Source organism: Ursus americanus, chromosome 26 (genome assembly GCF_024610735.1).
Source record: "Ursus americanus isolate L20-20 chromosome 26, mUrsAme1.1.p, whole genome shotgun sequence".
NCBI classification, from domain to species: Eukaryota; Metazoa; Chordata; class Mammalia; order Carnivora; family Ursidae; genus Ursus; species Ursus americanus.
The window spans coordinates 8,891,654-8,950,831 of NC_142152.1; the positions used below are offsets into that span (position 1 = coordinate 8,891,654).

The 59,178-nt window shown below is 36.5% G+C and overlaps 1 protein-coding gene across 2 annotated transcripts; it reads left to right on the forward strand.

The window, feature by feature from the left end:
- The first annotated feature begins 10,019 nt into the window (after positions 1-10,019).
- On the forward strand, positions 10,020-51,203 carry HIF1A (hypoxia inducible factor 1 subunit alpha). 2 transcript variants are annotated; one of them, XM_045810357.2, is made up of 15 exons: positions 10,020-10,385; positions 30,470-30,660; positions 31,030-31,175; positions 31,259-31,343; positions 34,831-34,943; positions 35,758-35,960; positions 39,804-39,910; positions 41,373-41,520; positions 43,273-43,493; positions 44,164-44,450; positions 45,720-45,842; positions 45,965-46,389; positions 48,618-48,726; positions 49,255-49,381; positions 49,884-51,203. In XM_045810357.2, the coding sequence occupies exons 1-15, from the start codon at positions 10,351-10,353 to the stop codon at positions 50,033-50,035; spliced, it is 2,472 nt and encodes an 823-aa protein (XP_045666313.1). In that variant the 5' UTR covers positions 10,020-10,350; the 3' UTR covers positions 50,036-51,203. The 2 variants fall into 2 exon arrangements, with proteins under 2 accessions (XP_045666313.1, XP_045666312.1); XM_045810356.2 differs by lacking the exon at positions 10,020-10,385 and having other exon boundaries at positions 30,354-30,660.
- The last annotated feature ends 7,975 nt before the right edge of the window (positions 51,204-59,178 follow it).

Consider the following 59,178-nt stretch of genomic DNA (forward strand, 5'->3'; position numbering starts at 1 on the left):
ACACACATAGTTATATTACTCAACTTTTCCTCATTCTAAAATTGACACTCTAGGAAGATGAACTATGCTTTTCTCCTCCCCACCCCAGGTATCACAGTTTAAGTACCATAAAGGAGCGGCATGGTCTATAATCCTGGTTCCACTGATGCCTAGCTTTGTTACTTTGTATTTTTACCTCTTTGACCTTTAACTTACTGATCCATGATACAATCACCACAATTCCAACCTCACAGGGATGTCATAGTGCTTAAATGAAAGAGTATATCTTAAAAGGCTTACCCCAGAGACACCTGGGTGGTGCAGTTGGTTAAGTGTCTGACTCTTGGTTTCGGCTCAGGTCATGATCTCAGGGTTGTGGGATCAGGCTCCCTGCTCACCTCAGAATCTGCTTGAGATTCTCTCTCCCTCCTTCTCCCTGTCCCTCTGCCCCTCCTGCTGGTTCTCTCTCCCTAAAATAAATAAATAAATCTTAAAAAAAATAAAAATGCTTAGCTCAGTGCTTAGAATATGACAGGTGGTTACATGGGGCGCCTGGGTGGCACAGCGGTTAGGCGTCTGCCTTCGGCTCAGGGCGTGATCCCGGCGTTATGGGGTCGAGCCCCACATCAGGCTCCTCTGCTGGGAGCCTGCTTCTTCCTCTCCCACTCCCCCTGCTTGTGTTCCCTCTCTCTCTGGCTGTCTCTATCTCTGTCAAATAAATAAATAAAATCTTTAAAAAAAAAAAAGAATATGACAGGTGATTAAGAGATTATTGTTCTTATATCGTGGACACCATCCCAGATTCTAGAGCTGCCAAGATAAAAGTTTCCTATTCATATGGAGCCCACACTCTACGATGGCACACAAACCTATAGATTAAACAAAAAATATATGTCTGGCCCACAATGGATTGGACACAATGTATACAAAATTAAATAAATGATACAATAATATTATCTAAGTATGCTAACATATTAGTATGGACTGGGATGGGGACATAAAGCAGGCAAGGCAGATTCTCAATAACCATCTTTCTTTGGGTTATTAGTTTACCAACTTATATCCAACAGGTGAAAAAATATGTGGATATCCTATAATCTTTCGCATCAGGAGGTAGTATTACCATTCCTTTTCAAAGATAGGACTCTGTTCTCTTTTTCTTTTGTATCTTTCCTTTCTAGAAATGAAAACTTTTATGGAGCCGTGGCTTTTCAGTATCTTTTTGCTGACTTTGATATTGGAAAAATATCCAAATATCACTTTTCTTTTTAGTCAAAGGGATGTTTTATCAAGGTTTATTCTTACAAATTTATGCTTTTTGCTTTATTCAGGAAAATATGAAAACTTGACTTTGGAAATGTATTCCTTTTGTGGCTTATAATTCGTAGACTATGTCTTAGAGTAGTTTTAGGTTTATAGAAAAATTAAACAGTAAGTACAGAGAGTTCCCACGTATTCCCTCTTCCTCCACCTGCAAACACACCCATTTCTCTTATTCTTGACATCTTGGATTGGTATGGTACATTTGTTATAACTGATGAAGCAATATTGATACATTACTATTAAATAGAGTCCATAGTTTACATTAGGTTCACACTTGTTATAGAGTTCTATGGGTTTTGCCTAATGCATGATGTCCTCTATCTACCATTAGGGTCTTATACAGAATAGTTTCATTGCCCTAAAAATTCCCTGTGCTCTACCCATGCATCCTTCCCCTCTTCCCTCTAATTCCTGGCAACCACTGATCTTTTTACTGTCTCCATAGTTTTGCCTTTTGCAGAATGTCACATAATTAAAATTATGTTATGAAGCCTTTTCAGATTGCCTTCTTTCACTTAGCAAAGTACGTTTAAAGTCTTCTTAAATCTGCATTTAATGTCTTTTAGTGACTTGATAGCTCATTTCTTTTCAGCACTGAATAAGATTCCATGGTCTGCATGTACCACAGTCTGTATACTCATTTACCTATTAGTGAGTTTTAGTTGCTTCCACTTCTTGGCGATTATGGATAAAGTTGCTCTATACATTCATGTGTAGGTTTTAGTGTGAATGTAAGTTTTCCACTCATTTGGTAAACACCTAAGAGCATCGTTGCTGGATTGTATGGTAAAACTGTTTAGCCTTGTAAGAAAATGAGAAATTCTATTCCAGAGTGCCCATACCATTTTGCATTCCTACCAGCAATGAATGAGAGTTCCTGTTGCTCCACATCCTTGCCAGCACTGGATGTCAGTGCTTTGGATTTCAGTCATTTTAAATGTGTAGTAGTATCTCATTGTTCTTTAAATTTGCAATTCCCTAATGGCATATGATGTTGGGCATCTTCTCATACGCTTGTTTGCCGTCTGTATAACTTTTCTGGTGTGGCATCTGTTCAGATCTTTTGTCCATTTTTAAATTGGATTGCCTATTTTCTTATTGAGTTTTAAGATTTCCTCGTGTATTTTATATGCAAGTCCTCTATCAGATCTGTGTTTTGCAAATATTTTCTCCCAGTATGTGGCTTGTCTTTTCACTCTCTTATCAGTGGCTTTTACAAAGTAAAAGTTTTTTGGGGCGCCTGGGTGGCACAGCAGTTAAGCGTCTGCCTTCGGCTCAGGGCGTGATCCCGGTGTTATGGGATCGAGCCCCACATCAGGCTCTTCCGCTATGAGCCTGCTTCTTCCTCTCCCACTCCCCCTGCTTGTGTTCCCTCTCTCGCTGGCTGTCTCTCTGTCAAATAAATAAATAAAATCTTAAAAAAAAAAAAAACAAACAAAAAGTAAAAGTTTTTTAACTAAGTAGAGTCCAATTTGGCTACTTTTTCTTTCATTGATCATGTTTTTGGTGTTGAAGCCAAGGTCCCCTGGATATTTCTCCTATGTTATAACCAAAAAATTTTATAGTTTTGCATTTTATGTTTAGGTCTAACATCCACTTTGAGTTAATTTTTGTGAAAGGTGTGATAAGATCAGAATTTTGATTTTTTTTTTTTAACATGGATGTTGAGTTATTCTAGCACCATTTGTTGAAATGACTGTTCTTTCTCCAGTGGATTGCCTTCTTTATTCCTTTGTCAGAGTTCACTTGGCTATTTTTGTGTGAGTTTATTTCTAAGCTCTCTATTCTGTTCCATTGTTCTATCTATTCTTTTGTCAATAGCACACTGTCTTGATTATTATAGCTTTATACAAAATCTTGAAATTAGGTAGTGCCAGTCCTACTTTCTTCAACACTGTGTTTGGTATTCTGATCTTTTGCTTCTCCATATAAACTTCATTTTTTTTTAAAGATTTATTCAGGAAGCCCAATGTGGGGCTAGATTCCTGGACCCTGAGATCATGACCTGAGCCGAAGGCAGATGCTTAACCAAATAAGCCACCCAGGCACCCCTCCATATAGTATCAGTGTGTTGACGATGAAAAGTAACCTCCCCGGGATTTGGATTGCATTGAGTCTATCGATGAATTGAGGAAAGAACTGACATCTTAACAATATTGAGTTTTCCTATCCATGAACGTGAAATCTCCATTTATTTAGATCTTTGATTTTTTGTTTCTGAGAGTTTTTATAGCTTTCCTCACATGGATCTTGCGCATATTAAGTTAGATTTATACCTAAGTATTTCTTTCTTTTGAGAGGGGATGTTAATGTAAATGGTATTGTGTTTTCCCCTCCAGCTCTACTGAGGTATAATTAATACATAACACTGTAGAAATTTAAGGTGTACAATGTGATGATTTGATACACGTATATGTTGCAAAGCACTTACCACAAAAGATTAGTTAACACTCTTTTACCTCACATAATTACCATTTTGTTGTTCTTGTTACAGTGAGAACATGAAAACTCTACTCTCATAGCAACTTCCAAGTATACAATACACTATTGTTAACTCTAGTCAGTGCTGCTGTGTTTTTAATTCAAATTCCAATTGCTCATTTCTCGATACAGAAATGCAATTGACTTTTCTATATTAACCTGATATCCTACAATCTCACTATAATTGCTTGTTCATTCCAGGAGTTCTTCCGTTTGTTTTGTTTTTGTTCTGTTGAAACTTTGGGATTCTATTTGCTGCTCTTGTCCTTCATTTCTTTTTTGGATTCCATTCTTTTTCTGCCTTTTTGGTTTTAAAAATGAACATATCATCTGATTTATTTTAATGATTACCTTTTCCTCTCCTGTCTTTTTAAAGACTTAAAAAAAACTTAGGCCCAGGAAAGGGGTAGGGAGAGAAGTGGGATTAAAAAAAAAGAAAATAGTGGCTACCCTAGAGTTTGCAATGTACATTTATGACTAATCCAAGTACACTTTCAAATAACATTATACTTCTTCACTAGTAATGCAAATACCTTATGAGAGTTTTCCCCATCCCTCCCTTCTGTCCCTTTTAACATTGCTGCCAATCATTTCAGTTGTCCATGAGGTATAATCATTGAATGAATTTTTACTATTATTTTTCTAAAAAACTATTTGCTAGAACTAAGAAAAAATTTTTTTTAATTTATCTTCATTTCTGTAACACTCTTCCTTTTTTATGTAGATTTCAGTTTCTAACCCATATTATTTTCTTTGTCTCTGAAAAACTTCTTTTAACATTTCTTGCAAGGCAGGTCTACTGGCAAGAAATTTTTTCATTTTTATTTTTTCTTCACTTTTGAAGGACAATTTCACTGGGAACATTATTCCAGGTCAGTGTGTTCTCTTCCTTCAACACTTTAAACATTTCACTCTACCCTTTTCTTGCTTGCAAAATCTCTGAAGAGAAGTTCACTCTACTCTTTTCTTGATTGCAAGATCCTTCCTCCTCTATAGGTAATGTATTTCCACCCCACCCCTACCCAGCTTCTTTAGAATTTTTTCTCTTTGTCTTTGGTTCTCTGCAATGTGAATATGCTATGTCTGACTATAGATTTTTTTTTAGTATTTATCCCGCTAGGTATCCTCTGAGCTTCCTGGATTTGTGATTTGCTGTCTGTCATTAGTCTTGGAAAATTTTCGGTCATTAGCTCTTCAAACATTTCTTGTGCTTCTCTCTCTTCCCCTTCTGGTATTTCCATTAAATCTTCTGTAATTGTCTCACAGTTCTTGGATATTTTGTTCCATCTTTGTCGTTAATTTGTTTCCTTTGCATTTCAGTTTTGGGAGTTTGCACTGATATACTTTCAAGCTTTCGTTCTCTCACTTGTGCCCACCAAAAGCATTCTTTATTTCTGTTACATTGTTTTTCATTTCTAGCATTTTTTCATATTATTGCTCATATTATCCATCTGTTCTTGTATGTTGTTCACTTTGTCCGTTAGAACCCTTAGCACATTGATCATGGTTATTTTAAACTCCTGGTCTGATAATTCCAAAATCTCTGCCATATGAGTCTTATTCTCATGTTTGATTTAACTCTTCAGATTGTGTTTCTTGCCTGGTAGTATGTCTTGCAATTTTGTTGTTGTTGTTGTTGTTGTTGAAAGCCAGACATGCTATATCAGGTCAAAGGAAGCTAGGTAGATAGAACTTCGCTATGAAGTTTTATGTTTATCTGGCTAAGAGTTAGGCTGTGTTATTGTTTGCTGTAACTGTGGTGTCTGAGGCTAAAATTGCCTCTAGTGTCCTTGTTTTTGTTTCTCTTGTTGTCTTTGGATGTCCCTAAGTGACTCTTTAAATAGGGTCTGAGGTTTGTAGTTCTTTTAGCTGCAATTCCCTACTATGACACAGAAGCCCTACTGATGTGGTAGTATGGTCAGGTGTGGGAGGAAGGAAAGCATTCTATACTCCTCTGATTAGCATTCAGTGTTCTAGTGAGCCTGAATCAAGTATTTCCCCTCTCCTATGTTGAAGGCTAGAGGGGGCGCTGGAGTTGGGTGTTTCCCCTCCCCAAGGTCACTTAGGCTCTGGCAAAAAAGTTTCCTTTGAGGGCAGATCTTGTTAAGAAGGACAGAGTGCTCTGGGAGTATTTTTTAAAGTTACTTTCCCCCTCCCCCATAAAGATTTCTCAGATCTTCACAATGAGAATTTATTAGGGTTCCTGAAGGTAAAACAGAAAAGTTGTGGGACCGCTCTAAGGCTGAGCCCCTGAGTTTTTAGCTCTCGAGCAGGTCTGCACAGAGCCTCCAGCAATTCCACAATTAGAATTTAAAGTATTCCTACTGATATTTGCTCCAACTGTCATGTTGGCTTCAGCTGCTGGCTTCCACTCCTGGTAAACTGTGATCTTCTGGTAAGCTGCGATTCTCTCTATCCGTCTGTCTCTCCAGTTTTCAGGGCAGCAGTTTGCCCAGTGACCTCAATTCTCTGATGGGTCTAAGAAGAGTTGTTGGTTTTCAGCTTGTTCAGTTTTATTTTCTATTGTGAGAATGGGAGCTTCCAAGCTCTTTACATGTTGAACCAGAAACTGAAAATCCTTCAGCATTTCTCTGTAAAATTATGCTTAAAATCTCTATCATAATTAAAAAGTGCTAGTGGCAAAATTTCAGGCTATTCTTATTCTCTGTAAACTCAGACAAATATATGTATTTATTTTGTTTTGATCCTTGAAAGAAAAAACAAAAGATTTTTAATGTCTGTTGTCTTCTAAGCCCTTTCCTTCCAAATGATCTGCTTCTTTTGGTCTGTTATTGTTCTAATAACACAATAGGTCGAAGGTGGGGGAGGAACTAAGGGCACTAATAAGACAAGAATCACTAATTGACCACATGTTCTTCCCATACAGGTTGATATAGTCTAAACTATCTGAATCTGATGTACTTCACTCCTTAAAAGCATCAATGCTCCATATTATTTAGTAGTAATCCAAATTCCAAGTTTTACCGTGCCTCCTCCTCAGTCACTGATGAACTTCCTGCTTCCTACTTAATATGGGTTAAGAGTCAAGTCATTTGCAAGTCATCTGTCAGTCTACATAGAAAGTTCTGCAGAGTATTTTGGATTCAAATCTGGACATTTACAAAAATTAGAAAGTGAATAAATAAGACTGTTCATTAAGGATTATTTAAATTATAACAACCTAAATACATTAATTAATAGGTGTTATAAAGAAGACGATTTAAAATTTTATCCCACAGAAAACTTTGCTTTTTCTTTTTTTTTTTTTTTCAAATTCTGTTACTTAACAGGATTGACTGGATTATGAAATATTATTTGGCTTATTTGTAATTATGTGAAAAAAAATTGGTTGACTATTACTGCTTTCCATGCGCATATATGTATGTGCGTATAAACATATATACATACATATTTTTTCACACATACATAAAATAGCTATTTCACACGTTTTGGGGGCAATTTTAATGAATGTTTAAAAATATCTTTCGCTGATTGAATTATCCTTCTGTTTTAAACTTTTGAAATGCTCACATTTTTTTTCATTGATTTAGATTTGCTATTACAAAATGCTCTTGGGGTGCCTGGATGGCTCAGTTGGTTAAGCGTATGCCTTTGGCTCAGGTCATGATCCTAGGGTCCTGGGATGGAGCCCTGCACTGAGCTCCCCACCGAGCAGGGATCCTGCTGCTCCCTCTACCTACTGCTCCCCCTGTTTGTGGTCTCTCTCTTGCTCTCTCTCTCTCTCTGGCAAATAAATAAATAAATAAATAAAGTCTTTTTTTTTTTAAAAAGAGTTCTTTTTTTTTTTAATGTAACGAACATTATACACTTTGGCTATAATCACTGGCTAAAGAAATTACTTACAAGTACAATGAGAAAGGAACTGATTGAAGATCTCTGCCATCAGGTTTACACACAAGAATGGGAACCCCAGGGGGGCCTGGGTGGCTCAGTCATTAAGTGTCTGCCTTCTGCTCAGGGCCTGATCCTGGGATCGAGCCCTGCATCAGGCTCCCTGAGGGAGCCTGCTTCTTCCTCTCCCACTCCCCCCTGCTTGTGTTCCCTCTCTCTCTGGCTGTCTCTCTCTCTGTCAAATAAATAAATAAAATCTTAAGAAAAGAAAAGAAAAGAAAAGAAAAGAGAAGAGAAGAGAAGAAAAGAAAAGAAAAGAAAAGAAAAGAAAAGAAAAGAAAAGAAAAGAAAAGAAAAAAGAAAAGAAAGAAACCCATGGGCAGTTCCCAAGTTGAAAATAGAGAATATACGTGGACCTATATTAACATAGTAGGCATTCTTGGATAGTTATAACTAGCTGAACTGTGACAGCAGCTCAAATAATTATTACTAGCAGAGGCACAAATTTGGGGGTAATAATAAGAGGAATAATGGGAAAAAACCCCACCAACAATACTAATGCTAACACTTACTGACTGCTTATTATGGCCAGGAATTGTTCTAAGTGCTTCACAATGTATTATTTCACTGAATTATGCCATAATTCTGTGACATAGACATAAGTGAGTAAACTGAGGCACTGAGAGATTAAATAACTTGTTAGTAAGTGTCAGTCTGTATTTAAACTCACTCTTGACTGGCATCACTATGTTTAACATTGAGTTTTCAGAATGTTAACTTAAATGGTTTGTATTTTACCAAGTTATCCATTTCACAATTAAAAACAAAACATGAGTAAATATTTTTGGTCCTTTCCTCTTTTCAGGCATTTCCAATGGTATTTTTAAAGAAAACATATCATTCAGCAACGTAAATCTAAAAACAAAAACAAAACAAAAACTAACATTAAGATCAGTCTTTATATCTTTATGGGTCTATTGATCAGTTAAAATGAGGTGAAGCAGTTGTTAACAGTTTAGTGCTATGTTATATAGACCTTTGTTTTTACACATCAATATAACTGAATCCACTACAGATATCCACAATAATATACAACTCAAAGCTGGATTGCAACAATATATAACTAATAAGGCAAATGTGAGAAGTAAAATAATCCAATGTCCAGCGGAGATAAAAGTGCAATTATTCTGTTGAACTCAAAATACATTCTTTTTTCGCTTAAAAGACTGACAGGCTTGAAATATATACTTTTAAATCCAAAAAATGATTAAGTTTTATTCAGTAGATTGCGAAGTCAGGTTGACAAGCAGACAATACTGGCCGCCACCATATCGGGTTAACTCTGGTTCGGCCGTCTCCTCCCTGCCCAAGTCTGGGTGGTGGGTTTGGAGAATCTTTCCTCTTTTCAGTCTACACAGTGAATTAAAGGTGATGAGTCTCAAACTAAGGATCGTCTTCCCTTTTTCCCAGTCTAAGATTATTTTTGGCTCTTGTACAAACAACAAGAAAGTAAAATGAAAGTCTACCTAAAGCCATTTTCCTCCTCTTTCCTTGAAATTTTGGTTTATGCTCCTTTATTAAAGCCACTCACACCTATTTGTAAATGCTAAAGTAATTTCAGATTTTAAGATTTCCCTGCTACCTTTACGTCCCTTGAGAAGTTTACAGCATGAGGAGTTTGCTTGCTTTATAATTTTATTTGCATTTATTCAGTAATCAAACGTCATCACAGAAAAACTTGGTGGACAAGGAGAGTACCCATGTGTTCTACGGCAGAGTGCGGTCGGTGACATGGCCCGTGGTTGGATAACCTGTTTTTCCATTGTAACACATCTAAGCAACGGATCGAAAGGGTTTTCTGCCACGACGCGAAAAGTCTGTTTTGTTGAACTGGAACTCAACGGAACTGGCGGCAACCCTGCACAACACAGCCATAGAAGAGAAAGAGAGCGGGAGACTTGCTGCACCGGGAGCAGGAAATGTGATGCAGGCTTGAGACCCAACACCCGAAATCCCTTCTCAGCAGCGCCTCCCAAAGCCAGCCGCTGCTTTCCCTAGGAGAAGGCAGAGAGTCCCCAGACCCAGGTTGGCCGCACCCCACCTCCTTTCTCTTTCCTCCACAGCTGCACACAGACGAGCACGTGAGCGCGGCAGCGCGTCCCAGCTGTGCCTCAGCTGACCGCCTCCTGATTGGCTGAGACAGACGTGGGCTGGGGTGGGACTGGCCGCCTGCGTCCCTCGCCATTGGCTCTCAGGGAACCCGCCTCCCCCTCAGGTGAGGCGGGCTTGCGTGAGCGCGAGCCGGGATACGCGGGCGGGCGCGCCCCCGACACTCTCCTCTCCCCCCGCCCATCCCCTGCGCGTCGCCGAGCGCGCCTCCGCCCTTGCCCGCCCCCTGCCGCTGCCTCAGCTCCTCAGTGCACAGAACCACCTCGTCTGAGGAGACGGGAAGATCGGCCTCGCCGCTGCTTCGGTCAGTGCGTTGGGCCGGGCCTTGACAAGCAGCCCGAGGGGAGGCTCTTCGGAGCTGGACCTGAACCCTTGCGATTGCCGCCTGCTCCTCCTCCCTGCGTTTTACGAGGGGTTTCGCGCCTTGCACCTCCCACCTCTGGACGTGCTTCCCCTTCTCTCCTCGCTTGTGGAAGGAGCCAGCGATTAGGCCGGAGCGAGCCTGGGGGCGGCCGGCCGTGAAGGCTTCAAGGGGACCGATTCGCCATGGAGGGCGCCGGCGGCGCGAACGACAAGAAAAAGTAAGCCCATTTCCTCTGCCAGCCGCGTTCTCCGCCGGTGCCCCCGCCCGCCACCACTGGCTCGCGGGCCGGCCTCAGCGTTCCGGAGTGGGGGGGGGGCACCTTTTTGTTTCTGCCTCTTCTCTTCTCCCCTCTCCCCCAGCCTCGCCGGCCGGGCTCCCCCGCTGCCCACGTCGCCATCTTGGGGGGTGGGAGACGCATCGAAAGTGCTTTCAGGGACTGGGGGCTGAGCCCTGCTAGCCCTGCTAGCCCTCGCCTCCCTGCCGCCTGGGCCTCACACCGCCCTCCAGCCCGCCTTGAAAACCCGGCCTGCCCTCTACCCCCATCCGGGTGGACTTCCCCTAGCCCGAAAACCCCGGGAAGAGAAACGAGCCGTAGCTCGGTCGCCGCCGTTTGCACCCTAGCTTCCGCTCCTTCCCGCCCCCATTCTCTCCGGTTTCATTGAAAACTCGGCCCGGGGCGGACCCTGCACGCTGGTCCTGGCTTCCCAGTGGGCTCGGGGCCCTGGGTTTCCGACCGAGGGGCTCGCGTGGTCGGATACGATCTGGCTGTGCGGTTGTCTAGCCGCGGCGGGGGTCTTTGCCTTTGTGCATTAGGGATTTGTAGCGGTGGCCTGAAGATGCTAACTTTAGTTTGCACGTGCAGGTTTTGTTTTGTTTTGTTTTGTTTTGTTTTAATCGCCTTGAAAAACTTGTCCAGACTGAGAGAGTAACGGGAATTTGGGAACATCGTAACATTTTAAAGAGAACATCAGAATTGGATACTTGTGTTTATATCAGCTGTCAAGAGAGCCCAGACGTTATAAATTAATATGTGCCTCATTCATTCTTAAAAGTATCTTAGTGAAAATGTAGCGGCTGGCTGAAATTAGGCAAACAATATTAGTGAAATTGAAAAACAAAGTATGTGATCGCAGCAAATGAAATGTATCATTAACATTTTTAGAACTGTCTTAATGAAATTGAAATATATTAAAAGAAAACCTTCTAGATATATCCGACGTAAATAATCTTATGTTAGAACTTAATGCAAGTTTTTAAAACACTTTAAAATTTGTGTCTAGGTAGTACATTATAGGATTAAGAATTTTAAGTGAAACCAGTGGGATTAAGAGTGATTCCACCACCACCCCCTGCACAATTTGGTACAGTTTTGGTATTTTAACCTTTGTGGAAATCATTTTAAGGAATTGGAGATTTGTAGTAAGAGTTGTGGGTAGTAGACTGGCTTTACTCCTGAAAGTCCTTCCACTCTTCTGAAAGAGATTAGCTTCCCTAATCAGTATCAGCAGAAGATAAACTTGTTTGTGTTGTTGCTATTTTGTAGATACCATTTTGGTCCTTATTTAGTGGAATGATAAATTCTCAGTTTGTGTACACCAGAGAAAGCTCTTCTAAAATTCAAAAAGTGAGTAAACAGGTCTAGACTTAATTCCAAGAGTTGAAAGGAATTAATTGCAATTAATTTTTTAGAAGTGATTACAGTGCTTTTGATGAAATGATGAGGCTGCTAGATTATAAACGTAAAGCAGATTACCTCCGTGTAGTGCCAGTTTTCAGTCCTTATATGCTGAATCATACTTAATATTGTGCATCAAGTTATGCACAGTCCCTTTTTATATGCAATATTGTACTCATTTTTCCTTTGCAGTTCATCAGTTGGGATAACAGAAGCAGCTTTAATATAAATGAAATAATTAGTTGCTGTGCATCACTCCCAATTTTAAACTAGTTCTTAGGTTTTGCTTAGTCCCATCTGTTATTTTCAAAATATTCCCATTTGAAAATTCAGCAAACTTGGATCAGATTGGCTCATATTTCTTAATATAGAGGTTCTTATAACTGGAAAGTTAAACACTTAATAAGTGGCTACTCAACAACTTTTAGATGCTATTTGTTAAAAATGTCCGGTTTTTATAATTTTCTCACTAATAATATGAAAACTTTTTGAAAAGGTAACTGAGAGATTACGGGGCAAGGTATTTTCTACTTATAGTTTTTCTGTTTTAAATGTGCTCTAGAGCCCAGGTTGGGGGGACAAATTTGTCGTCTTTAAAGGTCTAAGAAAATAAAAAACTGAAGCATTGGAAGAAATTAGAACAGAGGATGGGTATGGTTGTAATGGGTTTAACAGGGAATTTCATGTTGATTCCTTAGCAGTAGGTAGGGGCTGGACTTAATAGCACATTAATATAGATTTTTAGATTTCAAAGGAAGGTTAAGAGGTTCGTTGTTCTCTTTCAGGTTTCAGGCCAGACTCCAGTATCCAAAACCAGTTATTGGATCATTAAAGTAAAATTTCTGAGAATGGACATTTCTTAACATCTTTAACTTTTGGTCATTAAAAGTCAAGAAGCTCTCTCATTTATTAGTAAGCTTTTTTCTTGTTATAATTTTGCTTCGATTTTCTTCTTTTTTGAAGAAGAACATGCCTGGTAGTTGAGAGCATAGGATCTGGACCCAGACACTTCTTAGTTAAAACTAAGAGTCCAGTTTTTTTTACTTGTTAGCTTTGTGAGCTTGGGCAAGTTACTGAATGCTTCTGAGCCGATTTCTTCCTTTTGAAATGATGATGATATTAGCAACCATCTCCGAGGTTATTGTGAATATTAAATGAGGTAATGTTCACTGTCTGGTTTAGGAATCTTGGTAACACTATAATTGAAAATAGTCGTTACCTATTCAAGTTCTAGTTTGAACTTCCACAGCACTTAAAAAAAATTCTTTTTTTGCAAGTGTTTCCAAATATTTCTTGTGTTAGTTCTTCTCCCCACCTTTGTGCATGTTTTCTAAATCTCCTAAAAATGAAAAGACTAACACTGGATTCAGATTTAAAGCGGGGTGGGGGTTCTTTTCCAGCTAAAACAGCACACCCCTGGGTTATGTTGGCATCTAGCATCAATTATTCTTCTTGAGCATCTGCTCTCTGTCTACTCTAGGCCCCCTTCTTCACAATTTCTTATGCCCCTGTTTCCTCCCCAAATAGGCCGCTTGAATTTACTCTGGATTTCGGAGATTGGAGTGATAAACACATATACTACTCTTAAAGTTCATTTCAGCAAGGTATGTGCAAAGCACTGCAGTCTTAGGAGTGGCAGTAACTTAAAACGTTTTTTGTCTTGACACCACAATTTAGAGTAGACAATTTTATAAATACTTATCTTTGCTAAACCTGATGAGTTAATAAAATACTCCCAGTAAAGTATGTGAATCTACATGATAGAAAAACTATCCTTTGCTTTTGAATTCTCAAATTCAAATAAGACTATCGGCTTCTGTCTCAAGGCAAGGCTTCACACTGTATGTTAGTCTGATTTTTGAGGCTTGGTTTGTATGAAATCTATGTTCGTGCATTCTTTTCCTTGTGCTGTGATAGTTCATTCCTGTGGTCCACTACAAAGCATTTTGTGCAGTTTGGGGAATGTCCAATCTTTCTACCTGCTGATTTCCATTATCTTTGTGTGGGCACAAAGTTAAGATTTTGTGGTTATATTCTATTATTCTATGTTAAGAATGGTCTGTAGGAGGCTGAGGGAGATTAGTCTCTACTGATGTTTTCTGAAGAACTCATAACAGTTGATTATGTTTGGTGGTGAAAAAAAAAACTGTTACCATATGTGGATGTTAAAGATTTGGTTAGATTACTGTGTTTGTTCATAGATGTGTCTTCTTAAAATATAATTTTTAAAATTTAGATACTTCCTAAAAGACAATATTCTTACCTAAGATTGTTAACATAAGTGTTTCTAAAGTAGGAGAAAATAATATAAATGTGTTGTTGGATTCATTTTCTGTTAAGAAATTGATTTTAATTCATAAGAACATTCTTTTTTTATCTTGTATCTTTCTTTCTTTCTCTTTCATTTCTTTTCTTTTCTTATCTTTTCTTTTCTTTCTTTTCTCAAATGATGGAACTAATTATCCAGTTGGTGGATTTTAGGCAGCCTTCTGCTACTTGTAGTGTATGTGTTATGTATGTTTTCTGCTTAACTACAGAGCTAGAAAAAAAAAATTGAAGCTAAGAGAAGTCAGTCATGTTGCTCTGTATTTTTGGTAAGAGTTTGGCAAGAATTTTTGAAGTAACTAGATCTTGGAATTTTAAAAATAATTCTATCTCTATTTCTTGGAGCATCAAGAATTAACTATTTTGGATACACCTGGATGGGTCAGTCGATTAAGCATCTGACTCTTGATTTCGGCTCAGGTCATGAACTTGGGGTCCTGAGATCCAGCCCATCACCTCCACTGGTGGGGAATCTACTTGAGATTCTCTCCCTCTTCCTCCGCTTCTCCCCGTCTCTCTCTCTCTAAAATGAATAAAATATTTTAAAAAAGAGAATTAACTATTTTGTATGTGTATTGAGTTTTATATTAAAATTCATGTTTTTTGCAATAAAAACCATCAAACCCGTATCATTTGCCAGACATGACCCTTTCAGAAAAATGTAAAACATGAAATCTGAATTTATAAAAAGAAAATTTAAGTGATTTCCTCACGACTTGTTTTTCCATAGCTTTTGAAGTGATTGTGGGGTTTTTTTTTAAATTGTGGTTAAAAAAAACCCATATAATGTAAAAATTCCCATCTTAAACATTTCTAGGTGTACAGTTCAAGAGTGTTAAGTATATTCATATTGTGTAACCAGAATTTTTTTACCTTGTAAAACTTAAACTATAACCATTAAACAAGTCTCCCAGTTTCCCCCTCCCAGTTCCTGACAACCATCATTCTACTCTGTTTCTATGAATTTGACTACTAAGTATCTTATATATGTGGAATCGTGTTTCTGTCTTTTTGTGACTGGTTTATTTCACTTAGCATAATGTCCTCAAGATTCATCCATGTTGTAGGCATGTGTGAAAATTTCCTTCTTTTTTTACGGATAATATATACCACATTTTGTTCATCCATTCATCTTTCGGTGGACACTTAGGTTGCTTCCACTTGTTGGATATTATGAGTGCTGCTGCTATGAACACGGGTGTACAAATATCTCTTTTAAGATCTTGTTTTCAGTTCTTTTGGATATATCCCCAGAAGTATGTTGCTGGATCATATGGTAACTCTATTTTTGATTTTTCTGAGGAACTGCCATACTGTTTTACATAGTGGCTGCACCGTTTTACATTTCCACCAGTAGTGCACAGGGGTTCCTATTACTCCGTATCCTCCCCAACATTTGTTATTTTCTGTTTTTATGATAATGGACATGTTGAGGAGGTTGTGTTTTTAAGGGTTTGTTTGTGTGTAATAACCAACTTAAAAAGTTAACAACAGAGAATAGTTGCCAGGGAAGCTTTAACAGAAGTGAAGCTTCTCTAAAATGAGAATTAAGTTTTTCTAGGGACTTAGAAAGATTTGATCTGCCAGTACGTTTTCAGAAAAATACTTGATTAAAATGGTCTATCACTGTTTTGTTGTTGAAAATCCCACTTAATTGGTAACTTATTTTAAAAGGTTTTTAGAAATAATTGAAATGACTTATTTTCATAAGAAAATGGTCTCCAACATGTTACTTTTTAGTTCTGGTGACTTCAACTGTCATTTATGAGTGTTTCTTCATTTTGAAATTTTATTTGGTTATAATATTAAACATAAAGATGATTTCAAAGTGTAATTTTCAAAGTTTCTTGTTTTGCAAATGGGACAAAAATCTAGTGATGGAACATAACTGTGATTCTTCACCTACTTGTTTTGAAAGTCACAATATATTTAGGCAAATTAAGTGTTTGCTAATTAATATTGCAGTTTTCACTCATTAGTGACCATTTCCTGTAATGCTTTTTTCCTAATAGTTTGTGAGAATGTTTTTCCACTTGAAAAATAATATGGTAAAACTAAACATAAGGTTTAAAGGCAGAAGGTTTTAAGTCTTTAAGAGTTGGGATGTATTTCTATTCTTATAGATCTTACAAATTAAGATGCTAACCAAATTTCTCTAAAGTGACCCTCTCCCCTTTTTTCAGTTATAAAATTGAAACATATTTCAATGGGCAACATCGCAAATAGACTGAATTTGAAACTTATGATGTGAAAGAGAATGCTTGCACACAGTGAGTTCTTAATAAGTATTTGAATGAACAAATGAAACAAAAAATGAACAAAGAGAAAGAAGATTTTAAAGTTTTTAAAAGGTTTTTTTAGAAGTCATTATTTTCGTCTTTTATGTCCTGTTTTTCATAGGAATTTTTCTTATGCTTGGAAATGCCTTGGGCTACTTTAGAACTTTCTTGAATCTTGAATTTTATTTTTTTTGTCATTTCAAAAATATTTATAGTATCTATTAGAACCAAGCTAGAAAAATATTTTGTTAATAAATACAGCTATGTCACATGCACTTTGCCTTGAAAGTAACCAGTGCCCTGTTTTAAGGTATGTGAAAAGTTAGTGCCTGCCAATTCTATATATGTAGAGCACTGAGTTAAAAAAAAAAGTTTACTAGAAGAGTCATATATGTATGGCTGCCGAAAATTAGCTAGGTAAATGTATGGAAAGTATCTTTACCTTGTTTTATCTTTAGCAAATGTTTCTTAAGTCTGCTCTAAACTGCAGGAAAGTTTGAACCAGTTTACATTCTCCAGCAGTGTTGGAGAGGGCCACTTTCTTGTACTTGGTCATCCTTAAAGTTTTTAATATGAAATACTTGGAGTTTGTAAGTGTATTGGGATTCTTTTTATTGCAGTGATGAAACACAACTCAAGCTAGTTTAAGGGGAAAAGGTAGTTATTGGCTTACACAATCTAGTTTTGGTTGGAAGAACAGTTAAATCCAGAGTCTCAAGTGGTGTCCTCATAGTGTAATTCTTTTTTTTTTTTTTTGAGATTTTATTTATTTATTCGACAGAGATAGAGACAGCCAGCGAGAGAGGGAACACAAGCAGGGGGAGTGGGAGAGGAAGAAGCAGGCTCATAGCAGAGGAGCCTGATGTGGGGCTCGATCCCACAACTCCGGGATCACGCCCTGAGCCGAAGGCAGACGCTTAACCGCTGTGCCACCCAGGCGCCCCCTCATAGTGTAATTCTTGACTTTCTCTTGAATATGACTTTGTTTATATGCCTTTGTTCTACTTGAATGTTGGCCTCATTCTGCCACTGACAGGGTATCTGTATGGTATGCAAGATGGCGCCTAGCATTCACATGCCTACATTCATACAGTTTGTATTTAAAAAAAAAAAAAATGAAACTCCCTCTCATTTCTAGTATCCATATATCAGTCTCCTGGATGAATGCCAGTTTGCCTTGCTTGGACTACTCATTTTTAACCATGTCAGTGGGGTTCCCTGATTACATGAGTCAAATGTCTTATTGTAAAATATTTGATTGTCCTGATGTAGATTATTAATTATCTCCTTATCTAGACTCTGATCATTGCTGCTGTTGTAATGAATGGGTTATAGGTATTTGTTGAAAATCATCTAAATTCAGATTCTACAGTTTTTTACCAGTCATAATTGTTCTGTGACTATACTTGCTGTGCCTTTTGGAAAGCTTAGAGTCTCTTCTACTATGGATTAGGGTTTTCATTTCATTTCCTTAAGAAAGAGATAGTAATGACTAATGGCTAAGAACTTGGGCTCTAGAGGTTGGCTGCTTGCTTTGCCACTTACTAGCTATGTCATCTTGTACAAGTTGCTTTATCTCTCTAGGTCATACTTTCCTCAACTATAAATTAGGATGATAAGAATATTTACCTTATAGGATTGTTGTGAGGCTAGAAGAGATATTAACCCATGTGAAACACTCAGAAGAGTTCTTGGCACAAAGAAAGGACTTATAATAAACTAGAAACTATCGTTAGATTCATTTTTATAATTGTTTTTTTTCAGAAGAGTTTCACTCTCTTGAAGTCTCATATTATTGAGAATCATTCTAGCCTTCTTTGGGACAATCTGACAAAGGATGATGTCCTTTGGGCCACAACATCAGTGAACCTATATAATAGCGGTAGAATATTAGTGATGTTTTTCCTCTATTTTGGGTTTTTTTTTCCCCCAATGAATGTCAGGCCTTTGCAAATTAAATGAAGATACTTGCTGGGTTTTTTTTTTTATAGACATGCTATTTTAAAATATCATTTTTCAATTTCCATAGTGATAATGATAAAGGAGAAAAATTCTGAAGGCTCTTTATTTGGCTATTGGAGATGGCAAATTAAGAAAGCCTACTTTTCCATGCTCTTTTGGTGTCAGGAATTCATTAAATGTCTTTTAACCTGTTTGCAGAGGAGAGTTGGAAACTTCTTGGAAAATCCTTGCCTTTGCAGATAACATAGCTAAATGTTTAAATGGATTATATGTCAAACCAGTAATCGAAGCCTTCATCGTGAATGGAGGAAGGGGTATTTTTCTTGGGTAACATGAACAGATGGATTTATTTTGATGGTTCAAAAACTTGTTTCAACCCAAGACCATTACTCTAGCACCTAACCACTATGGCCTGTAACAGGTTATTGTATATTCATTTATTTAGATATTTGTGCATCTAATTTGTCAAGCAGAGCATTGAATTGTGATGGCTCAGGCCACAGTTGAGTGTTTAGTTTTTGTTGTTAATTGATAACATTCATTATGTATTACATCTTTCATTTTTTAGTGATTTCAAGTTTGAGATTCTTGAAAAATAAAGACTTTAGGATTTAAGTTTTGTTATTAACATCAGTTACCACAGTGGCATCCTCTAAATTGTGTTTACTAAGTTAGCCAGTCTGCTTTGAGAATTTTCTTAGACACACACAAAAACACTCTCACAAAATAGTCTATTCATAATTTTTGGCAGCTTGAAATGTTAGAAAGTTTTTTGTTCTCGTATTGCTTAACACTCTCTAATGTTTAGATCTCTTTTGGATCAAAATAATCCCTGTGAACCTTTAAGATGTACCTACTAACCTCATTCTGAGTGTGCACATAAAAAAAATATAACTGTTCCCTTTAGTGATCAATTTGGTACCAATTTGATCCTAAACAAATGTAACCTCAAACACAGAAGGCTTGTAGCAAGAATATAGACCTATGTAGGGATCATTTAGATGATCCAGAATATGCTTTTTTTTTCTTACATTGCCATCAGAATGAGAACATGGTTTAAAAATTCTTAAAGTTTACCTTCAACACTGCTTTTTTTTTTTTTTCCTAAAAATTTTATTTATTTGACAGAGATACAGTGAGAGAGGGAACATAAGCAGGCAGAGCGGGAGAGGGAGAACCAGGCTTCCCACTGAGCAGGGAGCCCGATGCGGGGCTCCATCCCAGGACCCTGGGATCATGACCTGAGCTGAAGGCAGACACTTAACGACTGAGCCACCCAGGCGCCCCTCTACACTGCTTTAATTCTGAGCAAAACCCTTGCTATCTTTTAACTCCCATGTATTACTCTCTGCAGTTGAGCAAATCACCTAATTTGCCTTCCATACAACATCCTTTTCAAATACGTGAAGGTAGTTATTTCAGTTCCTAAGTAAAAACATCCCTAAATTTCTTTATAGTGTTTTGATTTAAAAATTATTGAGCATTTGGTTTGTGGAAAGGGATAGGCTATATGGGGGCTTTAGTCTCAGGTGGAATCTGAGACCTGCCACTTATTCATAGTGTTACTCATTCCCTTTTTATATACAAGGAAATAGGGAGCAGAAGGTTAGTTGGGAAAATTTATTGGCTAACATTGGATAGGATGGATTAGTATAGGTGAAGGACCAAGACATTTGCTTAGGAGAACTTCTCATTTGTCATTGTTTACAGATTCTCCATTATGGTCAGGGTTTAGAACTAAATAGGAAAAATCTTCAGCTGTGTGATATCTGTGTGTATACTTTTATTCTAATACATGTGAATTTTTTCTATTGTTTAAGTACTTATTAGAACTTACATATCTTCTGTTATATGTAAGCAAATAATTAAGGACATGTTCTTCTGAATACACACATCCACACACGTAGTGTCACTGATCTTCTTTAAGTTCCAGTTTCAGTTCTGTTACTATCAGAAAGCATAAAATAAGGAAAACAAAAGTATTTACAAGCTGAGAGGGCAAAGGGAGAAGAGTGATAGAGTAGGTGGTGTGGGGAAAGCCACTAACGCATAGCTGTTATTCGTGGACAGTTATTCTCAACCCCTTTTATGTTTGTGGCAATCATAAAGAGATTTAAAGTGATTTTTAAAAATTGTTTCAAAGACTTGAAAAAATCATTCTACAGTTATTACATTTTTCATTTGGTCATCTTTGAAGCCTGATTATGCTCTTCTGTTTTATTAAGCACAGACTTCATTACTTGCTTGTCATTGAGTTGTACCTCTAGCTTCTTTTTTTTTTTTTTTTTTTTGTACCTCTAGCTTCTTATTCCCAGCAGTTGTTCTATACAGTATCACCCAAACCACTCAGTGCAGTATTCTGCCGGATAAACATAGTTGTCACAGTATGTATATGTAGTTGCAGTTAAAAATAAATTTTTCTTATTTTTCAGAATTTGCTGGCTAGCTTGTTTAATCTCTGTTATAAGACCTGCTAATGGTTCTCAAACTTTTGTGGCTTAAGAATCACCTGGCTGTTTAGTTAATATAAGGATTTCCAGGTACCCACCCCCAGAGATTCTGATTTGGTAATTTGGGGATGAGACTGAGGAATTTGTAAACTTACCATTTCTTGGCCTTTTGGCTAAGGTCAAGTGTAGGAATTTGTAAACTTTACAAGCACCCATAGGTGAAGTACAAACCTTAAATAGCTAAGGGTGCTAATCAGAATCATCTGGGAGATTGTTTTTTAAAGGGACATGCCAAGTCTACCATTTGAATTTCCAGGGTTGGGATTTGGGCACAGATATCTAGGGAAAAATTCCACTGGTGATTGTGATGTATACCACAGGTCAACCCATGACTAATCTATCAAAGTCCTTAGTGTATTTTGTAGTTTTTGTGTTCCTAAGTATGTGGCAGTGTTAATGTCTAAGAGGTTGGACATGTTTCCTGTGTATGTAAAGCATTTGGGCAGATTTTTTAAGAGAAAGTATTTAACCATTTTTGGGTGTTGAACAGTCTTTTACTCCTCTCGGTATTTTTGAAAGACACATTAAGTATTTTCTTAGATTAGAGGGGCTCAAAGTGTTCTCTAGACCGGCATCATTGGTACTTCCCTGCTGACTTGTTAGACATGGAGATTCTCAGGCCCCATCCAGCCCTCCTGAATCAGAAACTCTGGGTAAGGCCCAGTAATCAGTTTGCAGAATACCTCCAGGTGACTGTGGTACAAGCTAAAATTAGAGAACCTCCATCTTAGAGTAACAGCTTCACATACACATTTTTGGTATTATTTATCTACTACTTTATATATATTAGGGGATCAAAGATTTTTTTGAGAGGCTCAATACCAATTCTGAACCAGGAGAGAATTTATTTAAATCACTAGTTAATAATCTAAAAACAAAAGCATATTCTGTCTACAGGCAGAATTTTAATACACAATATTGCCAATAAATTATAAATCTGTTAGCTGATTAATAAATTTAATGTATAAATAGAACATTTCCATGTAATGCTGCCTCAGATGTGATATAGATTTTATTTTCAGAATGTACCCTGAATTTAAAACAGTGATTATTTCTTCCTTATTTTACCGCAGCATTAGAAAGTGGAGTATTTAATTCGTGAGGTTATTGGAAGTGGAATAATCCATCTTTTCTCTAATTGTGGATATTTGCAAGATATTGCCAAGCTAGTAAAATAGTAAACACCTAAACGAAGAAATTTAAGTTGCTTTCAAAAATAAAATAAGTACATATATTCTGAATATTTTTCTTTAGAAAACATTTCAGGTGATTTTGGAATTTCAAATTAACTATGAAATGCTAAATTTTCAAAAGCCAATAATTAGAATGAGAAACTTAAAATACTGAATTATACTGCTTACTCGGTGTCTCCTTTCCACTTCCTGGAAAGAAATATGATTGTTCCTGCTTCATTCCCAAAATGAACAAAACATTTAACTCATTTCTAATTAATCTTACTGTAAAACAAGTTTAAAAGTAGGATGACTTCTTCTTTTGGATTTTTCTGACAAATGCAGGTGCATTATAGTATCAGTTCACTGATGAATTTTTTTTAAAGTATAAAATATTCTGTGATCCTGCTATCTTGAAACTGCTATTAATATTTGTAAATTTTGCTAACTGTATATTGTATCTTTCTGGTTTTATCTGTGCACTTATAAGTTACATTTGTATATGTGTACATATATACACATTTATTTACATATATACACGTGTATTAATAAATGGATTCATGCTCAAATTTTGTTGTATAACCTATTTTCACATAATGCTATATTATAACATCTTCTCTAAGCACAGATTAATTTTCATAGATTTTGCCTTGTCTGTCAAAGTTTTGTTATTTGATTTTATGGAAAGATTATTCCTAGGGCTAATGTTTTGTCATTAGGGATTGACCCTAGTAACTACTATCGAATAAAGACAAGAAACATAAAGATATATTTGTCCTAGAATATAAACTCCATGGGAATAGTAACATGGTCTGTAATAAATATACTTGTCTCAGGGTAACCTCCCCTTGTAAAAAGCCAGTAGGATTAGAAATCAACCTAATGAGAACTTGCATGTCTTAGGATGAAAATTAAGCACTTTCTTGAAAAAGATCGTAGAAAACAGAGTCAAGTCTTCTGTTTCGCTGGGCTATGAGACATAATTATAAAGGTATTGATTTAATTGGTTAACTGCTTTAACTACAACTCATGCATTTTCCTGCCCACATTGACTTAGGACAAAAAAGTAAATGACATTAGAATATAGATCAGAGTGATAAGGGGAAATAATCTTAAACCTTTCACCTCTTTTCAATAAATTGGTATCATAGTTTCTCTGCTTTCTCCCTGTGCTTCCAGATCTCATCTGTTCTCCTTGGTGATAGTATTGGTGCCATTTCACTGTTCGAGTGCTTGGTGATTTTTTTTTTTTAATCAGTAGCTTTTTTCTTTCTTTTTTTTTTTTTTTTAATTTATTTGACACAGAGATAGCCAGTGAGAGAGAGAGACAAGCAGGGGGAGTGGGAGAGGAAGAAGCAGGCTCCGAGGAGAGGAGCCTGATGTGGGGCTCAATCCTAGAACGCCAGGATCACGCCCTGAGCCAAAGGCAGACGCTTAACGACTGAGCCACCCAGGCGCCCCCAGTAGTTTTTTTCTAACTTACATCTAGTATGCTTATTAGATGCTTACTAAATGCTTACTTATATTTGAAAGTACATATCCAGGTAATCACAGTAAATGAAAATAGTATGCCTTGTTTATAGTACTGATATTATTGTGCTGTTCAATTATGATCACAATCTGTAGTGATGAAGCACAAATTCAGGCATCTTAAAAAAATGTTGAAGGGGCAGTCAACCTTCAATGGGCTTAAGTCAAAGTCAAATAGAAGATTAAGGCCAAATAGTAAAGCCGAGTAGAACTTATGCACATCTCTATTAAGAATACAAAGATGAAGGGTACCTGGGTGGCTCAGTCGGTTAAGTGTCTGCCTTCGGCTCAGGTCATGATCGTGGGGACCTGGGATCGAGCCTGCTTCTTTCTCTCCCTCTGTCCTTCTCCCCTGCTCGTGCTCACTCACTCTCTTTCTCTCAAATGAATAAACAAAATCTTTTTCAAAAATTAAAAAAAAAAAAATACAAAGATGAATGAGGCAGTTTTCTGCCTCCAAGAAGTTTGAAGAATTTTAGAAGATACATACAGTTGACCCTTAGAACAGTGCAAGTGGTTAGGGGCTCTGACTCCCTGCACAGTCAAAAATCCATATATAAGTTTTGACTTCCCCAAATATGTAACTACAAATAGCCTTCCTCAAAAAATTTCACTTCTAATAGCCTACTATTGACTGGAAGCCTTACCGGTAACTACTAACACATATTTTGTATATGTTTTATATACTGTAATCTTATAATAAAGTAAGCTAGAGAAAAGAAAATGGTATTAAGAAAATCTAAAGAAGAGAAAATAACATTTACAGTACTGTATTGTATTTGTCAAAAAATTCCATGTATAAGTGGACCCACACATTTCAGATCTGTATTGTTCAAGGGTCATGTGTATATAGCAAAATAACCAGAATGGTGAGATCTAGGGGAGAGGAATAGTTTTGGAAGACAGAAACAAAGTAATGCTGGAGTTGAATGTTGAAAGTTTCTTACATAAATATAGCAGGCCACTTATTGGAAAGGGTACTTTGGGCAGAGAGAGAATGAGCCAGAAAGAATGAAATACTATGCTTTTGAGTAACTGCAGTGTGGCCAAAGAATATAGGAAATAATGAGGATGAAGAGATGGACAGGGAACTAGCTAAGGGAGGGTTTCCTTAGAAAATAGATTTTGTCATGTGTACATTTGGTGGAATTTTGAGGAGGGCATAATATCCAATTTCTTATTTTGGGATGTTGATTGTGGTAGTAATTTGAGAGCATAATTAACGCAGAGTTAATAGTGAAGTAGTTGAGTCAGTGGTTCCCAAATCTCATTGTATATCATATGCATCTTGGGAGTTTTTAAAAACCCAGAATTTTGGGTCCTGCTTCAGATCTACTGAATCAGAATTTACAAAGACAGGGCCCAGAAATTTGAAATGTTGAATGTCTGTAAGTAATTATGATGCACCTAGACCAGCATTTGAAAATATGGCATTAGGTAACTATTTCTACAGTAGACTACGTGGGAGGCTGTGTAAGCTCCATGAGGGCTCTTCTGTGTATCACTACATTCCTTTTAACTGGCACAGTGCATTCTAGGTGCTCAATAAATATTTATTTAATGAATTATTTCTTAAATGTAGGAGGTTATTCTGAGGTTCAGGAAGGCCACTTCCCATCTTGTGTTTTGTTCTCTATAAAGAGTTATAGTTAAGTTCATATAGTTATATGAAAGTGTTTAACACAATGCCTGACATATAAGTGCTCAGTAAATGTTAGAAGGGGAAATTCTCTTTATCTTTTCTCTTATGGTACTTTGTGTGATTCCCTATCTTGGCAGTTGGCTTATGCCTAGTCAGGTCTGAAGTGAGCATGCAGATTGGTTTTACTTTGGGGATCCAGATGTTGAACAAATAAAACACCAACAGTAGTGAGCTGAGGTGTTTGAATAGGTCCTCTGTACAAATTAAAGTCTGGTGGGAGTATTGAGGTAGACTGAATTACTGTCTTCTGGTTCTCTTCCCTTAGTGGTTGGCAGTATCCATTAAAGGTTGTGTTGCTTTGAACAGCTGGTGGACAGTGGAGCCCAGAGCATTGCCATTATAATAAGGTGCTTTTGAATTAGACTCCAGGAAAGAGCCTGGCCGTGAGTCCCTCCAAATGGCTTTACAAGTCCTAAATTCCAAAGCTAACCCCTACGCCTCTCCTTTGTGTCTCTGAAATGTAAAGTAGACAGATTTTGAACTTTATAATGCCTCGATGTATGTATACTTAGTAATTAGAATGAGTTTCTGAAAGGCACCGTAATCTGTTAACAGCATGGTTTCTAGAGCTAAGTGGTTTGAGTTTGAATATAGGCTCTACCATTTATTTAATTCCGTAAACTTGGATAAGTTATTTAACCAGGTTCCTTATCTGTAACATGGTGATAATAATAAAAAATAAGTTAATTGATGAGAAATGTTTAGAATATCACTGTGTACATAGTATAAGTACCTTGGAGTTTGGATTTAAAGCTGCAGGCCAAAATGCCAACTGAAGAACATGGAAATTTCCTCTGGCCTGAAACTTTAAGAAGTGCAGGGCAGTTAAAACAGTGAGATGCACAGTTTTCACCTATCAGCTTGACAAAAATTAAAAAGATAAAGAAGATCCATAATATATATTACTGCAGAGTGTGTGGGGAAATAAACACATTCATCAATTAGCAGAGACAAAAATGGGTACAGACCTTTTTGGAAAGGTAAATTTAAATGCCACATCCTTTAGATCATGGAATTTAAGTTTAGAAGGTCTGTCCTGTAGTAGGAATACTGGAGTGGAAAACAACTTGTAACTTCAAGGCCAGAAAGAGTTTTTAAAGCAGCTAAATAATAGAGTTAAGGGTTTTTTTTTTTTAATGTAAACTTTATTAGAAATAGGATGGATCAGGGGTGCCTGGGTGGTGCAGTCGTTAAGCGTCTTCCTTGGGCTCAGGGCATGATCCCAGCATTCTGGGATCCAGCCCCACATCAGGTTCCTCCACTAGGAGCCTGCTTCTTCCTCTTCCACTCCCCCTGCTTGTGTTCTCTCTCTCGCTGGCTGTCTCTGTCAAATAAATAAATAAAATCTTAAAAAAAAAAAAAAAGAAAGAAAAGAAATAGGATGGATCAACTGTTAACACTTTGAATGTCTGACTCTAACTTCAGTTTTTTTTTGTTTTTTTGTTTTTTTTGGTAAGTATTTATTTATTTATTTGAGAGAGAGAGTATGCTAGCAGAGGGTCAGCAGTGGGAGAGAGACAAGCACTCAGTGTGGAGCCGACATGGGGCTCAATTCCACAAGCCTATGACCCGGAGATCATGACCTGAGTTGAAATCAAGAGTTAGATACCTAACCGGCCCCTAACTTCAGTTCTTAAAGTCACATATATTCACAATCGGGAATGCTAATGGGCTTTTCTCGTGTAATTAGACAACACAGATGAATTAAAATATCTGCAATTTTGTGTTCTTGTTAATCTAAAGAATACTAAGCATTCTCTATAAAAGGGCTAGTGCTATTCAACTTTGTATCCAAGAAGCTTCGTGATAGTGGATCTAGATTATTTTCCTAAATATATTTCCTATACAAAATAATTTTAAGATACAATTGTTAGCGTCTTGTCTAGTACTGTATGTTAAAGAATAATAAAATAAGTGTGTGAAAACTACAGTACCACAAAAATTAAGCTATTTTGCTACTTTACTTAAACAGTAGACCCAGAACATAGAAATGTGTAAGCAAACTGTTCAAAAGACAGAATTTTTACTGTACTCTTAACTGATTTCTGCTGTGATTAGCAGATGTGAAATAGCACTTTATGCAGACATGTCAGTGCAGAACTTTACTTGATCTGTACTTAATAAAAACAACAAAGATGGAATTGGTAATTTAGAGAAATACAGTGACCTTACTTACATGCAGAAAATCTGCCTGTTTTCTTCTGGTCTACAAACCTTTTATTTTGCAATCTAAGTAGTAAGTAAATAGTACAGGATTCATCTCTATGGGACCTACAGGCCATGGCCTACCAGAAATTTGTTGTTCAATTCTGTGGGGTATGACCTGATAAAAAGAGCCTTCCTCTGAGTAGACTAGAAGCTGGTCAGTTCAGATGCTGAAACTCGTAAGAACTTTGGAAGTTACAGCTTTAAGCTAAGCAATGTTTTAAGAGCTCCCATAGTCACATGTGGAGAACATCAGATAAATTTCTATATTAAATCTTCTTTATAGGTCCCCTGATTGCTTTATGTCTAGGTAGATTATATAATAGAGGACATACTGATTTGCATTACCTTTTTCATCTAATTTAGGTTTGTCAGCTCCTGAAGTATCATATTACCTGTTTTATTGAGGTTTATTTCTCTTCCAGAATTCTGGCTCATGCTCAAAGTCTTCTCCTAGTCTTTACCACTTAAGTATGTTATGCGTTAAATGTTTTATCCAAGCTCACATTTCTTATGTATTTGTCTTACAAATTTAGTTGCCACATCTTTAACAGTTATTATCTTCAAAGTTGGGGACAATACAAGTATTTCTAAACGTATGGAGATATTCACCATGGTTAGCTAAATCAGATACCCTTTAAAAGCATAAAGCAGGTAATAAAAGGATTTAAATTTTTTACCAAGTGTTTCATTTGGGTAGTCATTTGTTGGTCGCTTAAATGTGGTTGAGTAATTAAGAGAAGAAGGCGAGTAAGTCTGATGAAAGTTGCTGATTAATCAAATTCTGATCACCTGGACTGATTGTAGTATTTAAACTTATATTCAGGTTTATCATGAGGTCATTGGTCATCACACTTTTTTTGGTGGTTTCACTTGAACCAGATAGGAATCTGATTCTCACTACCATCCCTTCCTCTCACCCACCAATTCAGAGGGGAAAAAAGTGAGGAAAATTAGATGCTAGAGCCGGGAGAGGGGGGGCACACTGAATATCTCCCACCATACTTGGGAACTCTGGTATAGGTATAAAATAGATTTTGAAAACTTTTATTATTGTACATTTTGTTCCTAAGTTCAAATTTAAAACATTCACTTAAAGTTAATGAGAACAATAAAGTAGTTCTAATGCACATAAAAAATGAAGTTGCAGACTGTTGATATTGTTGAATTTTCATGGTAGCCTCAGTCTAATTTATTTTCATGGTTTTTAAAGATTATACAGCATTAAGAAAATCCTGATTTACATAGATCACTAGTTATAAGTAGTAATAGTTTTTAATAGCTCACCTTAAATCTCAAGATACTCAAATTGATCTGGGTGCTGGAATTGAATAATTTGTATCAAAGTTCAGTTACTAACAAAATATTCACATTCCTTATTAATGTAGAAAAGTCAGATAAGCACACAAACTTAAGTGCTTAAATTACATTATTATTAGTATATAATACAAAGGTTATTCATTTGTTATACAACATAGTAGGAGCATGTGCTGAGAACCCTGACTGGTTTTTTGTTCTGTTTTTGTTTTGTTTTGTTTTGTTTTGTTTTGTTTTGGAGAATATTGCTTCTGTGATTGAACCTTGCAGTTTTGCAGATAATTTGAAGGGAGGAGAGATGTAAGTTAGATATAATAACGCTTTATTCATAGGATATAAGGAGGACGAAGTGAAATAATGCTGGCAAAGTCCTTCCATACTGCTTGCTAAGTGCTCAATAAGTGGTAATGGCTATTTTCAACATTTAATAAATAATTAACAGAATTAGGTTGAGGGTCATAGGAGAGCAGCTGAGTATTTGAGGTAGAAACAGCATTCTTTCTTAAGGTAAAACAACTGTGGAAGAGCAAACAAAGACTTAGCAGTAAAAAAAAAAACCTGTTCAAATCCTGTCTGCTACATAATGGCTGTTTTTAACCTGCTATATAACCTCCTCTGTAAAAAGGGATAGTATTTAATCTATTTACAGTGTGAGAAAACTAGTTACCTGGTACACATAGTAGGTTTTAGTAAACTGTAGCTATTAAAGAAGACACTAAGGACAGAACCACGTTTAGCGTAGTTTACCTCCAGCTGGGTCAGGAGGAGTAGATGTTGCTACAGTTAAGCGGAGGAAAATGTCTCTGCTTGGTGTGCCTTAGGAAAATCTTTCTGTCTGACTTTATTCTTGGAAGAGTTCCCTAAAGATGTGTCATTGTTTTGACACCTTTATTAATCTTTATTAACCTGTTTCTTTCAATTCTTACTGTTGTGCCACATCTTTTTTTCTTCTATACTCCTACCTTTTTTTGATACCTGTTGGCGCCAGTAATAGATTAGGGGCTGCTAAGGGAAGAAGCAACCTGAAAATGGTAGCTTATTATAGCGGGTAATATAAATATCTATAGCTTACAGTCAGTATTGCTCATGTGGTAGGGTAGAGGATGGGAAAATATTGGAGTCAAAAGAAACTTGAGTCAAAAATCAGTTTTAGCTGCAGTCTGTAGTTTGCCTGCTTAACAACTTCCTTTTTTTCAAGTTAATATGTACAACTTAGTTTCTCTAGACTTAGTGCTGATTTTTCTATGTTGAGACTACTTCTGAATGGCTGTGAGGGTACAGCCTTAGATACACAGGCTACTTTTAAGATTTTGGCTAAAACAAAAATATCCTCTCCAATTTGATATTCCAGGGAGGAGATACCTGTTTTGGAAAGGTTTAAAGCTTCATCTTGGACTTCTTGTGAGAGTTCCTTATGTCTTCAGTAATCCAAATATTTGTATAGCTGTATTTTACATTCTTACTTATACATTCATGTAGTAGACAAATCTCTATATAATTTGATTCACATGGCATCTTTAAATTGTTCCATGAAAAGCAGAAAAATGTGTTATCCAAGCAAAGGCAAACTAACTTATATAAATTTTCTCTTTTTCTCTCCTCCTCTTCCTCTTTTGTTAAATAGGATAAGTTCTGAACGTCGAAAAGAAAAGTCTAGAGATGCAGCTAGATCTCGGCGAAGTAAGGAGTCCGAAGTTTTTTATGAGCTTGCTCATCAGTTGCCACTTCCCCATAACGTGAGCTCACATCTTGATAAGGCTTCTGTTATGAGGCTTACCATCAGCTATTTGCGTGTAAGGAAACTTCTGGATGCTGGTGAGTTGTTTTACAAAAGTGTAAAAGGCCTAAAAATTAGAAATCAGAAGTAATTAGAAGGTGGTCATACTCAGGCCTTCTTTAATGTGATTTTTTATTACCTGCTTTTAAAGCTTCAGTAAGGAATTTTTAAGATACTGGCCTTTCCCCCCTCTTCTCTTACCCCACCTTCTGGCCTGTTTTCCTTTTAATAACATGACCCTTCTTTCTCTTTTCAGTGCTTGCTATGTTACTTTAAATAATCATTAAAAGCAGCTGGTAAATCTAATTGTAATTTTTAAATAAAATATCAGATATTTATAAAAATATCTAAATATTATCATTTAAGTATAACTTTTAATTATTTTTCTTTTCTTGTGCCCTTTTTAGGTGATTTAGATATTGAAGATGAAATGAAGGCACAGATGAATTGCTTTTATTTGAAAGCCCTGGATGGTTTTGTTATGGTTCTTACAGATGATGGTGACATGATTTACATTTCTGATAATGTGAACAAATACATGGGATTAACTCAGGTAAAATGCCCATATGTTAAGAGCCCTTCTGTATGTTTTTATGATTTTATGGTATAGATCTAATTTTTTAAATGTGTTTACAGTTTGAACTAACTGGACACAGTGTGTTTGATTTTACTCATCCGTGTGACCATGAGGAAATGAGAGAAATGCTTACACACAGAAATGGTAAGAAGAAAAGTCTGTTTGATTTAATATGACAGGTGGTTTTACATAATAAGATACTAATTTTTAAATTTTGCTGTTGTATTAACCTAACGCTCAAAACATCATTTCCTGTTTAATAAAATGTTGCTCTGTTCTTTGTGACATCTATGTTACTCTATTTTTTTAGAAATTTATAAAAATACCTAAAAAAATTTTAAAGCCCACCTAATTCCATGAATAATTATATAGATGTAGTAAAATAAAGTAAATAAAATGGGAAGGTAAATAAAAATCAGGACCTACAAAGAAGTCAATTTATAACATACAACTTTAAGGCCAGGGGATAATCAAATAATAAGATTTTAGATAGTGATTACACTTGAGGTACCAGTGTGCATTCAAGCTTTCTAAAGGACCAAGATAAAGAAAAGAGAAAGTTCACCAGATTTTTAAAAGCCTAATAGCTGCTTGTTTGACCTCAGGATATTCACAATTATTTGAGACTATGTAGTAAAATTACAAAGTAATATATTGTGGATGCCCCCACATTAGCAACAATAAAAACTACCCGCTAAGACCTCTTAACTCTTAGTAATGAATTGTTACAAATAAGTCTCTAAGATTTTTGGAAAGTACCCTTGAATTACAAAAATTTTATAACTAAAGAAAGTCTGTTCACACCTGTGCCGTGTTAAACAAAACGTACTGATAATTTATAAAGTTACCACAATGGAAATTTGTCATTGTTCTCTGTTGCTCTCCAATTTGTTTGTTTGCTTCTGTATTAAACTCAAGTTCATAGCACTTTTTGAATATTTTTATGGTTTTTTTTCATCTCATTTCATTTATGATAATAGTTAACCTCTGTCGAGAGATTACTCTGTGCCAGAACACTGTTCTCTGCATGTTATGTGCTTTAACTTCTTTTTTCCTCATAACACCCTATGAAGTTACTATTTCTACTTTACTGAGGAAACTGAGGCACGGAATTATTAAGTAACTTACCCAAGATTACTTGGTTAGTAAATGGCAGAGTGTAGGTTAAGCTCAAGTGGATGGGCTCGAGTCTACACTCATTAGTCCTCTGGAGATCTTTCATGTTCACCAACTCTCACTACTTTCTGTGGCCACTTTTAGCCTTGCCAGTAGGAGCCCTCTTCTGTTCTCTAATTTCATACTTTGTGTTTGCTGTGAACTTGGAAAGCAAATATATAATTTTTAGAATTTTGTATAAAGGAAGAGTAAATACACTTCACACAGGGACCTAAGTGGGTTGTCAATTAGTTTAATATAGGACTTCTAGTGTTTAGACTGAGGTTTGTACTGGCTGTTCAGTGATTCCCTTGGCCTAGACTATAAATGGATGGATATTAGGAAATTTTGTTTTGATTTTGTAATGATGATAATACATTATTCTAAATCAAATATATTCTACATAGTATAGTTTAGATGTATATTTTTAAACAAACTTTTTCTATTTTTATGTTTTTTAAACAAATAGTTTTTTAAAGCACATGAACTTACTGAAAATCATTCCTAATGTAATGAATGTTTGACATTTTGTTGAGAAACAAAAATGCCCTTTTCACTTTTAGAAAAGGGGGGCTGCTGCACTGCATCACATTTCAGTGATATGCTAAGAACCAGTGGTGTGTTTATACAACATAGTCCTATTATTTTTTCATTTAAATTCTGAAGTGATGACTTAGAGTTCATTAAAAATAAGATTTATTTTTAGATCTGAAAATTTAGTTCTTTTAAAAAAAATTTTTTTTTCCCCATTAGGAAAATGCTAGTACCTTGGTTTTTAAATTAATCTTCATGTCCCAATTCAAAGGCTTTGGGTATCCAGAGGTCAGTACAATTCAAGCTTAGATTATGAAGGACTGAATCCACAGAGAATTTACAAGTAGATCTCTGCTGGCACCACAACCACAACCCAACTCTGTACTGCCACTGAGACCAGTGTGGTTCTCGTGGCATCTTTTTAAAATCCATTCACAAATACTTCTAGGGGGGGCAAATTTAATCCTTATTTGAGTAAACCCATATAATTTGTATCAGCACCAAGACTGCCCCCTTGCCTAGTTCCACAGTTATGGAACTAGAACTCTTCTCATTCTCCTTGAATTCTTCTTCCTCAGGAGTCCAGCATTTCTAGCTAAGCAAGCCTAAATTTAAACTTAATATCTTGTTTCTTTTGGGGGCACATGGGTGGGTCAGTCGGTTAAGCATCTGCCTTCAGCCCAGGTCGTGATCCCCGGAGTCCTGGGATTGATCCCCAAATTGGGCTCCCTCCTCAGCAGGGAGCCTGCTTCTCCTTTTCCCTCTCCCTGCTGCACCCTCTTCTTGTGCTGTCTCTGTCAAATAAGTAAATAAAATCTTTTAAAAAAAAAAATCTTGTTTCTTTTCTACTTGGCACTTTTCTTTCAATATACTGGTCTTAAAATCTCCAGATCTTTTTTCTTTTTAAATTTCTCTCCTATCCACCTACTTCTGTCAGTTTTCAAGTTTTTATAGATTCTAGTTCTTCATGTGTCTTTTGTCACCCTTCTTTTCACTTCTGCTCAGCCCCTGATTATCATCATTGTATTTTAGTTCTAATACATCATGTATATTGCTTCTAAATTAATGTACCTTAAGTTCCTGATTGTGCTTCCTATCTCAGAATTTTTGGAAACTCTATGTTGTATGAATTCAGGCTGAATTCATTAGGCCATCCAAAGCCCTCCGTTGTTACAGACCTACATCCATTTCTAACTGTCTCATTACTCTTCTGCATGTACTTCATATTGCAGCAACCTGAACTATCTACTGTCCACCGAACATGTGTTCTTTATTCCCCACCTCTGTGCTTTTCATTTTTTTTTTCCTTTTCACCGTTTCTTTGTTCTATAACGTTTAGAATTGGAGTGAATAGACCTGAATTTATTTCACTCTGATTTTGCTTTGAAAAGTCATTCAGTATTTTTGTTTGTTTTGTTTTTTCCTCTAGTAACAAAGTAGAAATAATGTCATGCTTACTTTACAGGAAGATTTAAGGAAAAATCAAATATATAAAAATATTATTTGCTTTGAAAAGAAAGTTGCTATTTTGAAAGTTCTATAAATACATGGACTGCTCAGTTATAAATTGAGCTAACACATTTAGCAAAGGTTTGGAGGAGTTCACTTGAAGTTCTTTTTTGGGGGTGTGCTTATAAACTGATAGCACAATTATAAAGCAAATTTATACCACATTTATATTTCTTTGTAATTTTGCCAACTTCACTGGCTTGAATGTGAAATGATTAACTGTTATCTGAAACCAGGGAATCATTGGAGTAGTGAACCCCAGTTACTGATTGAAGCATGTTAGATCCCTTGGACATGTTGGAGTGTGAATCGCTGTTCATGCTGAGACTTGAAATTGTTATTTGAAAATAGCATCTAGGTGCTACTCTTACTGTGACAAATTTAAATGTTTAATTATGTTTTTATAATTTTATTTCATGCTTTCATTCATTAGGCCTTGTGAAAAAGGGTAAAGAGCAGAATACACAGCGAAGCTTTTTTCTCAGAATGAAGTGTACCCTAACTAGCCGGGGGAGAACTATGAACATAAAGTCAGCAACATGGAAAGTAAGTAAAAATGATTTGTAAGTCGTGGTGTACATCTCAACACTGCTAATACTTAAGATAGCATTAGAACTGTGAGGGAAAACTTACAGTTGTTCATTGGCATTTACAGAGTTACCATCCAAAAGTAGTAATTTGTCAGTTTGAGGCATGAACTTAAATTATGTGAATTGTCGCACTGGTGTACCAGGCTGACTTCATCATTTGGCTTTGCCACCCACCCAGTGTCTGCATTTTGGTAGAGCTTCATTTTCAGTTATTGTTGTTACATTTCCTTTCTCAGTGTTGAAACAGTCATCAAAGCAAGAAATAACAAAATAATAAATAAAACAGCCACTATGACTAGATGAATGAAAAATCAGCCCATATTTGTCTGAAGGAAATTTTTTAAAGAGTAATTTATGGTACCTGAGTCATGAGTGGTATTACAGGGGAAACACGTATTGATTTCAAAGATACGATTAATCCACTAATGACAGTAAATTTTATCAAAGCTTCCTTGCCATATCACACTTCAGCTGTTTATCTGCATTTTTTTTACTAGCATTTTATATTTTATTTTATTTTTTTATTTTTATTTTTTTTTAAGATTGTATTTATTTATTCGACAGAGATGGAGACAGCCAGCGAGAGGGAACACAAGCAGGGGAAGTGGGAGAGGAAGAAGCAGGCTCATAGCAGAAGAGCCTGATGTGGGCTCGATCCCATAACGCCGGGATCACGCCCTGAGCCAAAGGCAGACGCTTAACCGCTATGCCACCCAGGCGCCCCGCATTTTATATTTTTTAAAGAACTGCTTTGTTTTCTTTGTACACAGGTACTTCACTGCACAGGCCATATTCATGTCTACGATACCAATAGTAACCAGTCCCAGTGTGGGTATAAGAAACCACCCATGACGTGCTTGGTGCTGATTTGTGAACCCATTCCTCATCCATCAAATATTGAAATTCCTTTAGACAGCAAGACTTTTCTCAGTCGTCACAGTCTGGATATGAAATTTTCTTATTGTGATGAAAGGTAAATGATATATAAGATACAATAATTTGAATTTTTAATTAGTCCCTCTTTTTTTTTTTTTACTGTTGACTATAATAAAGACTGTATGCTTCCTTCCACTAAACTGAATACAGTGATACATTGTAGAACTCAGTAATACTACATTAACTTTGTAGATTAATTCAGCCACATTTATTGAACACTTACTATGCACTACGAATACTTTACCAGGGTGCTGTCCAGAAATCACAATGATGAGGTCTTTTTTCTTTCTAACTTATTTAAAAAGAAAATAAATATGTTTCAAAGACATAATGCATAATTTGAGGAAGAACAGATTACTTTTGGTTATGGACTAGAAAGGAAAGTGGTCACCTCCTCACCCTACATATTGACCATGATTTGTATTGCCATTTCCCAAATTTATGTTTGTAACTATTTTTAATTGCTAATTTGATATTTTTATCAGGATATTCCTCTGTATTAATAAACTGAATATTTCTATGACTCAACTGCACTGCTATTGTCCCAAAACAATTTCAAATATTGCTTTTCCTTTTAAAGTGCTAGCATGCTTAGTAGATACACAACTCCTGCAAAAATTTGGAATTTATCCTTAACTTTTTTTTTTATTATCTGTACTCAGTTGGTCTCTAAATCTTACAGATTTAATGTCTACATATATCTCTTGATCCATTCCCTCCTTTCCACCCTTGCTTTCCTGCCACTGAATTCTTCAGCTCGTTATTATAACCTTTGGCTCAAATTTTTACCATAATCTCCTAAGCTGCCTCTGTGCCAGCAGATGTATGTAAGCCTTAATCTCTCATCCACATTCCCAAAAAGTGGACTTCATAATGTAAAAATTAGATGTCATGCTACTGTTGAAAATGCCTCAATTGCTTCCCTTTATCTTTACACAGAAAAAAAACGTGGGTTTATAAAAATATTACTTACTGTGGCCTTGGTATTTGAACTTAACTATTTCAAATTTTATGATCCTTACCTGTTAAATTAGGGTAGTATTTTGAAAGGCTGTTGCCAGGATTAAAGGAGTTTGTTGAGGGCCTAGCACACATAGTGTATGCTTTACCACTGGTGTCAGCCATCAGAAAAATGAAGATAGAAAAGCTAACAAGTATTTCATGGTGTTTATTGCCATTATTCATGTGAATATATGATAGAACAGAGATATCCACCTCTTTTTGAGGAATTATTTTTTATTTTTTGTACTCAGTAGCAAAGTACAGAAATAAGTTGGGGAGAAAGAAAAGTGGTGGGACTAGAATGAGAATTGAGAAAGGGAGTGACATTTCTCTCTGGTTATATCAGAAAGCTGGCAAAATGATCATGACAGAGGAGTGAAGACTCCCTGGTTAGAGATCAACCAAGTAAGGTTTTGAGTTTGACCAGGAGATTGTTGTTTTCTGATTAGAGCACTTTTAGGAACGTTTCACATCTAAAACCTCTAAGAACTGAGATCTAGAAAAATTTTTGCTCAATTTTGAGAAAATCTAACATATCAAACTGGCATTTAGAATATCTCACAAACAGTGTTTGCTGTACTAATTTCCACATACAGTTCAACACATTTATTTGAGCATCTACAATTTTGTGGCAAAGTAGAATGAAGAGCAGCAGTTCTTACCCTCAGGACACTTACAATGAACGAATAATATGCTGCATAGTTGCTTTAGATCACAGTTGCTTAAGATCATGGTTGCTTAAGAACATTTTTGGTAAGATTTTCTGGATCAGTCCCCTTTTTGGTACAGAATATAAGCTGTGTAATTCTCTAAAGTTAGATAAAATTGACTTTTTAGGAAAATATGGTGTTTACATTTTAACATCTTATATCCCTCAATGGTAGAGATAACTTAGATTAGAAGTGCTGACGAGACACCTTATTAAACCAGAGCTTCTTACCATGACAATACAAGGCCCTCATTAATCTGGTTACTTCTCTAGCCTCATCTCTCCTCACCTGCCCCCGCAACTACGAGTCTTTCTTGTTTACACAGTATCAAGCATTTTCTCATCTGTCTTTGCTTCTGGTATACCTTCTGCTTCTGGTATACCTTCTGCTTCTGGTATGCCTTCTGCTTCTGGTATACCTTCTTCTTGAAATGGTTTTGCTCTCCCTGCTGCTCTCCTATGTTCAACTCATAAGTCTCCTGTAAGAAGTTGTCCCTCACCCACTATTTCTTTTCATGGATAAGGGTGGTTCCTCTGATTCCTGCAACAGATTGCCATCACTACACATACCACATTATTTCATAAGTAGTATGGTAACTGTTGCGGAAGATTAACTACATGTTGAGTTTTGACCTTACATTTTTCACACCTAGAACAATGCCAGGCGTACTTAGGCATATAAAGATTTAAATGAAGTTTTTTTTTAATTCCATGGGAATTTTATTTAAGTAACCTTTATAAGACTAATTAAAATTATTTTTCAAGTATAATTTAAAGAAATAGGGCTTTTTTTATAAAACAGTTTCCTTTGTAATGCTGCCACCTAGTGCAGATGTGTTTAGGGATATCCCTTTGTAAAAAAAGTCTGGATTTTAGCTTGGTTTGGCTTAATTCGTTTTTTTTTACAAATCACTTTCTATTTACCTGTTTTTATTTTGGAGTGAACTATATGGCAGGTCTTGCCTTAAAGTGTGACAACACAAAAAAGAGTATTACTTCTTTACATTTTTTTTAGAAGGATATCTTCTCTGTGCGTTTTTTGTAGTTTTTTTGGACACAGTACATTAAGTAACTTTTGCTTACACCTCAGTTAGAAAGTCTTTTAAATTCTAAAGGCTGAGAAATTGAAAAGTTTAACTCATGTTTTGCTCTGAGAAAAAAGAGAACATTTCTGTTTAGTATGGCGCTAAGATGACAGCATTCTCTTTCACATGAAATAGGTTCCATTTCAAACTGGTTGTAGAAAGTAATAAGAGCTAATCTCTGTCCTAAAAGAGTTGCCCAGCAACCAAAAGGGGTAACTGAATTATTTTCTAGTCCATTTTCAGTTTGATATCATTTTTTCATCTGAAATGAATTCCTATAATTTTATATTATTTAAAAAACTAAGTGTAAGAATGCAACTAATGAATCATCGAACTTTACATCAGAAACCGGGGATGTACTGTATGGTGACTAACATAATATAATAAAAAAATATTAAAAAAGAAAACTAAGTATAAGAGCATCTTCTAAAACCAACATAATATGTATTTCTTAAGTTCCCATTTAGTATGGAAGTCTTTGGTTGGTGATATTAAAATTCCGTAGTAGATATTGATCCCCCAAAGTGAAGCCTAAGGGCACTGTTAAAGAATCTGGTTTTATGGTAAACTAATGTTATGGATTTAATCTTATATTTCAAATTAAATGTCAGTGGCTATTTTTAATTTAGCAGTACTTCCTGTCTATTTATGAATCCCCTATCTAGTTACCAAAAGTAGGTACAGTAAAATGTGATAAAAATAGGGGCGCCTGGGTGATGCAGTGGGTTCAGTGTCTTACTTTTGATTTCGGCTTAGGTCATGATCTTGGAGTTGTGGGATCCGGCCCCATCTCAGACTCTGCGCTGTCTCTCTCTCTCTCAAATAAGTAAATAAATCTTCAAAAAAAATAGGTAACAAGTTTGGGTGAGGGGGATATAAAGGTCAAGTAGCAGGATGAACCCAGAGGACTTCTAGAAGTGCATGGTGCTGCATTTAGTTAACTGTAGAGTTACCAAAGGTGAGATGTAAACTTATTCTAAGCAAAGAAGGATGCTCTTAATGCATATCAGTTACTTTGGAGAAGCAAAATTTTTCTTTATCACTTAGTTTCTTTTTTCTCTTCCTACATTTTTTTACTTAACAGAATTACTGAATTGATGGGATATGAGCCAGAAGAACTTTTGGGCCGCTCAATCTATGAATATTATCATGCTTTGGATTCTGACCATCTGACCAAAACTCATCATGATAGTAAGTACAGTGGAAGAACTACAGATATTTTAATTATTTAACTCTTGCAATCTCTTTACTATTTAGCTATATATCTAACTTTTTGGTTAAAATTAACCAGTCTTCCTAGAATAAAAATCTCCTCTGTCTCTCTCTCTTTTTTTTTTTAAAGTTTGGGGCTTGAACTCACAAACCTGAGATCAAGAGTCAGATGCTTAACCAACTGAGCCACTCAGGCATCTCTCCTAGACTAAATGTCTTTTTTTTTTTTTTTTAAGATTTTATTTATTTATTTGAAAAGGACAGTGGGAGAGAGCAGGAGTGGGGGAGAGGCAGGCTCCCCACTGAGCAGGGAGCCTGACACTGGCTGGATACCAGGACTCTGGGATCATGATCCAAGCGGAAGGCAGATGCTTAACCAGTGAGCTACCCAGGCACCCCTCCTAGACTAAATGTCTTAATAGAACTCTTCATAAGAGATTTTGACCATTAAGTCTATGTTTTGTATTTGTTATAACCAGTACTAGTTAGGGTAGAATTATTTAATAATACGTAAAACTAACTTGGCATTTTAAATACTAAGACAAAAAAAAGGTCATAGAATATTGTAGTATCATTTACAGAATTCATACTTAAGTATTCAGACCAGTGAAAGGGACTCAGAAAAATTGTTCAGTGACTCAATGAATGTGAAGGTGATGAATGTCATGTACAAGTGGTAACAAGTACCCTCGACATAAGATAAAATTCTCAATTTTACTCGTGAATGTTATTTAAAGATCCATAGTAAGTAAGACTTTGAAATCTCACTTGCCTGTTTAATCTGTACCTAAACGTGACTTCCCAATGTGATTGGGGATACCTGAATGTCACCGAGCGAGTATGATTAGATTTGAACTGCAGAATGAGCCCAAGTCGGCAGTCAGGGCCCCAATCCTCATGATAATGTCATCATTACTATTTATCTGGTACTTTCTCCCAAATCAATAAGAGATTAAGATCGCCTGAATTGCCAAAAGATTTCAGCATGATATCAGGTGAGATTCAAATATGCTAGCACAGCTATTTGAAGCATCGTTAATTCTTTGGAAACCTCAGTATAAATTTAAGGAAATGTAGTACTGCCACTTGCTTGAATGTTTCTGTAGAATCAAGATTATTAATTCTCTAGTCTTTCTGATACTTTCAACATATAAGTCATTAAAGGAATTGTGGTCACTGCTGTCCTTCATTCCTGGCTTTCATTTTATTTAAAGTAAAGATTGGCAGGAAAGGAGTTTATTTTGGGGGTTAGAAGAATGAAATATGTATATTTTTGGCTATGCCAGGGCCTTTTCTCTGTTACTTTAAACAGTTACGGTTGATTCCATTAAAATGAACATCTCTTCTAAAATAATGACCAACATCAGCATCCATTCATTTGATTGAAAATTCAAAGTTACTTTCTCTGCGTGACTCTTTTTCCTTTCCTTTTCACTCCTAGTGTTTACTAAAGGACAAGTCACCACAGGACAGTACAGGATGCTTGCCAAAAGAGGTGGATATGTATGGGTTGAAACTCAAGCAACTGTCATATATAACACTAAGAACTCTCAGCCACAGTGCATTGTATGTGTAAATTATGTTGTGAGGTAAGCTTGGAAAATAAATGTTTTGGGGGAGCAAGTCGTTACTTTTTTGGATAATCTGTTCTTTTATGGGAAGAGAAGATTATAAATGTTAACAATTTTATTTTCACAGTTCTACCTAATTATGGTTTTTAGTACTCTGACCTGAGTGTCCAGGCCAGCTATTCTGCAGTGATTCTATTATTGGTAGCTATCTATTCCCATCGTTTTCACTCCCATTTTTAAAAAATGCCTTGGGAAAAAACCCAGATCTCCTATTGGATTAGTTTGTTCTAGTCGTGTATCTGTCAGCATATACTATATCAAGTAATTGTTATTTTTGTAGGAAGAATACTGGCCTTGGAATAGTTAGATTTGTGTCATAGCTCTTTCACTCATTAGCTCCATGACCTTGGGAAATTCTCATTTCTTTGAATTTCACCCATATAGGAGAGAGAATACTTAGCTCAGAAGGTTGTAATGAGGATTAGATGAAATCCTACATAAGGTGGATGTAAAAGGCTGTATAATGTGGCACATGGCTCTTGTATATTCATGAACTCTTCTTTTAGTTGATTGGCTTGTGAATGTTAGGGATATCATAAACCAATCTTTTCATTTGATCTACTTCAGCAGGTGACTGTCCCCTTCTAGTCCATCTCCAGATTACCACCATGCTAAGTTTTCTTGCATGAATATCTGATCATCTGATTTTCCTTAGAATGGTTTTAAAGATCTTTTTATTACCCCCAAGATAAACCATGGCTTACTTGCAGAGCATCATTTCTTGTCATTTTCTGTACTCCCATGCTTTCACAGATTCCATCGTCTTCTTAAAACCATGGCCACCTCTCATTTGTTTTTATTTTTGCCACTTCTGACACCGTCCTTTAATGTTGTTGTTGTAGTTTTTTTTCATACTTCCATGTTTTAATATTAGTACCAAAGATTTCTCTTGTGGCTTTCCCATTTTAGAAGAATCACCAACTTGGAATGTCCTTCTTTTCCTCCTACCCCATCTGCCAAAAAAAACCCTACTCGAGCCAGAGTTTCAGCTTGTTGACTTCTCTGTGAAGCAGACCTTCTCTATTTTAGCAATTACCACTTTGTTTTTTAATTGTTTGCATATCTACTTTCACACTGGGTTACAAACTTCTGAGGGCAAGGGTCAGGTATTTTAAACTTGTATACTTCATTCACTTAGTGAACACTTAAATATTTGTTGATTAAAGGGACAATAAAACTCACATTTAAGCCAGACACAAAGATGGATCTGTTGTTCATCATCCCTCTTCAACTCTGTCCTGCAGGTGTTATCACAATATCATTTTCTTGCCACCAAGGAAAATATGCCACCCCTATTAGAAAGGCCTTGAGTGTTTATCTATATATCTTTACTTTTATTTTATTTTTTTAAAGATTTTATTTATTTATGTGACAGAGAGACAGCCAGCGAGAGAGGGAACACAAGCAGGGGGAGTGGGAGAGGAAGAAGCAGGCTCCCAGTGGAAAAGCCTGATGTGGGGCTCGATCCCAGAACGCCGGGATCACGCCCTGAGCTGAAGGCAGACGCTTAATGACTGCGCCACCCAGGCACCCCTATATTGGTATTTTAAACCCTGAATGTGACCAAGTATGCATGAGAGATTAGGATAAGTCATCTTAAACTGTTTCTTTTCATAAAGCAGAATTTTAAGAGATAAGAGTATTTCAGAGACACATCCCCACATTGTGTCAATGCTCATTTAAGAATTACTAATCTCTCTTTTTTGACAGTGGTATTATTCAGCACGACTTGATTTTCTCCCTTCAACAAACAGAATGTGTCCTCAAACCAGTTGAATCTTCAGATATGAAAATGACTCAGCTATTCACCAAAGTCGAATCAGAAGATACAAGTAGTCTTTTTGATAAACTTAAGAAGGAACCTGATGCTTTAACTTTGCTGGCCCCAGCTGCTGGAGACACAATCATATCTTTAGATTTTGGCAGCAATGGTGGGTCTTCAGTTATTGTTTTGATTGCCTAAAAACTATGTCTGTTACTACAAGCCCATTTTAACTGAACTTGGACATGTTTTTGTTGGTAATCATTTGGACATCATAGTCTTACATATTTTGTTTTTCAAAGTCTTTTTCAAAGCATTTGGCTTAAATATTTTTGCCTCAATAATTTCTCAGCATTCCTGCTTCTGTCACAGTGTTGGAGGTTGTGCTTCAGAGGGTTCTTAGGTATTTCTTCTTCCGACTTTAATGTTTCTCAGCTACTCTATTTCTATATCCTATTGCCATATTTTCTCCACAATGTAGCAGTTATATTGCAGTAAGTGTAGTTCATTAAAGGGTAAGTAACCACAGCGTAACATCAAACATTGAAAACACAAACTGTAATTTCAAAGTTGGTTAAATTTTAATGAATAGTAGGTATGAAAAGGTTGGAATTGCAGGGGTTTTATGCCATAAATATAACAGGAGCTGTCAATAGTAGATGGGAAAGATAACTCAGACTTATGTTTATACTGTGATATCTGTAAACGTTCTGATCAAGGAGAATATGGTAACATTTTTGTTTGAGTGAATTCGACCTTTTGTAAAAGGGGGCATACATTTCTGTATATGTTAAAATCTAGCTATTCTTTAAATTGACTAATAATTTTTTTCCCTATAGACACAGAAACTGATGACCAACAACTTGAGGAAGTTCCATTGTATAATGATGTAATGCTCCCCTCATCCAACGAAAAATTACAGAATATAAATTTGGCAATGTCTCCATTACCTGCTTCTGAAACTCCAAAGCCACTTCGAAGTAGTGCTGACCCTGCACTCAATCAAGAAGTTGCATTAAAATTAGAGCCAAATCCAGAGTCATTGGAACTTTCTTTTACTATGCCCCAGATTCAAGATCAGCCAGCTAGTCCTTCTGATGGAAGCACTAGACAAAGTTCACCTGAGGTAGGTGTCATGATATAAGAAGAGGATAACTTTCATATTTTAATGTTCAGGAATGTATTTATAAAATGAATACCAAAAAAGTCTTGAATTTTGACATCCACAGAGAACTATGTGTGTGCCTATAATTGCTCCAAGCCCATTGATTCTACCCTTTGAGATGGAAGACTGTAAAGTAGCAAAAGGCTTATTTTAGCAAAGCTTTAAAGGGAAAGGACCCTAAGTTATTTGCCTAATTTAGCCCAATTTCCATCACTGTTCTGGATCAGTGTAACATGAAAATACCAAGTCTTACACATAGTAAATACCTAATAATAATTTTTTATTCAAGTTCTGTCTTGATAATAGTTTTTCCATAAACACAGTGAAAATAGTCTTTAAGGGCTAGGCTGAGACCATGTAAAGATGTCACACGGGGCTCTACTTCTAAATCTAGAATGATTCCATTTCAGAGGTTCCTCTGTCTAAAAATATGCTCAGGAGTAGGGCAACACAGACTTGAATATTATGACCTGTGAGGCACAAGTAAGTCTTAATAAGTGGTGAATAATTTTACATTAAATGTTTATCAGTTCAAACTGGCAAGGGAAGAGTAGGTGATTTGACATCTCACAGCCTTCTGGAGAATGTATTCTGTGCTGTGGTTGCTCAGCTTCCCTAGCATAAAAATCTATTGATTCGTTTTGTTTTTAACCTAACAAAGGTAAATCTAACAAAAATGTTAAAATGAGGAAAGCAAAAGTTTATGCTTAGACTATGTAGTTACAGTTTTCTGGTTAGAATCCTTGCTCAGAACTCCTAAAACAGTACTGCATTCATTAAGGTGAAGACAAGTAAAATAACTTAATTCTCCACCCCTCTCTCACTCCAGAATACATGTGAGATTTTTAGGTACATCTCTACGGAAGTGTGGCCTCCGAGCACAAAGGCAGATTCACTCCAGTGAGTGTATCATATCTAGTTATTGGCCAGTTAGTTACCATGTGGGAGTTGAATTATTAGAGGACTTTTATTCTTCAGAAGAAGCAGACAAATGTATCTTTTAGTCCTAATTTTATAAATGATGTTGTTACACAGTCAGAAATGTATATATTGGCAAAATTAGTTAATGTGAGCTCAAAAGTTTTAACTTCTCTCTAGTTAGATAAAATGTGATGAAAGAGATGGACTTTGTTGTGTATTCTCTGAGGTGTGCTTTGAGAATTCTAACAACTAGCAAAATATATGCAGGTTTCCTCAGGGAAAAGTAAACACATCAAATTCATTTTACAGCCTAACAGTCCCAGTGAATATTGTTTTGATGTGGATAGTGATATGGTCAATGAATTTAAGCTGGAATTGGTGGAGAAACTTTTTGCTGAAGACACAGAAGCAAAGAATCCATTTTCTACCCAGGTATAGGAACTTGGTTATTATATTTTCTATTAAACTTTATTAATTTTTCATTTGAAGTGAGTTTGTGTTTAACGTTTATAAGATGTGGCCATTGTAAAATTCATGTACTTGTTGCTTTAAAGGACACTGATTTAGACTTGGAGATGTTAGCTCCTTATATCCCAATGGATGACGACTTCCAGTTACGTTCCTTCGATCAGTTGTCGCCACTGGAAAGCAGTTCTACAAGCCCTCAAAGTGCGAGCACAATTACAGTATTCCAGCCAGCTCAAATCCAAGAACCTCCTGTTACCACTGCCACTACCACTGCTACCACTGATGAATTAAAAACAGTGACAAAAGATGGTATAGAAGACATTAAAATATTGATTGCATCTCCATCTCCTATCCGTGCACCTAAAGTAACTAGTAGTGCCACAACATCACCATACAGTGATCCTGGAAGTCGGACAGCCTCACCGAACAGAGCAGGAGAAGGAGTCATAGAACAGACAGAAAAATCTCATCCAAGAAGCCCCAACGTGTTATCTGTCACTTTGAGTCAAAGGTATTTATGTGTAACATTAAAGTTCTAGTTCTTTTATTTTTGAGAAAATGTATGTGGTGGTAACTTTTATTTCTAAACATAGCTAACTTTCTGGTAAATATGCTTTAAGAATACTAAATTGACATACAAATTCTGATAAAACAATCACTCAAAAAAATGTGTATTTATTTTCCTGAAAATAACCATATCACCTATCTAAATGTAGGAGGGTCTTCCAGTACCTTTATAAATATAATGCAGCCAGTAAGTTCTTAACTGTACAAAAAATGACCCAGTTTCTTGTAGTTGTTTAAATCAGACTAGTTAACTATCCTGTTTCTGTCTCTTTGAGTTATTTGAAAGCTTACCTGAATAAAAGATCTTCCAACTTAAGGGTATTTCCAATTCCCTATTTCAAACTGAGCCTGATAGTCTTCAGTCCTCAGTATTCAATACAGGTATTTACAAGCCTTCTTTTAAAATTTATGTATAATTGCTTTTATTTTTCATGATGTATTTATAGAACATTAGTCAAATTACAGATTGAATAACTGTTTAAGAGCTATAACAGGAATCTAAGCATGATTTATGACGTTGCTTTTATGGAGTTAGTTTGAGCAAATACCTGTGTACCACCCAAATTTTAAGTTACAATTTCTATATTTAATTTTTACAGTGGGATTTGATATTTTAAATTTGAAGCTGTAGTAAGAGGAAACAAGTTTTAGCTAGTCATTGGGGCAGTTTGTGGAGGAAAGAAAATTCCTTTTCTGCTCTGCCTTGACTGAGCCAAATAACAATAGCAAGAAAAAAACACTGCCATCACAAGAATTTGTGGCTTTTTTCTCTTGCCCTTCATCACTGTTTTGACCTAAAATGCTAGGAGGAAACTTTTCCCAGAACTAGGAAAAGATCTTGGGGCTTTAGAGTAACAAAAAAAAAATTTCTAATGTAATGTTTACATTACTTTATAAATTAGTATGTCACCAGCTGACTTTAGACTCTGAGTTCCTTTAAGGCAGTGACAATGTCTTAGACATTTTAGTGGTACTAATACCTAGTACAGTATGTAACATGTAATACTTGCTCAGTAAATGGTTATTAGATGGATGAATGAATATAGTTACAGAATTGGCAGTGACCTTGAATTTACAGTTCACTGTTAGCTACAGAGGACTATGGGATCTTCAGTTTTCTGAACAACTGTGTTACCCGTCAAACCAAAGTCGAACATCTAGTCACTTTAGCAGGGCTTTTTTTCCCATTAGTTCCAAAATACTATATGCTAAACACTTTTAAGAGATGAATTTATCTTTAAGAAATATAGAGGGTTTTTCTTTACTATTACTAAAATGATATTTACATGACAGTTATACTTCATAAAGATAATGTATTTATGTAGGAATTTTAAAACCTGAATATCTATATAGTGAAGGTTTTATAGAATTTTTTAAAATAGAAAACAAAACCGCATATAGGAGAGCAATTTGAATAATGTATCACTTATCCATATGTCATGGATGGAACAGAGCAAGGAGCCATTGTGATTGTGTATGGGCTGGAGGGAGTTCTTGAAAAGACAAGAGAAATAACAGAATTCATGTCCCTGATGCATAAAACAGTTCTTCACTATTTAATATTAATTTTAAATGCAGATAGTTCAGGATGATAACCAAATCAATACTGAGGACAGAGTGGCTTAGTGGGAAAAATTACTGGGAGAAGAGTGGATATCAGGAGATATAGAATGTACTTCCAAACTGTAACTAACTAGGTAACTTGCTTAAAGTCCCACTGCTAACAAGCTTCAGGTTTCTCATTTATAAAATGGATATTATATACCTCCTTATCTTGGAGATTGACATGAGGTTAAAATGAATTAATGAACATGCAATGTTTTATAAACAAAAACACTATACAAATGTGAAATTAATCTTGTATTCCTGTAGTCCCAAGAATATCTGTGTATTATACTGGGTGAAATGAAGAGTCAATATTTCACTTTAACCTACAAAAATATCAATTTAGTTCTGTTCAGATCTATTTTATAAATAGGTGAATGCATATTTTAAGAAATTTTTTAATTTAGCTTTGACTTTTAAGATGATAAACTTCAGTAATCAGGAAAGTCCTCTTACATAATAACATCATATTCCTTAATGGTGGCAAACAGGCATTATATATTTTCAAAAAAAAAAGTTAGTTGGGTATTTTAAAAATAATAAAAAAGGAACCATATCTTTTTTCAGAACTACCATTCCTGAGGAAGAACTAAATCCAAAGATACTAGCTTTGCAGAATGCTCAGAGAAAGCGAAAAATAGAACATGACGGTTCACTTTTTCAAGCAGTAGGAATTGTAAGTGTGAGAGTACGTTTGTTTTTCTGTTCTAGCTAATGTGCTGTATATAAGTAATTCTTTTCTTCCAAATACTAAAGTTGTGTTTTCAGAGGTTAAACATTGGTTTTCACTTTGTATGCATTATTTCATAAAAATATATCTACTGAATACATGCTCATAAAAATTCCAAACAATACAGATGTATTTTAAATAAAAAGTGAATTTCTCCACTCATTCACCACCAGTCTTGTTCTCTTCCCTTTCAGTTACTTTCCCATCTTACCTCCAAAAAACAATAGTTAATGTTAAATCAGGGATGGTGTAATTCATACTGTTATTTTCAGATCATATTAACTAGAAAGCATTTACAGAAACAGTTGTCATAATGAGTGACAAATGATTTTATCATAGTATTAAGAGAAAGAAAAATAATTTAGGGCCGTATTTAAGAAATCTGCCTACATACTGTTATTAAACTGATTTCAGAGTTTTTTGATTTTTAAAAAATTCAGCACAGTAAAATTGAAATAACTTTACTGTTTTTAGGGAACGTTATTACAGCAGCCAGACGATCGTGCAGCTACTACATCACTTTCGTGGAAACGCGTAAAAGGATGCAAATCTAGTGAACAGAATGGAATGGAGCAAAAGACAATTATTTTAATACCCTCTGGTTAGTTTATTCTTTCTACTCTTGAACATCACACAGAGAATTAAAATATATGAAACTTTATTTAGAAGCTTTACTCTCAGTGAGAGTGATTTTCATCCTTTAGCATTATTAAAAGTAATGTTAGCATTTTATCTACTGGCGGTAATGCAGGAATAGCTAATATTTAAAGATGGAACTTTTAATTTTTTGTAATTATCTTTTATATGTCTGTCAATATTAAATAGAAACGGAAACTTGTACATTTTTGTCTTTTTGAAAATTGATTTATCACTCCTTTGTGCCATCATTGTGTCCTTTAAATGCTTCTGACATAGCACCAGTAACACTTTATAGCACTTGTTTACATAGCTGTGGTCTTGCCCTAAACCCACAGACTAAACCATAGACTGAAAACCCAGAGCTTATTTGCTTTCATTTTCCTGCAATATTGATAGCATAGTGAGTGTTCAGTAATATTCATTGACTAGGTGAATGAATACTTTGGCGTGTCTTTGTTTTTCAGATTTAGCGTGTAGACTGCTGGGGCAATCAATGGATGAGAGTGGATTACCACAACTGACCAGTTATGATTGTGAAGTTAATGCTCCTATACAAGGCAGCAGAAACCTACTGCAGGGTGAAGAATTACTCAGAGCTTTGGATCAAGTTAACTGAGCTTTTTCATAATCTCATTCCTTTTTTTGGACACTGGTGGCTCATTACCTAAAGCAGTCTATTTATATTTTCTATATCTAATTTTAGAAGCCTGGCTACAATACTGCACAAACATGGTTAGTTCAATCTTGATCCCCTTTCTACTTCATTTACATTAATGCTCTTTTTTAGTATGTACTTTAATGCCAGATCACAGACAGCATGTTTTCACAGTTCCTTGGTATTTAAACCATTACATTGCAGTAGCATCATTTTTAAAATGCACCTTTTTATTTATTTATTTTGGGCTAGGGAGTTTGTCCCTTATCGAATTATTTTTAATGAGATGCCAATATAATTTTTTTTAAGAAGGCAGTAACCTTTCATCATGATCAGTTTAAAAAATTTTTACTCAGTTTTTTCACATTTTACATAAACAATGATTTGCCAGCAGTACATGGTAGCCACAATTGCACAATATATTTTCTTAAAAAAATACCAGCAGTTACTCATGCAATATATTCTGCATTTATAAAACTAGTTTTTAAGAAGAAATTTTTTTTTGGGCCTATGAAATTGTTAAACCTGGAACATGACTTTGTTAATCATATAATAATGATTCTTAAATGCTTGTATGGTTTATTATTTAAATGGGTAAAGCCATTTACATGATATAGAAAGATATGCATATATCTGGGAGGTATGTGACATTTATTTGGATAAAATTCTCAATTCAGAGAAATGATCTGATGTTTCTGTAGTCACTTTGCCAGCTCAAAAGAAAACGATATCCTATCTGTAGTTGTGGAAGTTTATGCTAATATTGTGTAATTGATATTAAACCTAAATGTTCTGCCCACCCTGTTGGTATAAGGATATTTTGAGCAGATTGTGAACAAGAAAAGAAATCATGCTTCGTTAGCAAAATTACCTAGTATGTTAATTTGCTCAAAATTTGATGTTTGGTTTTATGCACTTTGTCGCTATTAACATCCTTCTGTTTTCATATAGAGTTCAATAATTGAGTAATTTTAGAAGCATTATTTTAGAAATATATAGTTGTCACAGTAAACATCTTGTTTTTCTATGTGCATTGTACAAATTTTTCATTCCTTTTGCTTTTTGTGGTTGGATCTAACACTAACTGTATTGTTTTGTTACATCAAATAAACATCTTCTGTGGACCAGGCCCCCTTTGATCAGCTTCTGTGTTAAAATATTTGCTTCAGTGCCTCCAACTCATAAAACTGATTACCAACAATTTAATTATGTTATGAAAATTATATCAATAATGATTATTTCTACATTTTATCACTTTAACGTATACTATGTCCCTAAATGCCATGTTAAGTAAAAGCAAACTATAATGTTCCACTGTAAAAAATACGCTTTTAGAAAAGAAACTTGTCATTTATAATCTTATGAACCTATTAAAGTAAAGCCGATTTTAATGCTTTAATCCCAGGTGAATGGGATGAATGAAGCAAATCCTGAACATTACAGTTACATAATGTTGTAAGGGCTAGAAGTGCCTCTAAAGATTTCCAGTCTATTCCCATTTCATAGATGAAGAAATGTAGACCTCAAATAATAATTGACTTGTCCAAGTCTTCAAGGTAATAAATGGTACACCAAAGATTTAAACTTAGGTCTTCTGACTCTAATATGAAACTAGAACAAACTCTGCATTTTTTAGTTTTAATGATACTGTATATATATTTAAAATAACTTTATTCATTTTTTCCTATATTTTGTTTATGGAATAGCTATATTTTCTGATTATTAAAGTAATACAGTCTCACTTTAAAAAATTTAGCACAAAAGGATGAAAAATTACTGTGAACCTCTGCACCTAGAAGTAACAGCAAATGATTTTTATGGACAGATTACATAGGCAGTGCCAGAGCCTTAGGTCCTACAACCTGATGTTATGAAAAAAATATATATACTGAACAAAATGAACTAAGCCCCAGATCTTAGGGGGCTGTTTTTCTCTGAGACTGAAGAAATGTTATTACAATTACATGAAAATTTGGGAACAAAACTTATAATACGAAGACTTACTCTAAGATTTTGGGGACACGTGTGTACTTCACTGTAAATATTACAATCCAAAGTGCGTCTGCGTTTCATTACAGATAGTACAGAGAAGGTATTTTCGAATAAAATAGCTGCTTAATATTTTCAGGTCAAAATACCAAAAATTCTTATTTTGGTAGCAAATTAGCTCTAGTTGAAAACTAGAAGTTTATGTATAGTTTTCAAATATTAATAAGTGGTCAGATTATGTAATGACCGGGAGTCAGAAAATGACTTCTAAGAGCAATGATTTAAAAGAGAAAGCCACTTTAAAGGAAAGTAGAAGTGGAAGAAATTAAGTACCCACCTCTTCATCATTCAGAAAACAACACCCCCAACCCCCCGCGCCCCGGGGAGTACTTGAAGCTGTTAGAAATAGCAGAACCAGTCCTTCCTTCCTAGCATTTTGTCCTCTCTCTGAGACTGTCACTTCTTTATAATGCCTTTCTCTGAGGTATAACCCTACTCTAGCAACTAGAATTCTGTGTAGCTTTTCTCTCCTTCCTATGCATGCCTATCACTTTCCCACTTTTCTGGTGCTGCTGTGAGTGAATGACCACAGTATTATTTTCACACCTGAAGAAAGTATGGCAAAGGAGTTTAGTGTTATTTTGTTCTTTTGTTCTAAGCCTTCCCTTTAACTTTGGAACTGAAGAGTTCCACAGAGAGCTTACCCCAGCTAAGTACCATGGTTTTTAGATTATGAGTTTAAAATGAATCTGACATCTATTAGGTATCGTATGTTAGGCTCTGTGCTAAGCATTTTGCATGTTATCTCACAATCTTCAAAAAACACCTATGAATTAATATTTATATCTCATTTTATAGATAGGGAAACAGTCTTGGAAAGGTAGCTCAAGGTTCAAAGCATTTGAGCTGGCCATCAGTGACTCCACAGCCCATGGTGCTGAACACTGCAGGGTGCCAGCCAGTTCAGTAGAACATACCCTTTTCCCTGTTAACTGTTTAAATAGCAAACGAGAGAAAGCAGTGGGGTGAAGGTAATGAAGTCATAGAGAACATTGAGGGGATGTCCTAAGCGAGAAATGGCAAGACGTAAATGGAAATGAGTAAAAATGGTGTCCTAAAGTGCTATCAAATTTTGAGTTTGAACTGGAGATTCAGGTGTCTGGTGATGGAGACATTAACTCACAGATAAAAGAGGTGATTTATGGAAAGCCCATTAATGAACTACAAAAGGTTATACCAATGTATGATATGGTTCTCTCAGAGCTGTTTGGCTTAAGGGCATAATAGACATGTCTTTTAAGTCTGTATAACTTTACAACTACCACTCCAAATAGCTCTTTTCCCCTACAATCTCTAAAATACAGAAAAGATGAGCTTGAAGTTACCGGCTTTGCAGAACTTCAATATTTAGATTCTAAAAGTTCAGATTTCTAATGTAGCAACATCAGAAACAAGTTGCAAAAAAATGGAATCTTTTTTTTTTTTTAACAATAGGGTTTTGGTTAAATAAAACCTTTGCCAACATGTTGCCAACTGGAACCAACAAAAGTGTAAACAAAAAAATCTTTTACTCAGGTTTTTTTTTTTTTAAGTCTGCCACTAATCACTTCACTCGTATTTCATCCCTTAAAATAGCGCTGAACCTGTTATCCCAGATCGTTTCACAGATTGTTATTTGATCTGTAGAATTTGATATGAAATAGTCTCCCTGTACTATAAAAGCTATACCTTACCACAAGCCCTCCTATCAAACGCCTTCTGGAGCTTTGTTGTGTTCACACCTTTCAGAGGTTTGGACGTAATTTTCTTACCTGTAGTGGTCGGTTTTATCCAAGACGCTGCCCAGACACCCGGTCTCCTTGTACTATTTAATTTCTTTTACTCCCTTGTCTCGGCTCCATGATCCGGGACGGAGAGGAAAGACAGGTGCCTGAGAGCAGCACTGATCGGACAGACCCCTCAGCGGGGAAAATAACAAGGATGCAGAAGGGACCGGCCACCCCTTCCATCCCTGGTGCCGCTGGTACTACATGATAAGGATGCGAAACACAAGCCGCTGGGAGAAACTTCCCCAAACCCCGCCCGTCGCGCGGCAGGCCCCGCCCCGGTACGTGCTCGGGCGCAGCACCGCAGCCCCGGCCCCCGCCCTCGGCTCGGAGGCCGGGTTAGCTCAGTGGGGCTGCTGCTCCCGGCTCTCGCCTACGTGTGTGAGCTCATGTGGGAGGCGCGGCCCCTCCCGGCTCCTAGCGGGGCGGGCCGGGTGTGCTAGTGGTCAGCAGTGCCCTTTGTCTTGCTGATTTGTCCAATTCTGATGCCTGAGCTTTGCCTAAACTTTTCCTGGGATGAGACGGTTGGGAGAGTCAGGGAATAGAAGCGTGATGTGTTGCGGTGGAGCTGTCTGCGGAACTCCCAAATACTTAGGGGTGTGAAGCTGTGCTTCATGGAATAGAAAAATATCTGAGGTCTCCTAACAGATTGGACCTTGCTCAACTATATAACAGGTTTTAAAAATTAGTCATCTACTAATCTGGTCAAAAATAGAGGACTCTTTCGGTTATTTCAATGTATTTCCCATAAGGCACTCAAAGATTTAGTTTATTTTAAATAAAGCTGACTTTGAGATATCCCTGATTAAGTAAATTGGAACTTTAGCTGCCCCGGTGTTTTGTTGTGTTGTTTTGCTTCTTGTTTGCTGTGTTTTTTGAATATTGTGTGCCAGCACCCTACTGAGGCCAGCTATTGAGAATCCTTTGGGAGAAGATCATTGTGTTGGACAGAAGGGAGGTGAGTTTATGGAATATGGAGAAGCTTGGGGCAATTAAATTTCATCTCCTGTAATTAGTATGTTAAGATTGTGCAGTTTGTAGTAAAAGCACACAGAAAGGTATTGTTTAAATTAATAACCTCATCTGTGCATGTCCACAGTTGTCAACATTTTACATTTTATTTTAAATTGTTTCCTTCAGGAAAATTCCATTTATGGTTTTTCAAACAATATCCAAGAAAGTAAGAGTCCATTTTTAAAAAGTGATCGAGGTGTTTTAAATATGTTTTACTAATAAAAACTAATATGTAGCCTCAATCATCTTGTGTGTTTGTATTTATTTATTTAGAGAGGTGCCGTTTAAAGAGAGTGCTACAACTCTTTTGGTCTTATGGATGCTTAATCATAAACTGGTGATTCTCCACAGAGCAGAGCAGGCTGGGGGGGTGGGGTGGGTGGCTGTAATGCTTATCACCAAGGGCAATACATTTTAAAAAGTTGAGAAACCTCATATACATAGCCTCACATGTAGACTAGAAGTCTGTTAAGTCCTTTTAGAGATCTATGAAACATTAAAACATTAAGAAACACTATATAGAGATCCTTTTCAAATATTTCTGGATAATATTATTTGTTCTTTCAAACAGATTTTTTTTCTGATGGTTCTACACACAACTGCTATGACAAACGTTAAGAGCTTTGAACAGCTGTGGGGTAAACCATCATAAACTGTTTCCTGATTTCCCAGCCTGCTGGTAGAATACTGAAAGCAAAAACAAAAGCATAAACAAAAATGAGGTATTAACACTACAAATTACAGAGGAGGCAGCAGAGCCTGCGTAGGCACTATGCCTCCTCCCAGGCAAATTCGACTGCAAATATTTGCCACCCCTGTGAACTTTCATGTCACTACACCTTTAGCTTTCTTACTTTTTCTTTTTTCTTTTTTTTTTTTTTTTTTTGAGCTTCCTTGGTCATTTATGGATGTCTCATCTCCCCTACTGAAGTTCTTAGTTCCTTCCAGCATGATATCGTATGATTCATCTTTGATTGCTCTTTAAAACCTTCCACTCTGTTTGCACAAGGACAACTCACACCTGATTAAAGGTGGGAGAGGATCTCGGGTGACAAGGGAACCAGAGAAGAATTATGACCACAGAAAGAGAATGGGGAAAACAGGACTATCTTCTAGTCTTCCAGTGAAATCCACTCACTTTGTAAACAATTACCGAGGGTTGAGTGAGTCCAAGGTCTTTGCTACGTTCAGAATGTTTGTTTCCTCTCAAGTTCCTACGTTGAAACCTAACCTCCAAGATGATACTATTAGGAAGTAGGGCCTCCGGGCAGTGATTAGGTCATGAGGGTGGAGCCTCATGAAAAGGGTCTCTTTTGTAAGGACACAAATCCCTTTCAAGAGGCTCCACCCTCATGACCTAATCACTGCCCAGAGGCCCCACTTCCTAATACTATCATCTTGGAGGTTAGGTTTCAACATATGAATGCTGACAGCCTCTCCTGAGAGCTCCATTGCTTCCTTTGGCTACGTGAGGATTCCCTGAGAAGTCAGAGATCTGCAACTGTAACAGGGTTCTCACCAGTGTCCAGAACTGTGAGGAATAAATGTTTGTTATTTATAAGCTCCCCAGTTTATGGTGTTTTTCTTAAAACAGCTTGAACAGACTAGGACAATGCTAAGACCTGTGGGTGATACAAATATTCGAAAATGTGGTGCCTACCATCAATGGCCCATTCTATGAGCTACTCACACATTCAACTGTTATTGGGCAAAACATGATTGAAAACTAAATAGAATGTTTATTGGCCATTTAAGATGTTCTGAGTCACCATTACCTTTTCTTTTCATGAATTGTTTCTAGTTTGATAATCTGTATCCAGACTACACTGCTCCCCACAGGAACCTCAAAGTTGGCCTCTGAAAAACTTAACTGTGCTCCAAATGATTCATCATATGTCCTCCAAAAGTCTCCACCTCCTGCATTCCCTGCTCAGTGTCCCAAACCAATCCCTGGAGGTCACCTGTCACTTACGACCTTATCCACCATACCCAGTCTGACTCAGTTCTTTTCTTTCCTTAAATTTTCACTATGGAAACTCTGAACATGTACAAAAGTAAAGAGAATAGTATAATGATGCCCAAGTCTCTGCTCTTGGGCTCCCTGGGAAGTAGACTCTGAGATGCAGACCGCAGGTCATGTATTAGTGCTTTAAGGGACAACATGAGAAAGCAAAAAAGCAGAAGTGCAGAGGAAGAAACTGAGCTGAAATGCAGTCCCAACAAAGATCTTCAGCAGCCATATGTGGAGCTCTGGACCTGGGACAGTCCTTGAGCGTTGTCCCAAGTTACAGAGAGGGCTGGGGCCTTTACACCCTTACACTGATCGGTCATTGGATGGGGGAGTTACACCTTTAAAAGCATCTCCAGGAAAATGGCAGTCTGAGGAGCTCCATGGACTTGCTCAGCAGTGAAACAACTACAACTGGCAAGAATTTTTAAAAATACCATTTAAAGTCTCTTGAAATTATCTGAAGAGAATATAGCAGATGAAGAAAATTTTATTCAAGAAAATATACTCAATCTTGGTAAGAACAGGAAGAGTTAGTGACACTTGAGCCAAGACCTGCTGCCTCCCCCACCCTGTTCAGTATGACAAAAGCTCAACTCCAGGTGGGTGTGGCCAAGAAAGGGCTCCCTCTTCCCCTACATCCCAGTAAAGGGCTATGGTATCTCTCTGGGAGGGCCAGGCTGCCAGCACTTCTCATCCTCTTTAACTTCATGTTGCAAAGCCTAAATTCCAGGCAAGTACAACCTGGAGATTGGAGAGATTTGGAACTCCTTTCTTTCTTTCAGACAGTATTCATAGGACAGGCTCTATCCCAGGTGCAGCAGGCCAAGAGTGCTAGGACCCCAATTTCTTTCACCCCAGCTCACATGTAAGCTGGGAGTTCCATGCCAGCAGAGGCAGCCTGAGAAGAATAGAGACTACTGCCCCCTCCCAGAACCCTGCTCCTGAAGCAGAGGTATCATTCTGAGAGAAGTGGGCCTCTGTCCCCATCCCCAGCTCCATAGCAGTGGCTCAGAGATTTTGCCCCGGGGGAGAGAAAGTCCATTAGAACAGAGAACTCAGAAGCTCTCCCCACAGGAATGGACTTTATTTGGAAGAGGGTGAGAAGATTCAAACCCAAAGGTGCTCTTGAAAAGAATGGATGTTTTGGTGGTAAGTAATTAAGAGGAGGCGGACAGCTCTATGGCAGCCACAAGTTAAACTACAGGCCAACGAGTTTACCAGAAAAAGCCAAGGAAAGAGACAACTAAGAGACGCCCTCCTTGGATCAGAACAAGCCTCAAAGACTACCTCTGCAAAGGAGCCTAAATGTAATTGGCTTAGACTATGAAGCAATTCATGCCCCCAAGACATTGTCAAAAGCAATCGAGCAATCAATAGGCAATTACTGGAGCCTAATGGCTGGGTGTGATAACAACAGAGTCAGGCTCTTTTAGTAGAGAGATCTGGAAGAGAGACAGACAAAGAAAGCCTTGCTAAAACCACTATCATCCCAGGTAACCGTGTGCAAAGCTACGGCTGTACCCTCCGGGTAGTTACTTAAGAGGCTTCACCTCCTGGGGGAAACGGACTTCACTAAAATAGTCCAGTCAGGTCACTAAACAAATAAACAATGAAACAAAAAAACAACAAGACCCATGGGAAAGGGGGAGCAATCAGTATTCAGAACTGCTACAGTAAATTATATATATACTAACAGTAAATATTTTGGTATCTTAACAACAGGTGCAGAGCCATACAATTGTGTATTGGCATCAATTAGGCCTGCACATTTGATATGTGACAAAAGTAAGTGACTTTTTAGATCATTAGGGAAAGGATGGACTATTCAATTGGAGGTGCAAGGAAATTACACATATGGAAAATACATATACAGACATATATGCAAAAAAGTGAAATTGGATCCTTCACTCGTAGCACACATTGAAATAATTTTTACATGGATACAGTGAATTAAAAGTGAAAGGCAATGCTTTAAGACTTTTGGAATAAACTTGTGGCAGCAATGTTGGCAGTTCAACAAAGATTATGCACCTCTTCCATAGATCGGAGCTCTCAGCCCAGTTAGGAACGTTTCCCAGGTCTCCTTGCCTTGTGGTAGGACTATGTGAGTGACTTTTAGATAACAGGATGTGGACTGAAAGAGTGTACACCAGTGCTTCCTAAACTGTCTGTGGTAATGGACAATTTGTATCCAATTTATTATCGATTAATAATTTGTTTTGTAAACAAAAACAAAAACAAATAAATTACCAGAAAAATTGATA

Excerpts from the sequence above, each read along its gene's own strand:
- HIF1A (XM_045810356.2), top strand. The coding sequence starts at position 30,354 with ATGGCATCTTTAAATTGTTCCATGAAAAGCAGAAAAATGTGTTATCCA. Across the intron at positions 43,494-44,163 it reads TTTAGATTTTGGCAGCAATG|ACACAGAAACTGATGACCAA; the intron begins GTGGGTCTTCAG and ends TTTTCCCTATAG. Across the intron at positions 48,727-49,254 it reads TTTTTCAAGCAGTAGGAATT|GGAACGTTATTACAGCAGCC; the intron begins GTAAGTGTGAGA and ends TACTGTTTTTAG.